We start from the raw sequence: 72,089 nt of genomic DNA, 5'->3' as shown, positions 1-72,089 counted from the left end.
TAACTAACAAGAGAGAGAAGCTACAGCTGCTATCTTTTCAAAGCGCACTTCTTGTGATTTCAGAGTCATCTGAGAAGGTCAGTTGCCTTTCATCCTCACTGACTGCAAAGTAATAGAAGACTGCCTCTAATTGGGAGATTAAATGAACATATGGCCGGGGACTTTAGAGGAAGAAGAGTTAGATAGACTTTTTGGAATAATAAAATGTGACGAAGGAATGGAGAGCAAAATTGAGGAATACTTTTGTTTTTTATTTAGGAAAATTGGTATATAAACTATGATCATAATTTAATTATATATAATATATAATCACTATATAAGATATTACATTATGATACATATGATCTCAATTATTTAGATTTTACTTGGACTTCAGATATACTTTTGAAACTGATTAGAGAACTTTAAAAATATTTAACAAGCCTACTTTTGTTGTTGCTGTTAGTAGAATATATGTATCAAGGGCATTTTTACCCCTTTAATATTCATTGACATATTGAAGCCTGTGACTCAGGTGTCGCATTCAGCCCTGAGCCTGAATTAAACTAACCTTCATGTTTTTGAAGGCTATTACAGGCCAAAAGATAATCTCTATGAGTCTGGCTTTTGTTTTCTGAATAAGACTAGAATCTTTCTAAAGTTTAATAATTAGACATGAGACAGCATTCTAAGGAAGGAAAATCAGTTAAATAAACATTTAAAAGTACAGTAGATAACAAATGCTTATGTTTGGAAATCCACAGTCCAAAGGAAGAGCTAAGTCTAAACTCCATCTGGGAATCCAAACCCACAGTCTCTAGTTCATAGATGGTGAACATAGAAAGTGAGTTTACCTTTTTCCTTTCCCAATTTCATTGAAACAAAATTGTTTTACAGGGAAAAATAATCCATAGCTACATTGCAAATTGGAAGTGACGCTACTAGCACCATTGAAATTGTGAATGATTTCTGGAGAAGAGGATCTTACTGACAAATATTCCAGACTAGGAGAAAACATAGGGAGTCCAACAATCAAAAGAGACATCTTGGATATGTTGGGAAAAGCTCCGGGTTCAATTAGTAGTGGCGGAGGTAGGGGAGAGCTGTGAAGCAGTAATCAGCATAATTATTTAAAAACCTGTCTGTAGGCTGATAGGACCAATGTGACCCTTCACCATCTCCCTGCAGAGCAACTGACAACAGTAGCATTTCTTCCCTAGCTTAAGCCAGAAAATTTCTTCTGAAAGAAATTAAACAGACAGCATAGAGTGGGCTAGAAATCCAGTGTGACATTTGTGACCTAGACAGAAGCGGAGCTGACTTCCAGCTACATCAAAGCTCTACAGCCATACAGAGGCAATGTAAAGGGAAAGACCCCTCAGACCAGGAAAAAAATATGAAATACTCCATTCCCAGAGTAATATTCTTGTTATTTTGGCATTTGGGCAGCCTGCCTGCTTACCCTTGGCCACACATCCCAAAATGATGCCTACCAGTTGACATGTCCTCACCTATTTACACGGACAGGAAAGAAGTCTGATCATTCAAAGGAAAAGACTTTGGGGGAAATAAGTCCAGGCCTACACAGAGAGGATGTAACAGCTACCCTAATTCATGAATCGAGTCCTTTATTCATATATAAATATGAATTGCCAAATAAAGATCATCAGAGAGTTTAAGTCAACCAACAAACTAAATGCAAAGAAATGAACCAAAAAAAAACAGAACAAATGACTACGGGAAAAAGAAATAGTTCAATGAATATAAGAGAACTTGAAAAATATTCTGATCACTTTCTCAGAAAGATTTATTTGGATATTAAATACATTAAGAAAGAAAGAAAAGAAAATCAGACTACTATTAAAAACAAGCAAAAATTTTTGGAACTAAAAACATATTTTCTGAAAATTTGTAAAGGAAATCAAACATACCAAATTAGTGACCTATTCTTTAAAATTGATAAACTCATAAAACATAGAGCAAAAAGATGAAAAATATGAGTAGAATAGTGATGAATCATTGAAAATCAATTCAGGAGCTCTGACATCTTTCTAGGAGTTCTAGAAAAAAAGTATGGGGAAAATTGAGATGTAGAAATTACTTACTATTAGATAAAGAAAAGTTGTCCTAATCCAAGAAAGGTACAGGTCTTCAGACTGAAAGAGTCAACCCATACATGATATTTCAGAACTCAAATGATAATGAGAAAGTTGCAAAAGTTTTCAGAAAGGCGGAAAAAGGAGGTTAGTAAAGAGCGTTATATACCGAGGAACCAAAGAGAGGCAATGGTTCTTGACTTTGAGGAGTCATGAGTTGACCATATGAGCAAAGGAGGATTTATAAGCAAAGTATTGCAGCATAATTAGATAGGTACTCGCATTTGCATAAGTATAAAAGTCTACTAGACTTCTGCAGGAGGAAAGAACTGCTGGCCCTCAGGGACATTTGGATTATAGGGCTTTCTATTGATTCCAAAACAAGAGACAGAAATAGAGACAAAGGGGACATCTTCTGTGAGAAAGATTAAGGAGACGGCAATCTAGCTGTGACGATTCTGATAGCCTACCTTGTCATTTGAATGTTTATAAAAAAGGGAAAACAAGATGATGAAAACTAAAAACAATAGTACGTGATTTTTCATTTTCAAGGACCATGGATTTCTATAAATTATTTTCAGATAAAACTGTTTTAAACTGATGACACAAAACAGTGGCAGACCTATTAGTGAGTCAGCAGATTGATGAGCAAGCTTTGTTGAGAACGCCGCGTATGCAGGACTCCAGGCTGGCTGCTTTAGGGAAGGCATTGTCGACATCAGTGCTGACGCCCGCCCTTGGGAATAAATTGGTGACACTCTGAGTTTCAAAAATAAAGCCAAGCCTGTTTCAACATTTTCATGTTACACATTCTTTTCAAATTTTTATTATTACAATATTTGGAAATTAGGATTTATATTTTAATAAAGTGGTTTACCTTCGGGTCAGAAAAAATAAGTATTAATTTTATATTATTACTTGTTTAGCAACATGTAACATTTATAATAAAGTGGAATATCTGGGGATCCCCTGCACCCAGTTATGTTGAGTCGGGCTTATTAAAACTGACTTTCAGGGCCAGCCCCATGGCCAAGTGGTTAAGTTTGTGCACTCCGCTTTGGTGGCCCAGGGTTCGCTGGTTCAGATCCTGGGCACGGACCTAGCACTGCTCATCAAGCCATGCTGTAGCAGCTTCCCACATGGAGGAACTAGAAGGACTTACTGCCAGGATATACAACTATGTTCTGGGCTTTGGGGAGGAAAAAAAAAAGAGGAAGATTGGCAACAGATGTTAGCCCAGGCCCAATGTCTCCTCCCACCCCCAAAAAAGGAAGTTACTTCACCAATAAAAAAGAAGTTACTTAGAGTTTAAAATAAAAAATAAATGACTTTCATCGTCTTTCACTTTGATGGCTTCTGACCATTCAAAAAAGGACGGAAAGCTAGTGTATGGGGCAAGGATGCTGTATAGCTTCGTCCCTTAGCCAGGAAATCAGGGATATCTTTTTTGAAACCTAAGAGTGTTTGTCTGACCATAAGGAAAACTTGAAATCCATCCTGGAGACTGTTCTCTGTGTCTTTGGCAAAAACCAGGGAGGATTGTTTGAGATGGCAATAAAAGATTTACATAAGGCATCTGACTCTGAGAAAAGGAATTGCTTAAAGGTACAAGAGAAGGGTTTGGAATTTAGAAGACTTTCCAGTTTTATCACTTTGCAAGGGAAAATTGTTACCATTTGAAAAACCCTTGTTGTTTTCAGGTTGATAATTTATCTAATCATTTGGACAGAGAGTTCAATCCTTCTGCTCAGAGCATTCAGAAATCTGACCCACAAAGAGCCTTACTCCACCAATGGGAGGTGATGTTGTGATCTTCTTCCCTTCCATCCACCTCTGAAACTGTGCTCAGGGCTTTTCCTTCTGTACCATGTGGTTGCCAGCATAGATGGTCTCAAAGGCATCTTTCAGCAATAATGGTTGAGGTTTTTCAGTTCACTTTTTATTTTCCTCCAAATAATCCATGTTTACTAACATTTTTTAAAATGACATACATTATTTATTAGTCAGTGTTTGCACAGCTGTCTAAATGCCTGTATGTTTATTTGTGTTCTTACTGTCTAATTTATACTAGGACTTCTGGGGAAGAAACGACCGTGTCTTATTTGTTTTATCCAAGCGCCCAATCCATTGAAACATGTGTTGTGGAACAAAAGATTAAAAACTATGTGTGTGTGTGTGCGTGTTTATAGATAGATCAATGGTACAATTTTCAAGTTAAGAGGAACATAAAATGTATATGAGTATGGTTATGGGAGAGTGGCTGGAAGAAAGCAAAAATGGAGAATGGCGAAAGAGGAAAGACATTGACTTTAAATCAATATTTCCATTTTCGTAGACTTTACAGTGCCCTGATATTTTATCCAAATATGCCAAAGTAAAGGAGGCAGAGCATAAATCTTCTACCTACTAACATATCCTGTATTTATGTCATTTGCTATTTTTCCAAATAGTCTGAAAATTTCCAAGGGTAGAGGTATGAATTAGTGACTGAAGAGACAGATGGACTAAAGAAACAGAAGCCCTCCTACACAATTTTTCTGAGTTCTGTCCATCATCTCCTAGAGAAACAATTGTAAAGGGGTACAGAGAATACCTTAAATTGAGAACATGTCCTTTCATAAGTCCATGAAAGCAAAAGAATGTAGAATTCCAGTCTTACAAATATTTTTACAAAATACAAATTATTTTGAGGAGTTATCAGTGCAGTACTCGAAGTAGATTAAAAAGTCCATGAGTTAGCACTGTGCTTAGAGGTAGGTACTGTCTGTTGGGCTAAATATTATGTAAGAGAATGTCAGAGAGTAATCTCTAGTTAATTTCTCAGTTGTATGATTCCTTCTTCCCTCCAACTTTGCTGTTCTATCTATCACCATCATGTTTGGTAAATCCAGTTATAATTGTATTGATGCATTTGGCAGGTAAGATAATTATCATCTCATTTGAAGGCAAACTCAGATGACTCTCTTTCATTGGTGTCATTGTTGTGTCAAGTCTTACCTTGGGGGACTTGCTGTCTACGGAGAGTCTTCTGCCGTCTTCCTTTCTACCGACCCCTCTCTAGTCTAGAACAACTGCCAGTCAATTGGCAATTGTGTGATGTTGTAGCACTTTCAAATTCCATCTGTTTCAATGGAATTATCTCTTTATTTGTCCATCTATAAACTTCTTGAAAGCACAGCATGGTGTGTTCATTCAAGACGTATCTTCTGCCCCTGGTTCCAGGACATTCACATGGAAGGTGCTCAATACATGGTACATAAGTAGCAGTCTAGATGAACTGACAAATTCCAAGTGCTATCTGTATAATGATTCAATTTGTTGTACCCCTTGTACTGGGATACCCTTGAAAATTATACCCTGGGATGTCTTATGTTTTGTTTTTCTTCTTACGTTGTGTTGTTGACTCAAATCCTTATTAAGATAACTGGTAAATTTACTCACAGAAACAAGCTGACTATTCCCATTTACAAGGACTCTATCATTTCAGGTGGTTACACCTGAAAAATAGAAACAAATTTCCAAACCCATAGAATGTTCAACACCTAGAGTAAACCCCAAGGTAAACTACAAACTTTGGGTGATTGTGATGTGTTGATGTAGGTTCATTAATTCTAAGAAATGTGCCAATCTGGTGGAGGATATTGCTAATAGGGGAGGCTATGAATATGTGGGGGCAGGAAATCTTTGCACTTTCCTCTCAATTTTTCTGTGAACCTAAAACTGCTCTTAAAAAATAAAGTCTTAAGAAAATAGCAACAAATACTCTATTTAAGATGCAGAATATTCCTCCATGATACCATCTCACAAAGTCCTATTTGAAGTCTCATAATTGTGCTTCCCAACTTCATTCACAATTCCTTGATGTGTGTGTGTGTAAGATAATCCAAGCTTGATCTTATCTTATCACAACGTTACCTTTCCCTCTGTCTTCCCAGGTTCTGCTGTGTGTCCCCACACTATGCTGCCCTCTATACTGGATGGCTGGTTTCTCCCCTGAAATGAGTTCTTTTTCAGATACCTGGGATATTGGGGATACACACATATCTATAGTAAAATCTTTGGAATTCTTTTGTAATATGTCGTGTAATTTCTGTACTCCTTATGAACACCTTCTCTCATGAAAATGCCCCAGCTTCCATTGCTCTGAAGTCCAGTATCTTATATTCTCTACTCTGTCACCATAACACAGGACTTTTGGCATCTATCAGGCGTAGCTTATTGACATTTTGGCTACTAGGAAACACTTGTAAAAGAAACCTGTTATTATCCTTTTGAGTACTCTATTCAAATAGCAAACAGTAATAAGGCTTCAGACAAACAAAGAATTATCGGCAATCACTGGGTGCGCATTGACCACATGTCCTAGATTCTCTGATTCAGTTTATGTTTTAACTATTTTATTCTACTGTCCTACAAAGTATCTCATACTTAGAATAAATTCATTGTTTTTTTCCATGAATATGGTTACCATATAATCATAGGTTATACCAATTTTGAACCTAATTGAGAAGGGAGGTAAAAATGAAGTAGCCAGATGTTTTAAGAAGGAAAAAAATATCTGAATAGAAATATTCTCCAGATGCGGTTTCAAAGGCAGAAGGAAAGAGAGTGGGACAGCCATCATCATTACCAAATAACACATGATTGCCAGATTTCTCAAAGCTAGCCAAATATTGATTGGAAAAAAGTTTTTGAAGGGTGAAATTAAATAAACTACTCTCAAATGTTTTAAGATATTTGTGAGCTAAATTTTAATGCTAAGAACAGATAGTTGGATTTAATGTTTAGAACAGATATCTTCTGGAACGTGGGATGGTGTTTTTGAAAAATAATATGAGCTTTAGAAGAAGAGATGTTAGTATTTTCAAATTTTGTCTCCTAGTCAAATCAATTAGTTTTGGCCACCACAACTGTTTTATGAGCACCTATCAGTAGCAAAGGGTCAGCTAGGTCTTTACGCAACTGTAATTCTTAAGTTATGGGTAGGAAATAAGGCAAAACATTTCACAGCTGATTATCCAACCTTGGTGCCAGGTGTTGAAGATGGTTGTTTCAATGGGCTCCATTTTTAATAGGTAGCAAATGATACAGCCTTGGTGTCATCCTTTGATACTCAATTAAGATAAGGTTGGGCTTGGGGATTGGCTTAGAGGGAATTCCTAAAATAGTTTATTTTGCAGTCTGTCCACAGCTTTTGCCATCTTTCACCACTATTACTCTAATCTGTTGGACTCAAAAACAGAGAAGAGTAGATGACCTATGAAAGCAATAGTGATAAATTTAAAAGTTTCCCCTCACCCCTTGTCCTTTAGAAATATGTCTTATTTGGTTGGGCTTCTCTACAAAGTCTTCTGCTTCTTGGGGGCCTTGCTGACCTAGTTCTGGGTGTAGGTAAGGAGAGCTGTGAAGATGCATTTAAACCAGGGAGCTCTCAGTGGATCTTTTACTTGATAACTGTCCTCTTGGTTTGCTCTTACTTTCTTCCCTATTAGAGTAGTTTGGACAGTTCCCAACATCACTGAAAACTTCCCTAATGGGTCAACTAAAGGGAGAGAGAATATGGCTTTAAGAATTGTAAGATCCAAGTTCAAATCCTTTGTGTCCCAGTGTACCAGCTATGTGGTATGCATGTTATTTACCTTTCTGAGTACCAAATTTGTAGAAATAATGATAGTATTATCAGCTCTGCAGGGCAGATATAAGGTTTGTCTACCATATAAGAATGTTTGTGAAACACTAGCAAACATTTGATAAAATTTAATCTCTTTTTACCTTTCCCTAGGATCATATGAAATAATATTTGTTGAGCACCTCTAAGTGCCCCCTGCTTTATATATAGTATCTCATTTATAATAATAGTTCCAATATGTTGCTGAGGAAGGTTGAATCTTTCTAATTTTAAAGATAAGAAAAATCAATTGATTCATAAGGAGGTTATAAAGTTATATAAGCAGGAGGATTTCAGGTTTATGTTCAGACCTGGGGGAGCTCACTGAAAAAGAAGTCTCTTCCTAGTATATGATGCTGCTTCTTGGGAAAGCTACATTGCCAGCAGTTACAGGCGCATGTGAACATTAGTATCTGAATTTTGCAGTGTGTGAGGAAATTTTCCATCTTCTTCCTAAGCGAAAAAGGAAAGAACTGGACTCAGGTTTAATGTAAAATGTTTGGCAAATATTAATATTCATCATTCAAAGTTAACCTCCAGCAAATACTTTTGGTCTTTAATTTTGAATTTATTTTACAGCACTTTCTGTTTATTAATGTTTCTTCAAATATGATAGAGTCAGTATTTGATTCCTCATGCTAAACATAGAGGCTGCTGGTACAAATAGTTAAAAAATCATTTAATTGTGGTTTAGTTGATTAGCATTTACATAAATGTTTACACTGATGTTTGATTATTGGAGTAAGAATATACAAAAATTATGAAAATTAAATCTAAACTTTTTCATTGTTTTCTAAGGGAGAGGAAAAGATCTCTTGCTTGTTTCTTCTCTTCTGTTTTGCTATGCTTCAGGCTTCCTACTTCATGTAAAAAGTGGTAACATTACAAGTTAGACTGAAGCAAGACATCAGTCCATGTTGAGCTGCATTTGGCTCTTTACTGGGTTGTAATAAATGATTCGTGATTTTGGCTGAAGGGACTTCCAGCTAGACTCCAGAATGTGAAAGCAAAAAGTATGAATTCTGTCATCAGAGATCTTTATCATTTGGCCTACTTAATCATGCTATCACAATCTTTAAAGAAACAATGAACGCCGAGATTTCGAAACCATAATCCCACGAAAACCTAAATCTTCCCAGACACTCATAAACTAAAAAAATGGAAATATGCAAATGATATCCTGAAGATACTGAAAAGAAAATCCTTGTAAAATTTTGTATTTACTTCTGAATTTTAATTGAGAGATAAGAAAGCTACATAAATTAAAACAAGCTATCTGATAGGTCGATGCATCAGGTATGACACATATTTAATGGTCAACTTCTCTCTTTTTATTTTCTTTGACCTAAATGCTACACCTACGGAATCCTTGCTTCTATTATTTAGTATTAAATAATAATGACTCTCATCAGAGTTTGGTAGACAACTGGCCCATAAATTAGAAAATCAATTTAAATTCTTTATAGTAGTATGTAATTCACTTATTCAATTAAAAATATATTTATTGGAAAATATTTATTTTGCTAACTACCTACTAGGCATTGTGCTACATGATTCACACTTTAGCAAGTGAAAGAGAAGAGTGCCTTCCCACATGGAGGTTGTAAATTAGTAAGAGAATCAGGAAAACTAAATAAATAATAAAAACATTAAATTTGGGAGGAAAAAGAAAAAACTTCTGACAGTATCAATGAATGCCTCTCTGAGGTAACACTTAAACTGACATGTAAAGAAAGAGAGATTCAGCCATGTAAAGAAGTAGGTAAAGACATAAAGAGCATTCTGGGCCAAAAGAATAGCATAAACAAAATAATTCAGCCATGGAAGATCTTGGAGTATTTCAGGAACTAAAAGGAGGCCAGAGTAATTGGAATAGAGAGATTAGATAGGTCACGAGGTAAGATGATGTAGGGCATTGCAGGACAAGACAAGAAGTTTGGAAGCCAGTCAATAATTTTAAATCTGAGAGAGACAGATGTCAGATGTGTTTTCACTTTATCTAGCTGCTGTGTGAGAACTGAAGAAAGTGAGGAAAGAGAAAAACAGCAGGGAGCACGTTTAGGAAGCTGAGAATAGTGTCCACTCAAAATATGATAATAGCTTGGACTAGGACAACATAGTAGAGGAGCAAATAAGAAGAGATGTGGGATACAATGTCTTGGAAACAGAACTGGTAGGATTTGCTGATTGATTGAACTTGTGGCATGAGAAAGGAAGGACAGCATAAAGCATGTCTACCAGGAATATAGGTTGAACCATTGGGTTGATGGTGGTGTAATTTACTAACGACCTGGGAGGAACAGGTTTTTGGGTAAGGATCTAAGTCCACTTTTGGATGAGTTAACTTTAAATATTTTTTTCTTTCTTTTCTCTTTTTTTTTTTTTGAGGAAGATTAGCCCTGCACTAACTACTGCCAGTCTTCCTCTTTTTGCTGAGGAAGACTGGCCCTGAGCTAACACCCATGCCCATCTTCCTCTACTTTATACGTGGGACGCCTACCACAGCATGGTGTGCCAAGCGATGCCATGTCTGCACCTGGGATCCGAACTGGTGAACCCTGGGCCGCCGAGAAGCGGAACGTGTGCACTTACCCGCTGCGCCACTGGGCCAGCCCTGGATGAGTTAACTTTAAAATGTACTTCAGATGTCCAAGAGACATCAGTGAGCATTTTTATATTTGAAGTATTGAGCTCAGTGGAGAAGTCTAAGTTGGAAACATATGTTTGAGTAGTTAGTATTGCATGTTCAAGCCACAGAATTGAATGATATTACCTAGAGAAAGAGGAAGAGTGTAGAGTGAGGAAAAGACAAGACCAAGGGTTAAGCCTTGAAGAACTCTTACATTTTAAGGCTGAGTCAAGAAGTAGAAACTGGAAAAAATAAAAAAACTTAGGAGTGGATAGAGAGATAGTAGTGTTTAAAGAAGGAGGTAATGACTCATGATGTGGAATGCTGTTCATTACTCTGGAAAAAAAAAAAACCAAAGCTGTTGGACTTGGAAACAAGAGGGCTTTAGTGATCCTGATAAGAGCAGTTTCAGTGACCTGATTGGGACAGAAACAAGGTTGTAGTGGGAGAGTGGGAAGTAAGAAGTGGGACTGAAAATAGTATAAAGAATTGTTTGCATGAATGAAAACAACAGTTGGAGAGGGTTACAGAGACAAGCAAGAGTATTTTGTTTTGTTTTATTTTAAATGTAGGAGGTATAAGAGGTTGCTTTGTACTGATGGAAGGATGCGGTAGAAAAGGAAGGACTGATGGTGCCACAGAGAGAAGAGATACTGAAAGAATAAAGTTCTTGATGAACTGGGAGAAACAGATGATGGCTTTCTGGCATCTTTGACTAAGGAAATAACATTTTACTCAATTCTTTTCTATCTTCCTGTTTTTCTTGAGTGATTAATTTTTTTTTTTTTTTTCTGAGGAAAGTCTCTCCTCCCTGTGTCTCTAAAGAACCTGGTAGAATGTACCTTCCACCGAGTGGACCCTGAATAAATGTTTATGAATGAGCACATAAATATAAACCTGAACTATGTAAATATGTACATTCTTGTATGTCAGGTTACTTTTGAGTCTTCCCATTCTAGTTTTTGAATTTTTAAAAAATTTTTACTAGAACATTATTTGTTTATGATGCTATTAGTATTAATACTAATACTCAGGAATAATATAGTTGATTTGCTAAAAATAAAAAATAATCCTAAAGAATTTTGACTTGTTTCTCAAAAAATGTAGCAAGAATAATTCAGTTAACAATTAGTAAACATTCATTGTCTTTCTAGATATAAGGCATTATGATAAATCATGCAAGAGATGCGAAACTATTTTATTTATGGCAAACAACTAGGAAATGGTATTTAATATCATATATTTTGTTCACTTCTCCCACTCCTGACTTCTTCTAATATTCTTAGTCTTTTTTTCATTTTACTATATTTTACTATTATTTTAATCTTTATACTTTAAGTGACTCTGTGACATTAAAGCCTTTATGAGTTAATATTGTATACAAAAATGGATGAAAGAGTAAATGAGTGTACAAATTAAACAGTGCATACATAAATTGACACATATCCTATCTCAATGGATAGGTTTAATTTTGGCACAGAGATTTTAATTCAGGTGTAATATTTAAAATTATGTGTGTAAATTTAAGTGTGTAATTTTTAAAAATGTCTAAGGATGGAGAATGCAATATTTTTAATGGAAGAGGAAGTGGCATTTTGAGAGCTGAGATTAGCCTAACTGACTTATAGAATTAAAAAAATAATTTAAACCTAAGTGAAACAGTAGCAGAATCCTGTGGTGAAGAAATTGTAAGACAAAAACCATACAGAAGAAAACCATATAGAAGAAAATAGCAATTCATATCACTTTCTAAAATTATTAAAATTTTACCAAGTGGAGGAAAAGCTAAGGAGGAAAAGACATTTTCAGACTGAGAAAACATCATGGCAAACCCAAGAAGGAGGGAGAGAGCAACATGTACTGGAAATAGCAGACAATTTGACAGGTAACAGTGTGGTGGCTCAGGACTGGAAATGTAGATTTGATTTTTAGCATGGAAGGTCTTGAATGCCCGACTGAAGAATTTTTAATATATTTCTGTAGGATCAGGGAAAGGACATCCTGTATTTGGTTTTGTGTTTTAGGATGCCTAATACGGTGATGACTGGTAGCAAAAACCAGGGGGATGGATGGTGGAATTAGAAACCAATTAGGCTTCCTATTGTAAAAACCCATATCTGGCTTAATAGTAGTGGGAATGAAAAGGTAAAGAAGATTGAGTGATGCACTACAGAATGAAAAATTTTCAGGACCTGGCAAGTGAGAGGAAAAAATAAAAGTTTCCCCTAAAGTTTTGAACTTAAGTGATGAGAAGTTTGGTGAAATGGAGATAGGAAAGTCAAAAGAAGAATTCATTGCAGTGACAGCAGAATGATAAGGTTCATTCTGAACCTGTGGAGTTTCTGATGTCAGAGTCTGGCAGGGAGTCAGACAATATGGTGCGAGGGGTGAGGCTAGAGATCATGAATTTAAGAAGCTTGGTGTAAAGGTGATAGATGAAGCCATGGAAGGATTACCATCATGAGGAAATTACACAGCTGGGGAGAGTAAGAATAAAAAGAGCAATAAACAAAAGACTAATGTTTTCTTATATTTCTTTCCTTTCCTTTACGGTCCTAGAAATTGACTTCATAAGAGAGACTGATTGTTTAACAGGGGGAATTGATAAGATGAATGGGTGGAGCCTATGACAAAGACCAGAGATTTTGGCAAGTATACACTAGTATTAAGAGTATTGATTGCAAATGTAAATCCTAGAAACAAGCTTAAAGTAGAAGACAGTAGTTCTTTTAAAAGAAATTTATTAGAAATAATTATGTGTAACTTTTTGAATATAGTAAGTTGTAGTCGAGGCTATGGGATGTATTTAGGTATTAAATTACTTATATATTAAATACTAGGGGAATTTAGATTTCTTTAAAATAACTAATGGGTTCCAAAAATGGGAATTCAGAGGGGCTGAACAGCAGGAAAGCAGATGGGGGTTAGGGCGGGTTGAATAGACAAGTCATTATTGTAGAGAAATGTTTAATCTTACATGTCTTCCGTTTGATTTGGTGGCTTTATGGAGGAATTTGAGGCATCGTTTTCTCAGCCAAATGGACTTGGGTCTTGTAGTAAAATTTATAGGTAGTATAGTGTGGTTTTGTAGAGAATGATAGAGTGTCTGTTATCATAAATTCTCTTTATAAGAACTTCTGTTAACATTTTTGCACACATAACAAATTTAGTAAAAGATGCGAAAGCACTTAAATTGCGATATTCCCTCAGGGGCTTTTAAAGGTAACATTACAGAGAGACCTTCCCTGTGCATCCTGTAGAAAGTAGTCCCTACTGCACCTGTTCCATTAGTTTCTATCCTCTTTGTTTTCTCCCTAGCACTTACCTACTTACAGAGTATTAGATCACACATTGATTTGTCCATTTGTTCACTGGCTACTGCCCCAGATCCTAAGGTCACTGAGGTAGGCACCTGGAACTTCTTGTTCACTGCTGTGAGTGTCTCCAGTTGTGCCTGACACAACTGGAGCTCAGGAAATACTTGTGGACTGATTGACTACTGACTGAAGGAGTAAGAGATGGTCGTTTTCCCTATTAGACTGTGTGAGCCTTGAGAAGAGAGATTGTTCCTGTTCATTATCACTTAACCCTCCCTCTCCCCATCTCTCCCTGCTTCCTCATTCATTTACTTGTTCTTTTACATGTGTGTGTCAGTATTCCCAGCACCCAAAACAGTGCCTGAGACACAGAATTGACACTCAACAAGTACTTATTGAATTTGTGAATATGTTTGTTGATTCACTCCTTCACCTATCAAACACTGTGTATCTCCTTTATACTAGACATTCTCCTAGGTCTTACATATGTAAAGCATATCTGTACTCAAAAAAAAAATTACAAGCTAAAAGGTGTAGTAATTGCTCTGTTAGAGGGATGTACCAGGGGCTTTGTGAGCAGAGAAGAAGGACACCTCATCAGACAGTGGGGAGGAAAGGTGTATGGAGAGCGGTGAGAGTCAGTGAAGGCTTCTTTGAGATGCGAACTTAAGGAGAATCACAGACCTCATAAATGCCCATAAATATATATTAGATTGAATTAAACACATATTATCTTTTAGCAATTTAGGAAATTTCAGTACTATGGTTTTCAAATATGGGTGACATAGGCTGAAATAGATATATCAGAATAAATTGGAAAGCTTTCTAAAAATAAATGTCTTCTTTATCTTCTCATATCTGAGATTCTCTCATACAGAAGGCATGTATTTTGACAAAACATCAAAGATAATTTGACATGGATCCCTGTTCCCCCTTCCCCCCGCCCACCACAAGACAATCTTACCCTAGCAGAATGGATGCTGTCATCTAAGATGGTGGTTTTGTATACTGAAAGGATCCTATGACTAATTTAAGCCCTGGGTTCATACGATGACTTTTTGTATTTTTCTTTAAGGAGATGATTTTATTTTGGCATTATTCTTTATTTAAGAGGTTTCATATATTTGTAGAATTTAAAATGTTACTTTAAATACCTTTCAATTTACACGTCCTTCAAGAATAGCTATTCCTTTACTCAGAATAAAATTGACATAAGACATTTTTCAAGGACAAAACTATAAACATTTGTTGAGAGAAATGGTAGTACATATAAGTAAGACATAAAACAAAGTTTTCCTTTTGCAATGATGTATGAGGGAAATAAAAGTGGGCTATGTGTATATTTGCTTACATACATATGTACATATATGTTCAAGGTCCATCAGCAACTAGTAAACAAATGCCTGTGTTGAAAACTTTTCAGCTTTATGTTATGTTTACTAGACTTATGGGTTCTGTTTTTATTCAAGGCTCTTAGCACACGTCTGTTGAATATTACAAAATGATACAACCTTACAAAATGTACTTGCATTTATTCTTTTCTTCTAAGACTCATTTTTGTTGTTATTGTTCAAAGACCTTTTGATGTTCGAAAAACCCCCAATTGATGGCAGTGGAATACATTGTTGATCATTAATTATGACTAATTGTCCAAATTTTAATCTATAAGATAAAAGTATCAGAAGTACATGTGTAATTTTCATATTGAAAAAGACTTCTAACAACTGGAAATAAAGGAAGTCCCCTTAAAACTTTAGCATGAAACTTCTATGTATAAAATTTTGAAGGTGAAACTTTTAAAGGAATATTTCATTCCTGTTGTGTTTAAGATCTTTTCTCTGCCTTAAATTAAAATCTTTTCAGAGAAAGTGAAAATTTTGAATTTCCCAATCTAAACTCAACTTGAAATGTGTAAATCCAACTATACGTATAGCTATTGTGCTATACACAGGAGTAAGTTTTATTTATTTATTAATATCTGGCCCCCAACGGTATCTGTATGCTAAACCCTCGTTCTCAGTTAGTGGTAGAGAATGATATTTTGATTAGATTTTATAATAGTTTTTTATTAAAACAGGCTTATTTCAATCTTGTTCATTTTACAATTTCAAAGTCAACTTTGATTTAAAGGGCTTCTTATCATCTCCCTCCTCCACAAGCCCTATCCATTCTCTCCAATTGCCTCCTCCCTGCCCCTGCTGGTTCTATGTTCCTAGTGGATTAGTGTGTGCGTGTGTGTGTGTGTGTGTGTGTGTGTTTAGGAGTGGGTGTGGTTAAGGTTGGAGTCAGGGTGATGTGGAAGTGAAAGCATATTTTTGCCTTACCACAGAACCCTCTCCTCCATTTCTAGATTGTCTGGTGTGCCGGGGCCAAGACATTGCCAAAATTACTTTTATTCTTAATCTGCTAACAGCTTGTAAGTAAAACTCTAGATATGGAAATGGTTTCCTTGAACTTTTAAAGATATAGAGATCAAACGTCAAAATATGCCTCTTTTAATTTTTCTCTTGACTTTTCTTCCTTTCCTTTTCAAATTCTTCACTTCATTTTCTTCCTTTCAATGACTGAGTGCTGTCTTTATGCCATAGAAGAGTCATCTCATTTTACAAATTATTTAATTTTGTGCTCTCCTCAATTCTATCTTTAGTTGAAATAAGACTTTTGGGAAAGAATCTGGGTTCTCTTGGTAGATTCTATCTACTGTGCAGTGTACTATGCAAAAAGCTATAGAAATTATTAGTAATAGCATGTGAGGTTTTAGGTGTCCCTATAAGGATAACATTTTTCTTAGAAAAAGCCTTCAAATAGTGTGTTTGATCCAGAATATCAAAGCATTTGTGTCTGGGGAGACATTTAGAAAGTGGCAGGTCTATTTCTGAGTGCGTATTATTAGAAGAAGCATGCACTGAGAGTGTGATGCAAACTTACCCTAGCCAGGAAATTTTGTGTTCAGGCTGACACGCCGCCTCTGACTTATGTCACCATTGGATTGAAATCACATTGGTTTGGCACAGGCTAAGTGACCTTCTCCTTTAAAATATTCATGCCATTCTCATCTTCTGGGTCATTGTGTTCCTATTCACATGCAAATAAATTCCTTATTAATTGTATAATTTGCTTTAATAGCATTTTTGGTGTACAGATGAATTCATAAATCTTATCCAGTCTTTCCCGGAACAGCCAGATAATAGAGTTAGACAAATTCCCTTGACTAATTAACGCCTAGATGTGGCTCTTATCTCACTAGAGCAGAACTTCTGGGACTTCGGATAAGTCTCGTCAGCCCACGGTAGGCTTAATGGTGTGGAAGAACACACCAGAAATGATTCTCTGAACTGATGGAGCTTCTACTCTGAAAGAAGTAGTACATGTTGATATTCATAGAGATTAGAATTAGTAAATTAAGTGAAAAATTATATTGGTGGGGGCTAGGGAATGTTGAGTAAAGAATTAATTTTAACAGTATAGTAGGAGGTAATTACAGCATTTGATGAAGAGATTATATTGGATTAAGAGTTGTTCATTGAAGGAAATTTACCGGTGAGGAGGAGGTAAAGAGGGCTTTGTAGACCAGGGACCTGTGATGAAATAGAGCTGGGGAAGGCAAAGTTGGAAAACTGTTGGCCTGGATGCAAAATGGAATCTGTCATGAACAGTGGTGATGAACAAGGAGTGGAAACCAGTGACGATAATGGCAGAGGGATGAATCCAGGAAGATACAGAGTAGTTGGAAGAGACCCATGAAACACAATCTGCAGAGTTTTTTATTCCGTAAAATAAACTGAAGCCTTCTGTTGATTCTTGAGTAACAGACAGTGATATGATCAAATCAGTGTTTGAGCATGTTCAATCTCACACGAAGGAAAAGAGGGATGCTAGAGGTAGGGAAACACTTTACATGAATATGTTTATTATTCTTTTTTTAAAACCTTGCATTTCTAAATACATAATAGGAGAGTTTCACAAGCACACTTGGAAAATTTACACATGGTCACAAGTGAGAGTGGAGAAAACCTAATCAGAGAGTTTACTATCTTTTAGCTGCTGTATAAACTGAAATTCACCGGAAGTGACAGCTGTTGTTTTAGTATGTTTTACAATTTTAGGTATTTAATTTTTTCTTTTTGAAGTAAAATTTTAAACTGTGCAAGGTATTTACATAGTTCCAAGTCAAATAGGAAAAAATACACAAAAGTCTTGTTTCTCTCCCTGTTCCATTGACCCGTTTCCCCTTCTCCCTGTCTAGGAAAACTTTATTATTTTTTGCTTTATATTTACATGGCATCTATATTGGAAAATTTAATGAAATACATATTATATGTATATGCACATATACAACCTCTCTTTTCCTTTACACATAAGGTCAGTCTATAACTAATACTCTATATGCTTTTTCACTTAAACTGTATCCTGCAGCTGTCTGTATCTGTCGATCTATATCTCCATCTATCTATCTATCTATCTATCTATCTATTTGTATCAATATAATTGATATTATGTATCAATCAATATATAGAAATCTTCCTCATTCCTCTCTACAGCTGTGTATTACTGCTTTGAACAGATGTAATAGATTTATTCAACCAATTCCCTATTAGTGGATCTTTAATTAATGCCACAATTAACAGCCTTGTTTGTGGGAAACTGTATTTTTGCCAGAATCTATAAGTAGGATTACAAAGTCAAAGGATAATACATAAATAAATTAGCTAAATGTTTTCAAATTCTTCTCTATAGGAATGCATCATTTTTTTTATTACTGTAACAATGAATGTGAGAGTGTCTTTCCTAAGAACTGCCTCTATAGAGCATTTTATCAATCTTTTAGATTTTTACCAATCAGATAGTTGAAAATGGTATTTCAGTATAGTCTAATTTGTTTTCTATAACTTTGAATGAAGGTGGGCATTTTTCATATGTTTAAGGATCATTTGTGTATATTGCATATAACCATGTTTTTATATAATTTCTCTCTTTTTCCTTTGGGTTATTTGACTTTTAAATCCAAGTTTTGAAGTTCTTTAAAAGGAAGATATTAGTCCTTTAGGATCCAGTATACATATTTTTTTTTCCATTTTTATTTGAATTTTTTTCATTACTTTTGTTATTTGCCATATTATTTATCAATCATTTCTTGTTTTGGCTGTAGATTTTGAATTACAGTTAGAAAATGTTCCTTGCAGGTTATAAAGTAATTTACCCATATTTTCTTCTAATACTCGTTTGATTCCAGATTCGAAGTTAGCACTCTGATCCATTTGGAATTATCCTGGTTTTGGTGTAAGATAAATCTAATTTTTTTATGTGACCATACAATTGTTACAACACTGATTATTAAGTAAGTCTATATATTCATCCACTGATTGAGATGCTGCCTTTATTATCTACTAAATGTTTGGATGTAAAAAGTCTGTTGAGTCTCAGTTTTGTTTCACTTATCTGTGTATTCTTGTACAAATACCACTATTTTCACTTTAGTGGCTTTATAATATGCTCAAATCTGTGGTACAGGTAGCCTCTCTTCTCACCTCCCATATGTACTGCTTTTTATTTGGGAGGCTTTCTAACTATTTCTACTGGTTTATTCTATCATTTAGTCTTTGTAATCAAATCATCTAGCTTGAGAAAAAATTGATGGTATCTTTACTGTCACGATCACGTTACATTTATAAGTTTATCTAGGGAAAATAAGTGACATTTTTGTGATATTGAGTCTTCCTATTCAAGAGCATCATATGTCTTTTCATTTGTTCAAGTATACTATTGTTTCTTTGAGAATATCTTATATTTTTCCTATGTTTATATATTAAGTTAATGCTCAGTTGTTTTGTTTTCATTTTCGATATATCAATGGGATCTTCCATTATATTTATACAAAATAATTATTTTTGGATCTATGAAGACTATTGATTTTTATATACTAATTTTCTAGTCTTTGGCAGTTTTTCCATTAGTGCTTTTGATTGTTTGAGATGTCTAATCATGTCATAGACTAATGGAGATAGTTTTCCTCTTCTTTTTAAATCTTAGGCTTTTAATTGCTTTTTCTTTTCTAATTGCTTTGTCAAATACATCCAATATAGTTAAATAGTAGTAGAAATAGAAAACATTTTTTCTTTTTCTTAATTTTTATGTGAATGCTTCTAGTTTCCTCATTAAGATGCTAGCATTAAAGCTAAAATATACATCAGTTTTTAAGGAAACTATTTCATTTATCAGTTTTTTAGAAATCATAAATTAGTATTAGAGGTGTGAAATGCATGAGAAGATCATCTCTACTGAGATGATTATATGATTTTTCTCTTTATATCTGTTGATGTGATGAATTACCTTAAAGGATTTCCTAATATCAAAAACCCTTTACCTTTTTCTGAATAAACTTTACTTACATCTGAAATAATTTTTTTTTATTTTCTTCTTTCAGTTCTCTTTTAAAATCTTTCTTCTTTTAAAAACATTAGGACTTTATTTTTTAGAGTAGTTTAAAATTTGCAGTAGAATTAAGGGCGAGGTGCAAAGATTTTCCATCTACCTGCTGCCCCTACACATACATAGCCTCCTCCAGTGTTAACATCCCCCACCAGAACGGAACATTTGCTAAAATTGGTGAATCTACATTGACACATCATAATCAGCCAAAGTCCATAGTTTACATTATGGTTCACTCTTGGTGTTGTACATTCTATGAGTCTAGACAAATATATAATGACATATATCCATCCTTACAGTGTCGCACAGAGTATTTTCACTGCCCTAAAAATGCTTTGTGCTCTGCCTATTTATCCTTCCCCCATCCCAAAACCTGACAGCCACTGATCTTTTTACTGTCTCCATAGTTTTACCTTTTCCAGAATGTTATATTGTTGGAAGGAAACAGTATGTAGCCTTTTCATATTGGCTTCTTTTACTTAGAAATATGCATTTAATATTTCTCCTTGTCTTTTCACGGCTTGATAGCTCATTTCTTTTTAGCACTGAATAATATTCCATTATCTGATTGTACCACAGTTTGTTTATCCATTCACCTACTGAAGGACATCTTGGTTGTTTCCATGTTTTGGCAATTATGGATAAAACTGATATAAACATCTGTGTGCAGGTTTTTGTGCAGATGTAAGTTTTCAACTCCTTTGGGTAAATACCAAGGAGTGTGAGTGCTGGATCATATGATAAGAGTATATTTAGTTTTATAAGAAACTGCCAAACTGTCTTCCAAAGTGGCTGTACCATTTTGCGTTCCCACCAGCAATAAGTAAGAACTCCTGTTTTCCCATATCTTTGTCAGCATTTGGTGTTGTCCCTGTTCCAGATTTTGGCCATTCTAATTGTTGTGTAGTGGTCTCACAGTTGTTTTAATTAGTATTTCCCTGATGATGTATAATGTGGAGTGCATTTTCATATGCTTATTTGGCGTCTGTATATTTTCTTTGGTGAGCTGTCTGTAAACATTTTTGGCCCATTTTTAAATCTGGTTTATGTTCTTATTGTTGAGTTTTAAGAGTCCTTCATATATTTTGGATAATGGTCCTTTATCAGACATGTCTTTAGCAAATATTTCTTCCCAGTCTGTGGATTGTCTTCTTATTTTCTTGACTTTTTTTTTCCCATAGGGCAGAAGTTTTTAATTTTAATGATTACAGCTCGTCAATTCTTTCATGGATTGCACCTCTGGTGTTTTCATCTAAAAAGTCATTGCCATACCCAATGTCATCTAGATTTTCTCCTATATTATCTTCTCTGAGTTTTATAGTTTTGCATTTCACATTTAGGTTTGTGATCCATTTTGAGTTAATTTTTGTGAAGGGTGTAAGGTTTGTATCTAAATTCTTCTTCTTATTATTATTATTTTGCATATGGATGTTCCAGTACCATTTGTTGAAAAGACTTCCTTTTCTCTATTGTATTGCCTTTACTCCTTTGTCAAAGATCAGTTGACTAAATTTCTGTGTGTATTTTTCTGGGCTCTCTATTCTGTTCCACTGATTCACTTGTCTAATCTTTCTCCAATACGATACTATCTTTATTACTGGAGCTTTATAGCATGTCTTGAAGTTGAGCAGTGTCAATCCTCAAACTTCGTTCTTCTCCTTCAATACTGTGTCTGTAATTCTGGGTCTTTTACCTCTCCATAGAAAGTTTATGATCAGATTGCCAATATCCACAAAATAACTTGCTGGGATTTTGATTGGGAGTGTATTGAATCTATAGAACAAGTTGGGAAGAACTGACATCTTGACCGTATTGATTCTTCCTATCCGTGAACATGGACTATCTCTTCACTTAGTTCTTTGATTTTGTTCATCACAATTTTGTAGTTTTCCTCATACAGATCTTGTACATATTTTGTTGAATTTATAACTAAGTTTTTCTTTTTTGGGGAGATGCTAATGTAAATGTCACTGTGTTTTTAATTTCAAATTTCACTTGTTCATTGCTGGTATATATAAAGCAATTGACTTTTGTATATTAACCTTGTGTCCTACAACCTTGCTATACTTGCTTATTAGTTCCAGGAAGTTTTTTTGTTGATGTTTTTGGATTTTCTACATAAATGATCATGCCATCTGAGAACAGAGACAGCTTTATTTCTTCCTTCCAAATCTGTATATTTTTTATGTCCTTTTCTTCTCTTACTGCATTAGCTAGAACCTCCAGGCCAGTGTTGAAAAGGAGTAGTGAGAGTGGACATCCTTGCCCTGTACCTGATCTTAGTGGAAAAGCTTTGAGTTTCTCATCATTTAGTATGATGTTAGCTGTAGAGATTCTTTACCAAATTGAGGAAATTTCCTTTTTGTTCTTTTTTTTTTAGTCATATTATTCTTGGTTTTCTATTTCCGATTTATGTTGATACTTCTTAGTGTGTACATTTTAATTTTTTACTTGTTTGGTACTCTGAAGTTATAGTTTCATCTGACTGTGGACATATTTATTTGGTGCATCTCCATTATCTGTTGGGGTACTATTTTGTACATTTAAATCTTTTTTCCCCATAACATATAGAAATTATTTATTCTTGGCAGTTGCTCGTGTCTTAAAGATTTTGGTTTTTCTGTACTTTAAAGAAGAGTTTTCTGTGTGAAGGGTGAGGTATGCCTGTCGAGCTTTTCCAGATTTATGGTTAGGTCTCTTAGTTTCCTTGTTACTCTGATGTCTTCAAATAGATAGAGTTACCTGAAAAACAGGCATACATGGCATGGCCATAATAACCTGCCACTAGGAAAGCATATAAGCAATTGTGTTCAAATGCCAAAATATAGAGTAACTGGAGAAATAGAAATGATTTGTTTGCACTGTGTACCCAATATTTTATAGTATTTGCATAAAAATTAAGCAAGAGAATATATTAAACCAATATTTTCTTTTAGAAATCACCATAAAAACTGCTCAGTAACATGGCATGACATAAAGCAACTTTCAAAGACACTAAATTAAATCCAAACTCTACTGCTTGCGTATGTGCGTGTGAGCATAAGGTGTTAGTCTACTTATCTGCTACACACGTGGATTAATAATGTCCTGATGTTTTCATATAATTTTAGGTTGGATCAAAATCATTTTTCCTTTGATACAGGAGGAATCAGTGTTTTGGGGTGAAAAGTTTGAGAAAGAAATGAAAAAAGGTAAACATTTAAAAAAGTTTCAGTCAAATGAAGAATGAAATCAATCTACCACATCAACACTTTTTATTACTTTGACTAATTTTTATGCTGTTGAAATGTTATTTTGAATGCACATCATTTGGATTAATAACTGCATTTCTGTAATTTACATTTTGTGAGTAATTGTGTATGCTTTCACTTCAGCTATTTGTTTACAAATGTGCAAGAGTCATTATAGGAAATATTTATAAAAAAGAAGACTGCCACTAAAGCAGAAGAAAAAAATTCCCTCAATTATTCAGTTCTTTGGTATTCAAACAAAAATTATAAAATGTATCTCCCTTTGATTGAAAAAGTGGGAACATATTTATTAATCTCATTCTCTCTATATCACCTTGATAATATCAACAGACTACGGCACTAAACTGAGGACACATTTCATGTAGCAAGGTTAGGAGTTCTATGAATTCTATTTCTCAGAGGTACTTTTTGAGGAAAGGCTCTGGGATATTTGGTCTTGTTTGTGTGAATTTTGAGTTTTCTACTAAGTCTCTAGTCACTAATGAGCTGTCAAGACCTTTAACAATGAGTTTCAAGTGTCATTTGCCACATGAGTGGCAATGATTTCAACATTAGTATTAATTAAAACAAATGTTTTTTCTTAATTTGTCAGAAATATGACTTTTACAGGCCACTCTAATGTTAGTATACTACATTCTAGTCTGTCTATTTTTTCCTTTTAAATGAAAAATATGCTTTATTTAATTTTCTGATTTATTTATTTATTTTTATCTGATTTATAATTTATTTTCTGATAATGAAAACATACTCATTGTAATCAGTTTTCTTTTGTGGATATTTAAGATACCCTTAAGATGAATGAGAAAAAATTGAATTGAAAGGAGACAAGTATTCTCCTAGAAATCTAACTTCTTGGAAACTCTCATGATTTTAGTGCTGACAGTGAATTTAAATATGAGCATTCCCTTTTCGTGCAGTTACCTCCTAAGTCTAGTGTAATAATACCATGAGATCCAAACCAATTAAACACTCCATTCCCAAGGAGGCAATATGTCATGCCAGACGAGTACTAAGAGATCCCTCCTGGTTTATTGTAATCCAATTATATGCTAAGTTTGAAAGACTTTTTCTTTAGCAGTGGTTCTGAAAAACCAACGAGTTTCTGCATGTTTTGCTGCCTTATTTTATATCCATTTTAAGAAATGAGTTGTGGTGTCTAATTTAGAAAAATATTGTTTGAAGTTTAAATCTTTCTATAAGGAATTACATAAGGGATACAAAACCATTCATTATAGTCGAATCTTGATATTAAGTAATTACTAAAACTTTATTCAGTAAGAGGAATTCAATATGAAGTAGATTGTTCCAGTTATCTATCACCACATAATGAACCACCACAAAATTTTCTAGCTTAAAATAACAAGTTTTCTCTCATCACTGAGTGGATTGACTGGGCTGAGATGGTGGTGCTTGCTTAGAGTCACTCAGGCAGTTGCAGTCAGATGCCAGCTGAGGCTGCAGTCATCTGAAGTCTTGACTGGGTTGGACATACAAGATGGGTCACTTACATGGCTGGCAATTGATGTGAGCTGTCTTCTGGTGCATGTATACTTGGGCTTTCCATGTGGCTTGGGATTATCATGGCATGGCATCTGGGTTATGAGAGGGAGTGTTCCAGATGTGAGCATTCTAAGAGATTCATCTTCAATAACTTTTATTTATATTATAATTACACATCTTAGTTTCTTATGAGATTAAGGTTATTGAAAGAAATGGATGTTATTGAAGATAGAGAAGCCCAAAACTCTGAAGATAGGGTTATGGGTGATTGTCCATATAAATAATAAACTTATCTAGGAAAATGGAAGAAACTGGAATTGAAATAAAGATGAAAGTTAGTTGAAGATTCACAGACCTTTTGAACTCTAAAAGAGTTTTACTATTTTACTTCTAAAAACGTCTAAAACACTACTAAATGCATTGTTTTAATCTAGCATCTAATCTTTTTCCTTCCTTAATACTTGCCGTGTGGCCTCAGAAGACAGCAAGTACCTTGATCCCTTCCTTTATATTGACTCAATTATGGCTTTACATGTCTTTTGCAAACCAGCTTAGACTCTAGGAATCAGTATGATATTTCAGTGATTTACTGACAAAACCCCTAGTTTCCTGGCTAACTTCTTTTATTGCCATTTGCTGCATCAAATCAACCATGAGCTTTTCCTTTCACAAAGAAAGTCACACAAGCATGAATAAGGTAGCATTTAAAAATGTATTTTCTTCAACATGAACTGGGCTTTTATTTCCATGGAGTGGGTTATTTTACTCACTGATAAAATTCATGTACTCACTATTCCAAACCTTTACTGTGTCAACAGCATAACTGTTCAATTCATATTTCATAACTTTCATAAAAAAATTTTTCCTCTTACAATAAATGAAACAAAACAGGTGATTCTACTTCCCTCAAACTCACATGTGTATATATATAAACATCTGTGTCCATCTTTCTCTTATGTCTCAGGATAGGATGGAAATCTTGTTCTCATTGAGGAAAATCCTTCTGCCTAGAACCAAACCCCTACGTTTTCTTCTAAGACCTAGATCTTTCTTTCTATTTTTTTCTACTGAATAATTCTTTTCTTACAGACTAAACTACTTATTTTTTTAATCAATGGTTCCAACATTGGTCCTCTTTTCTTCAAAATCTTACTGGACTCCATAAACAACCTTAGGTTTAACAATCATTCACTTGTATATAACTCTCTAATCTCTGTCTCTAGCCTGAATCTCTCTTCTTATTTCCAGCTCATATCTAAATGCTTATTGGCATCTATACTTTGATCCCATTAGCACCTCAAGCTCAAAATATCCTAAGCCTAACCTGCATAACTTCTAATCTTCTTTCTAGACTCATTCATTATTTTTATTTCCCCTTCTCAGTGATTAACATCCTCCTCTAAGTGGCCCAGGTCAGAAACTTTGGAGTTATTCTAGATTTCTTAATCTTGCCCCATCTTCAAGCCAATGAATAACCAAGGCCCAATATTTCTACCTCCTTAATATATCTTATACTTGTTCTTTACTTTCCAAACACACTACCACTGCCTTCTTTTAAGATTCCATCACTAGTTGCCTTCTGAAATTTCCTCCTTTTTTGCCTTCATCCTTGTTCTTCCATATAGCTTCTACATAGTTGCTAGGGGGTCTCAAAGGCCAATCTAAAGGCATCTCCATTGCCTATGGATTAGACTCCAAGCTCCTTGGCGTCTCCTAACGGCCTTTCCTGTTTCCAGGATCATATTCCACAGTCCCCTTTTAGCAGTTCTACTCTGTTCCAATAAATTTGCTGGAATCCTGAAAATCTTTCCTGAAAATTTTTCTATGCTCTGTTCTCTCTGACGTAAATGACTTCCTTTCTTCTCTCTTATTCCTGAGTGAATGCCTACCATTATTTTCTTTGCCTTGTTCTATTCCCTGATTAGTACTTACTTTCTTGTTATACCAATAAGTTTGCTCATGTACCACCAAAACAGTTCCTTGAGTGCAGAAATTTTGTTTTATTCATCTAGTACCGAGGCTGGCATAACATATAACTACTGATTAAATTATCTTCGGGTGGCCTGGAGGGATGTAAGTTTCAGAATTTTGTTTGAATAAAGTAATAGAGACATGTCACATCAATACCCTTTTACTCACCCTTTTCTCCTTGAAAAGTCCCTGAGTCTTTGGGTTGGTAGATAAAGATTATGCAGTTTAATGAGTGAGTGGCAATATAAGTCAGATTTCTGTCAGAGTTGATTGGGATGATTTAAATGAAAATCATTTTTGAAAATAAATTTCAAATCCATGTCTAATGCATGAAATAGTATATATTTACTCTTTGCTTCTTCCTTAAACTGGCATCAGTACAAAGGTCAATAACTCAATACCTTAGGAATCAAATTCCTGAATGTGAACAATAAATACTACTGATTGTATTGATTTATTCTTTATAGAGAATTTTCTGTAAGCAGATGACCAGAGCACTAATTTCCACAGGGAGGTGGAAATAGCCTTGTTATGGAGCCATCTTCATTGAACTAGAAATAAACTTTCCTGGTCCAGATTTTAGCATCAGTCTCTAAGAGGAAATACTCTTGGCTTTAGCGAAAAACGCTGTCTGTTTCCAAAACCACTGAGAGCTTCCATGAGAGAGCTGGGCCACATGTGGTTATATGAACACTCAGAAAGCACCTTAAATCATGGTGATGACCCCAATTTCTGGCTAAAAGATACATATTATAGTGATTTTTTTAAACATTTTTTTCAGCCATGTGTAAGTCAGATTGCTTTTTCCTCCCTGTGGGAACCAAGACTCTATCAAGTAAATATACAAGCAAACAATCAAGCTTATTTCATTGAGAAAAATGGAAACTATTCAATGCTTTTTTTGTTAACTTGTTTTCTTTCTCTTCCTCTTCCTTTTCCTCTTCTTTTTCCCATCCTCCTCCTCCTCCTCCTTCTTGTCTTTTCTTCCTCTTCTTTTTAATCAGCTACTAATAGATACAACCTTAGGATGTTTCAGCACCATAGCCTTTCTTATTTCATTCAAGACTACAGTCTTACATCAAAATTATGTAGATGTGATCCATGAGTTGTCATGTCACTGGATTCTAACATTATGCATTTCTGTCTTTTTTATTTGTCAAGTTCTTAACCTTCTCATTTGGCATAATTTCTGTTTCTCATTTGGGTACTAAAACCAAGAAATAAATTGTTTATTGAAAATATTTTCTTTAGATGATCTATCTTTGCTGCTTTACAAAGCTCAACAACACATTTCTGTTTCAAAACAACATGCTAAGATTGGGATCCTCTTAGATCATGTTGGTCCTATAAATTCAATTAACAAAAATCAGACCTCATTTTAATACCTGTGTAAACCATTTTAGTGGCACTGAAAGAATAGCATACGTCAAAAATGTCTCAGCTTTAAGGAATGGTACAGAGGATTACAATAATCTGTGTAGACTTATTGGTTTAGTGAAGTCAGAAATATTCCTTCAAGAGGAAGGGAGTAGGGTAAGGAGACCACCTACAGGGAAGGAAGAAAAGAAATCATGACTACCGCCAAAGTATGTGGTGGAAGGAGTAACGTTGGTCTCTCAGATTGCTCACTTGGGTTTTCTTCCAGCTCCTTTCCTAGTTTATATTTTCTATTCTTTTCCATAGACCTGTACGTCTATATTTATTTTTCTATATTTACTTACTTCTTTATTTCTCTATTTTCTCAATAAAAAGACAATGGAAGTATCTTGAATCTGAGGGGAGTGGGCAAGTTTATGTCAGATGCTTTCAGAATGAAAACAATCTGCAAGAATCTTAAGTTGTGACCTCTACACAGAAAGATAATGAAAAATCGCCAAATCTCCACATGACAGAGATGTTGGACTATTTTCCAGTATCAACCCCATCTGATTTATATGAAGTAAGCGGATTTTCTATCCAACAGTTCAGAAAAATTGATTCCAATATTGAATATGTTTTCCTGATAGTCTCAAAATTGGAATAATAAAAAAGCATAAAGACATTCTACCTTTTTACTGCATCAAACTCATATGTGGAGCATAAACTTGCTAATAACATATCTGTAATAATTTTGTGCTTTCCAGGGGCTTTTACACACACAAATGAAAAGGCAAAGTCACGGGTTAGTAAACTTGGAACCATAAAATAGAAATGATAAAATATCTACTTCATACAATTGTTTTGATTATTGAGATTTAATTTATGAAACTTCTTTGGATTCTCTAAGGTTTTACACAGCTGTCAAATATTATTGTTTGAGAATATCCCATTTGGAATTAATAATGTCCTCAATCTTGACTTATGCATTTTAGTCATTCTAATTTTTCTTTGCATCCTCAAATTGTTTGTGCATTTTCTAAAGACGGAATTTTACAGGGAAAGAATCTTTCCACTCACTACTTTCACTGAGGCATGTGTTTAGTATCTGGACCTTGAGGTCAGCTAGACCTTAGCTTTGATTTTAGTTGAGTCCTAGTTCCACTAGGTCCTGCTTATATGACCGTGCATGTGGAACTCCTCCTCCCTGAGATTTTCAACTTTTTAGTTCGTAAAATGGAAATAATATTCTGGTCCACAAAATGAGTTTGTTGTGGCTCATGAGTGAAGTAATGTATGTTGAAGCCTGGTACAGTGGCAAGTATGTAAGCTCCCAAAGTCCACTTTGTACCATTTCTCATTTGTCTCTCAAAAAAAAAAAAACATCCTGGTACCTTACTTGGAGGCTAAAGCTCTATCCTCATTGTCATCATCTTCAGCATTCTTGCCCCACTTCCCTTCCGTCACAGCTACCTGGAAAAATCACAACTCTACATAAACCTATCCAGGTATCCTCCCCTTGTCCATGTTCAGGCTGATAAATACTACTGGAATAAAACCTACGCAATATCTCAAATTTACTCTATAAAATTCATAACATCAACCTCAACGGGGTTGCAGTGCCAAGAGGCACTTTCTAAGATTCCCACTCACCTTCCTCTCTCACTCCCACAACAGCAATTTCAAACTTTTCTTACTTTATTCAAACTTTCTCCTCCCTTGCCTCAACCCCCAACCTGAGCATAAGACTTCACAAGGAATAGAGAAGCCAACTCCTCCCTTTCCTGCATCCACTCTGCCTTTCTTCCTTCTCTCCTCTTATTGCAGAGAGATGGCCCCCTCTCTGTCTAAAGCTAAGCTTTCTCCTGGGTTTTGGATCCTGATCCATCTCGGTGAATCAGAGATCTTTATCCATTTCCTCTTTGCTCTCCTAAATATGTAACCACTGACTCTCTACTGGTTTCTTGTCACCCTTATTTAAACATATTGAAGTGTTTATTATCTTTAAGACAAAATCTGAAACCCTCCCTGGATTTCACACACTCTTCTAGCTCCAGCTGCTCAATCTCTTTTCCGTTTCATAGGCAGACTTTTTAAAGGAGTTGTTCACACTCATTTACTCAATTTCTCACCTCCCACTACTTTTCAGCTTACTGCTATCTGGCAGCCACATGAAGAACTCTACTGAAACTACTCTCACCAAGATTACGGATGACCTACTTGCTGCAAAATCAACAGGTAGGTAGTTTTCTTGATATCTTTTGCTGACTCTTATTGTAATACTTTCTACTATTACTTTCATAGCACATAGCTTTCCTTTTTTTTTCAAGTCAGCTCTTCTGGCTTTTTTTTCTTTTTTACTTTATAGACTCTTCTTCTTCATTCCATCTCTTCTATCCTGGTGTTCATATCAAGGCAATCTCTTATTCTCTTTTCATTCTCTCTCTCTCTTCCTCTCTTTCTCTGGAGTCCCCTTCACTCCCTTGATTCCACCTTTAAGGGTAAATCTTAAATTTATATTTGTATCTGATAGTGCTGTCCTGAATGCTAGACCATATATCCACCTGCCTTCTGGACAAGTCTTTTTGACATATCACATTCAACATGTCTTTGCCTAACATAGTAATGCACACTTTTGAAAAACAAACAAATTGAAAAATGAGTAAACCTTTTTCTCCTCTCATGTTCCAGTTGACCCTTCAGCTAGTCGCCAGAGTTGCAAATTGTCATCCTTGCTTCCTCCCTCTCTTCTACCAGTAGTCTTCCATTACTTTATTAATCTCTAAATCCTAGGGATCCATCTCCTCTTCATCTCTTAAATCAACATGGCTTTATTGGATATGGCAAGAAATAAAAAGAAGAGGAGTTTAGGTTAACTCCAAGATTTCCTGTTTGGGTAGAAGGAGGCTACATCTGTGGAGATGAGAATTTTGATGGATTGATGATGAGTTTTAGGTACCATGAGACTTCTAACAGGAGGAATTTGATAAGTGAGTTTTGAAATGAGGAAAATAGGTTTGAGTTGAAAATAAGACATTAATTGAAGTTACAGAGGTTAAAAATCTCAGACAAAATGTCTAAAACAAAAAAGAGAATGTTTAAGTTTCCATAAAGAATCGTGAATTTATAATTAAAGATTTGTACTCTTTAGCTCCTACTCATTTTAGAATACAGGAACTATAAGCAGTTAAAATCAGCTTTTATTAATTTCTAAGAGTTAATCTTAGCATCATCTTCAAATACACTCTATTCCCTTTCTCATATAAGAAATAGATCTTTTATATTCATCTTTATTGTTTAATTTTCCTTATCTACTTAAAATTAAATTAAATTAAAAATAGATTAAAAATTAAGTAAATTTTTAAATTAAGACAAAAATAGATTACTGCTTTCTGAGTCCAGGACTTTTCAGATTGCATTTTTATGACATTTTTTTTTTTCAAAAACTGTTCATAATTATGTGCTTTTCAAATGCCTTTTTCATTATGTAAATACTTTTAAATCATGAGCATACAGAGAGAAGTGAGGATTGAAAAATGAGCCATTTTAAAGATTGCATATTTCTTAGAATATCTCAAAATAGGTACTTTAGATGTGTGTGGCATAGTGGTTTGTGAATGGTTACTATTTACTACTATTTACTATTACTAACTTAGGAAAAAGTTACTATTTAGTACAGCAGTGGGAAGTGTAAAAGGAAAAGCAGTTCTGCATTGTGTGAGTTTCTTGGAATAACAGCTACAAACTGCCATTCAGAATGAGCCAGTCAGAGGCTGCCCTTGGCATGGCGCTGACAAGGCTCTCCTCATAGGCTGCCCTGCCCTTTGTGTTACAGAGGACTGGCTGGCTTATGAACTCAGCAATGCAAATTAAATGCTCACCAGCTAAAACATCCAGTGGAGGCCTGTGTTAGTAACGTAAGAACATCGTCTTCTTAAACAATAGAAACACGGTTCCTTTCTGCAGTATTCTCTAATTGTATTGTGAAACCATTATTACTGCATGCATTTGACTGGCCTCTTTAAATTTTCAAAAGCTTCTCATACCTATTAACTTATTTTATCTCCACAGCAACCTAACGAGGTAGTTGTGTAGGGGAGCTGTTATATGAACTGAGATAATGCATGAGAGAGTTATTTGTTAATGACAAAACCATACAAATTATACCATTAAGATGCTTGTTTTATGGAAGAGAAAATTGAGGCCAGAGACAGTGAATGACCTGATTCAGATCACATAACAGTGGGATGGTGGGACCACAGGTCAACTGACTTGCACTTAAAATTGTTTATCAGATTTTTGCACTCACCACTCGCTGGTACAGCTATAGGCAGTTGATACAAGAAAGGGATTACTTTTATAGATGAACCAATATAGAGCGAAAGCACTTCAAAAAGCTTATTTGGAGTTACTCAGTTAGCCATTAAGAGAATATACAATTTTTAACAAGTATTTTTATACTAATATCTGCCTGAAAAAACAGAATGCAGAGTGCCCCCAGCACTGTAGTTAAAGCTATTATAGCATGAAATATTGTGACAACCTGACCAGGTTTGGATCAATGATCCAGGGAGAAAGGTTCTGTATTTCATTAGTAAATTCTGGCTCACTTCTATTTGTTAATCTGGTTCCCTGTAACCTCTGCATTAAAAGTCCATTAACCATTCTCATTTCCTAGTTTCAAAGCAATTAGTTACTATAATAGATCAATTGAACTCAGAAAAGAACTGGAGTGTGACCATCTATTCCTCTTTTCGGAGCTTTAAACCTTCCATCGCCATGTATTTTCTTCTCCTGAGAGGTAGTTGAGAACAGATGCTGAAGAAAAGAGAGAACTATTGTTTCAGGTCTTTGGTTTTTTTTTTTTTTTTTTTTTTAAAGATTTTATTTTTTCCTTTTTCTCCCCAAAGCCCCCCGGTACATAGTTGTGTATTCTTCGTTGTGGGTTCCTCTAGTTGTGGCATGTGGGACACTGCCTCAGCGTGGTCTGACGAGCAGTGCCATGTCCGCGCCCAGGATTCGAACCAACGAAACACTGGGCCGCCTGCAGCGGAGCGCGCGAACCCAACCACTCGGCCACGGGGCCAGCCCCTCAGGTCTTTGGTTTTTATCACACTTACTTACCTTTTACTTGCCTGACTCTTTGTGACCTCAGTTCAGAACATAGGATTGAGAAGGTGCATTGGAAGAACATAATACTGGTTGATAATAATTATGAAATAGGAGCACAACAATACTTAGTGTTTACGGAACACTTTCTCTTGATCATTTCTCAGGTCTTGTTAAAAGCTTTACGTGCACAGTCTCATATAGGGATGTTAAGTAATCAGACCCAAGTTACACACCCATTAGTGCTGGTGCCAGAACCTGAATCCACATTTGTCCAGCCCCAAAGCCTGTGTGTTAATCATTTTGCTGTTTTCCTTTCTAGCTCAACTGAAAGTCAAGAAGTTCAGGAAGAATCTGTATAATATGGGTCCCAGTGAATGTTTGGTTCCAGGAAACTCTGATTCATTTTAATAGCCAAGATTTATTTAGAAAAAGTAAAAAAATAAATAACCACATGGGCAGTTCTCTTCACAAAGAAGTGAAGGAAAGCAAGCCAACTACTAATGATGTGCCATAAATGCAATTCTGCTATGTTCAGTGGTGATGAGGAGTCAGAAATTCCACCATGAGCTAATTGTATGCTTTTTCTAGCAAGTTATTTATGACTTCTGAGCCTCAGTTTTCTAATTTGTAAATGGGGCTAATAATCTCTATATCATCGTTTTTAATCAGTATTAAACACACACTCATTTGTAGGGTCCAGTTTAGCTCCTAAACTTAGTAGTTACCCTATAAATATCAGTTCAAGACCCTATCCTGATAGCTACCTAGTCTACCTTCCCAAAGAGGCAAGTGTTAGGTGATAATACCAGGATTGTGGGTGGCAGGAGCCAAGAACCCAGGACCAAGTAAATCTGACCAAAAGGTTAAGCAAGGAAACAGTTGGCAGATGAAGAGCTGAAATCCAGACAGTAAACTTTGGATGTTTGAAACCAGTCTTAAATTGGAGTACACCAAGTACTTCCCTTAAATCATCAAAGGATTGAACCTAGGCAGCCAAGAAAGAACCAAAAGTTACATATTTACCAGTGCAGGTGGTGAGGTCCTCAGGCAAGGATTTAGAGCTCGGAACTGCACAGGCTAACGAGGTTTGCAAGCCAGTTTCAGGAATCTAGGCAATTCTAGACTACAGATTTGTAGCATCTGCCAAAAGGAGACCTTGGGACAAAGGTCAAATTGCCACCTGTCATGAATCATTGCACACATTTTTTGCCCAGGTACTATTCAAACCCAGAACATATTGGGCATTTAAGTGGATGTCCCTCAGTGGAAAGGAAATAAAGAGTTTGATATGATAAAATTTCCTGATGGAGGAAGGACACACGCATTATGGTCTGGGACTGCTTTGGGTCCCCAAACTGGGCTGTAGAGGGTCTATACTTCCTGGGCAACTGAGAAAGAAGCTTCAATCTTCTTGCCCTCAGACTCTCTAGCTGGATCACAAAGTTATCTAGGGTTATTGTTCTATCCTTGTTCAATCAGAAGGATATAATAATTGTCCACTATATAGTTTTTTAGTTACTATGACTACATAAGAGAGTTTTAGTCTATTTTTATAGAGCATAAGACAACTAGTTAAAAACTAAAAGTTATTGCTGGTAGCTAAATTTAAGGATGAGAAACTGAGGCACAAAAAGATTAGGTTCTGAAGTCATCCATCTAAATTTAGCAACACCACAATTTGCACATAAGCAGTCTAGCTTCAGAGGGACTCACTTAACTGCCGTATTATATTCCTGTTGCGAGCAACTTTCCCATCTAACACCTGAGTCTCTGGGAGAGCAAACAAAGGAAAACATTGTTCTTCTTCTTTCCCTCTCTCTCTTTTTTCTACTTCGTCATTCTCATAAGTGCCCTCATTTGTTCATCCCCTGTATATTGGAGATTCTGCCTATTTTCATGGAAATGGAACATATTTTATTTTAACTTTAACTTTCTCTGATAAAAGATGTAAATTTTCAAGATATAATAATGTATATTAGACAAACTATATATTTTAAGACATAAAAAATGGAAGTGAAAAATTTTGACAAGGTTGTTAGAATCTGTATGTATACTTTTGGCCCTGGCTCCAGAGGCTGTTAATTTTATAAGCCAAATTATTATGATTCTGTAATTTTATTTCAAAGCACAAGGGAATTACTGAGTATTAAAGAGTCTGATGACAATTCAGCATATGATAGGACATCTTCAGTATGCTGAGTTCAACAGATTTGGCTATGAGAATAAAGTATATCCTGCTATATGTCTAATAAAATTTCTATACTTTGAAGTGTCTTGAAGTGCTTGGAGAGACCATAGAAATTAAAGCTCAATCAAAGGAACTATCCAAATGATTGCAGAATTTCTTTCTGTACCATGGGAGGCATAAAATGTACTGGATAAAAGCTTGAATTCCAGAAACAGAAGAACGATGACTTAAAGCCTGATTTGACACTTAATCTCTTTAAGACTCCATTTCTGCCTCTGTGAACGGAGAAATAGTCTCTGACCCATTTAGATATTTGTTACTGTGAGGATTAAATGAGGTGATGAATTTTTTAACACATAGAAGGCATACAATAAATGGTAGGTATAGAACATAGGATATAAAATATTGAGTAAGAAGATAAAGAGTTAATAATAAAAAAGTGGAAAAGCTGGGAATAATTAAGGTTATTTTTAGAGTGCAAAACTTGTTGATAGTCTTAAAGTTCAAAGTTCAAGTAAAGTATTTGTCATTAGTCCCTTTTTGATGTTTAAAATTGTACTCTCTTTAAACTGCTTTAGGGTAAAAATACATGAACCGAAAACAATTGCTAAAACATGTAAAACCTGAAACAGAAACAGATTTTCAGCCCTGGTAGTACCCAAGGACTGAATGACCAAGACGCTATCCCTCAGATGCATAGTAAATCAGTAAATTACGATTTGGTAAGTTACACACTAACTACTGTTTAGAAAACATTATCAATCAGGTATTTAGGAGGGAGAAGAGGAGATATGGATGCCAGTACCCCTGAGATAGAAAACTGAGGCAGTTTATTTAATCTTTGATCTTCCATTTAAAATAACGTCATAGAAATCCACCTGATGAGGCTGCTTTGCATCCAGAGAGCTACCGGACATGCAGGCCAGCTGCGGGCAATGAGGAGTCATAAAAGGCTTGTTACAAGAGTCAGACCCCTTTCTCAAGGGAAGTAACCTGTTGTAAGGAGAAAGTTCTTGCATGTTTTACACTTGAATCACCTTGAACTATTTTATGGCTGGGTAATCAGAGAAAGAAAACATCTTGAAACAGTAGAGTGGTGGTGATTGCCTGTTTTTATGGACCAGCCCGAGGTGCTGGTCTTCCCTTGCCTGCCCAGAGGCCTCCAGCTTTTCTGAAATTTGGTTTCCTCCTCATCTGAAACCTGGGAAGTTGGTCAAGAAGTAGTGATTTACAAAGTGGCTTCACTTAATCCTTTATTTTAAATAAAATCTTAGGGAGAAGACAAATAAATTTTTTAAAAAATGTAGATACTCTTTTTCAAGCAAAGTGTGCGTATGTGTGTGTGTGTGTGTGTGTGCGCGCGCGCGTGCACGAGTGCGCCAATAATGCTATCTGCTCACCTTTCCCTCCTCCACAGCATGGTTTCTCTTCTCATAATGGCTCCCTCCCTTGAACCCCTGAAGTTTCTCATTATCAGAGCACAGGAATATTCAGAGAGCAGTTCGCAAACACTTCACCAGATGACCTTCATTGTTCCTCTGAGTATTGTTGTCCACCTTTCTGAAGAATTTACATAGGCAACTCACAAAAGAAAAACATAAATAGCCATTAACTATTTAAAACTCAAAATATTTAAAACAAAAAAAGAAATGCCTTTTTATCTTGCCACATTACCAGAAATTACCATGAATGAGGGGCCGGCCTGGTGGCGTAGTGGTTAAGTTTGCAGGCTCTGCTTCTGCAGCCCAGGGTTCGCAGGTTTGGATCTCTAGTGTAGACCAAGCACCATCGTCAAACCATGCTGTGGGAGCGTCCCACATCAAATAGAGGAAGATTGGCACAGATGTTAGCTGAGCAACAATCTTCCTCAAGCAAAAACAGGAAGATTGGCAACGGATGTTAGCTCAGGGCAAATATTCCTCATACACACAAAAACATTGCCATGAATGATATTATAAAATTACAGAACCATATCATTGGTTCTAGGGACACAGGTGCTCTCATTCATTGCTAGCGGGAAAGTAAACTGGTCTAACATTTCTGGAAGATATTTGACAATACATACCAAAAGGTTTTAAGACAGATGTACCATTTGACCACAAAACTTCTCTTCTAGTAATTTAACTCAATGAAATAGATGAGAAACAAGAAAGATGTACACTTTGCTTATCAAATTATTTATAATGAGGAAAAAATGGAAATATCCTGAGTTATAACATTTTTACAGAATTTAAGTACCTATATAAATATGTATTATAAAGGAATATTTTTTAAATTAATTTGAAGAAAGTAATAAGTATAGGGACTATAAAATCTCGTGGTTCTTGCTGGGTACTATTAGAAAAAGAAAGTGAAAGCCAGATGGTCTTTCAAGCAGCATGCAAAGAGACTCTCATCTCCAACAGCTAGAAGGCAAAAAACTAGCTGAGAATCAGGCCTAGGACCTAATTATAAGGACAGAAAAGCTCCAGAGAATATTGAATCCTTAATCCTGGCAAGACTGCTATGCTCAGGAGCTTGATTGCCAAGGTGTTTGACCCTGAGATGTGGGATGGAGACATCTGCTTCAATATACTTGGAAATCTTTAATCTCCAGATTTCCTTGGATGCTGGACCTGTAGAAGTAGCCCATTCCTTCCTGTTAAAGTCTAGCGCTCCTCCTCTGCTTTAAGACAGTGCAAAGGCCTCTGACTGATAAGACCATGCACACTCTTTCAGGATCTAGTCCCACCTCTCCTACTAGCCATCAGAAAAATGACTAGGATCAAGTCACAACACTGCCTGCCAGAGATATGCTGACACTAGATAAACAATGCTGCAAGACTTGCTAATGTGTACGAATAGGATTATACCGATTGGACAGTCATCCCAATAAAAAATCATGATCCCTTGTTCTATTTTTGAACCTTATCCTAGTTTTAGATCCTGCATCACTGACTGAAGGAAAGGCTGGATCCTCATGAGGAAGCCTCTTGTAACAGCATAGCAGGTATACGTAACAATCCCCCTAAAGCAACCTACGACCATTTATGCAAGTAAGGTAGGGAATACTCAGGTTTTTTGAAAACTGTTGAACATGGGGCTTAGGTTGAGGTTGATAACCTAGGATCCAAAATATCACCAAGACTCCTTGTCCGAGAGAGAGAGGCATATGTGGATCAGCTTTAAAAAATGGAATCCTGGCCCAGGTCCAGCTCACTGGGTCCACACATCCATCTGGTAGTTATTTTTCCAGTCCCTGATATACAGTCAGAATGGTACACTTGGTAGTTTGCAGAATGCCTGCCGTGGTTCCTTGTCCTGAGGGTAACAGCTAACATAGTAGGGAACACTAAATTGAACTTCTGAAATGGGCTTCCCTCACACCCCTGCCCCCACCACCAGCCAAGATAATAAATTAAAAAAAATCACATCCCAGGAGAAACATCAGAGAACATCACCCTTCAAAACCTGAAGGATTCGAGGATGGTGGTTACCATTATATCTTTATTTAATTCACCAGTCTGATCTTTAAAAGATAGATAGACCTCGACTGATGATAACAGTTCACCACAAACTTAGGCAAATTGTAACCCCATTTGCAACTGCTGTATTAGATATAGTGTTTCTTCTAGAGCAGATCAACACAGTACATTAAATTGATGAATCTGTTTGTTTTATTTTTTTTTTCCATAGCAAGAAGGAACAACAGAAGCAATTTGAATTAATGTGGGACAGCCAAGAGTATCCATTTATGCTTTTACTGCAGGGCTGTATTAACTCTCCTACTCTCTGTCATAATTTAGTCTGAAAGGGCCTAGACCATCTGGACATTCCATAGATGGTCCATTATATTGATGACATCAGGTTAACCAGATGAGCAAGTAGCAGCGAGTATGAAGATTTTAAGACATGTCTGATCTAGAGTGTAGAAGATAAACCCTATCGAAATTCAGGCTCCCTGTTTTGACCAGTGTACCTAGTCATCCACTTTCTGTAGAGGGAAGTGGCTTGAGGTAAAAGTATATATCAACTCATTGGTAGTGGTGAATAGCTTGGCTGGATTTTTTAAGGTCCTGGAAAAATAAAGCCTGAAAAAATCAGGGACCAAGTGGTATGGGGAAGAAGCATATGGATTTGCACTAACCATGTCTCATTATTCTGTATTTTTGATGTTTTGACATCTTGGTCTGACCGTAGGATGACTACCCCTCCTAGGGCTAGCTATTTCCTAGAGATAGCAAACAACTCACCTGCAATTGCACCTTTAATGTATAAACCAACCACCTCCTATATCAGGCTCTGACATTCTGGGCCACTGTGCCTCTGCCCTAATCACCCCAGGGCCAGGTACAAGACTACTAGGGATAGTCCCTAAACTCCAGAGTCTGCTGTAATTATTCAAACTAGCCAGTCCCAAACATCCTTATCCTGTCTTAGCTACTCTTCCCCACAGAAACCACAATAAAATATCTTGCCATTTTCCCCCTCTCCCTCTGCCTGCTGATTGATCATGGTGCTTCCCTCTGTGACTCCCCGTGGTATGGACTGCAACCTCCTCCTGGGATCTATGAGTATAACAAACTGTCTTTTCAATGGCGCTTGTTGTTGGCCTCACCATATCTGTGCAATTATAAAACATATTCTTGAAGACAGGATGGACCTATGGGAATTGGCATGAAGTGTGCAGATTTTGGTGCTCAGTGCTGGTTCAATGATCTCATGGGCACATTAACCAACGTGGCAGGCATGGAGTCTATACATGTGCCCAACAGCATGGACTTTCCTCACCAAGACTGATCTAGCTACTATGCTGCTGAACATCCAAACTGCTAGTAACAGAGACCAATGCTAAGGCCCTGGTATGCTACTATTCCTTGATGAAACAATCCTGGAAGGAGGAGAAATTCAGTTTATCTGGAATCAACATATATTCTAGATATAGTTTTCCTTTCCTACCGTGTTGCCTTAGTCAGCGCTGCTATCCAAGGGCTTGCATTTTGTTTGAACTATCAACAAGGTACCTTATATAGTATCACTTCAGACCAAGACACCTGGTTTACAGCAAAGGAGGTCTGAGAGTGGGTTCATGACTCTAGGATCTTCTGGTCTTATCACATACCAAACTTCCTGGAAGATGCTGACATGGGACAAATAAGGAGCAGCTTTTCAAAGGTGTAGTTGAAGTGACAACTTGGAGATAATACCCTGGGGAGATGAGGCGCTATTCTTCAGGAAGCAGTCTACACCCTAAATCATGGCCATGTTATGGTGCTATGTCCCTGGCTGGTAAAATACATGGGTCTAAGAACCAAGAACCAGGCCCATTTCCCATCTTTTCTAGTGATCCCTTTGGGGAATTTGCACTTCTGTGAGTCTAGATGTTCTGATTCCCACAGAGGAATGCTTCCACCAGAGGATATGGTAAGAGTTCCATTAAATTTGAAGTTGTGGTTACTGCCTCAGCACTTCAGGCTCTGAGTAAAGCAGGGAGGAAGAGAGGTCGCCACTTTGGTGTGGGTGATTGGCCCTGATCATCAGTAGTAGGCTTGGTACCCAAGTGATTTATTAGTGCATATCTTCCCTGCCCAATTTTGATGGTAAATGAAACAGTATAGAAGACAGAGAAGAGCATGATGAGTAGGGGCTTAGATCCTTCAGAGATGAGGACCTGGATTATCCTACCAGGTTAGCTGCCTAGATTGCAGAGGTGCTAGCCAAGGGTGAGGGGAATCTGGAACAGGCAGTAGAGGAAGAGGAAAATGAGTGTCCGCTGTGGCCTTGAGGCCAGCTGCAGTGGCAGGGTTTATAGTTCATTCTAATAACCGTCCTCTTATAAATTTCCCCAGAAGAGGAAACCAGCCAGAAGCTTGCAGAAACTTTCGTCAGGTGTAGTCAATGGAGAAAATGAAATTGAATGGCATGAAGGGTGGGCTGTATGGATGCATTGGTATACCACAGTTTAGCACCAAGGCACTCATTCCCTCTGCTGTGGGCGTGTTAGTTGCTGATTGCTCCCAGATGAGTCCCTTTCTAGGAATTCCCTTTGGCCAAAGGAGCTGCCTTTCACAAGGTTATGCTCCGTCTCTGGAGCACATCTAATGACTTGCCATCATAGGGGACAATGGCCTGTCCTCCTGTCTCCTTTTGGTAAAAGGCGAAAGATTTATATGCTCTGAAGAGAAACCAGAGTGTTCTGTCTCCATCTGGGAAAACTCTGAAGGGCTATTCCAGCTCCAGAGCTCAGGCCTCTGTTGCAACTGCATTGCAGTTCAACTTCTCCCTGTGTCCACTTCTGCTTCCCTCACTTCCTCACGAGTATTATTCCCAATAGCACTCGCTGCCTCAGAATTTGTGTCTTGGGGAAACTGTCCTAAGTCAGCCCAGTAGGTTGTGTGTTGTTCATCGACATTTGATGAGTACTCTAATTTGGAGCCTTGACTAGCTATTTCCATTTCTAGCAACATTCAACATTCCCCTCATTCTTAGCCTTGACTTTTATTGTTTTCCTAGTAAGCTTTATACTGTGCCCCTTGCCCCACCCCGACTTTTATTAGGTAGTTACCTTCTTTGATGTAGTAGACATATATTATGCATTTTTTTATTGTTCCTTTCCCCCCACCCACAATAACACCAAGTGATTTAATAATGGCTTCCTTTGATTTGTTTAGTATATACTTTAGGAAGCTTAGAATTTATAAACCAAGTGAGTGAAGAATTAGTACCCAATAAGTATGACCTTGAGAAACTGCAGACTGACAGTCTGAGAATTCTCTACATTAGTTACAAGGGTCCTTATACTATTTAAGTAAAAATTTCAGCACTTTCAGACCATAATTTCTCCATCCTCCTGTAAAATGTCACAATGTTTTGAGGCTTCCAGAAGCTGATGATGCCATTCATTGTCTCTGTGCACTACTTAATTTCTAGCAAAACACCTGCTTTCACTTAAGTCCTCGGCAGGCTCATAATCTTCCTCTCAACTCCTAGTCATACCATAATCTTGAATGATATTAATCTCCATGCAAGTGATTTTGGCTTCCGTTCCTTGCTCTCTATAATGACAATGAACTTACCTACCATTTGACTTCAACCACCCACTCTCCAGGCCACCCCACAAACCTTGTCTAATTATTCCACCACTGAAAACATGATTGTCTTGTTCTCTGAATGTGATGCCTGATGCTGTATCTTCCAGAGCTCTGCGCTCATTAACTTACTCCACTACACCTGGTCTTTGACTTCATCTATATCCCGTAATTTTCTCATTCAATGAGACTCATTTCTTCCTTTCTTAATAATATTTTTTTCTTGACCACTATGTATATGTTATGATTGATTATTTGACCTACAGATACCCTCCCTTACAGATACCCTCGTCATCAAATAACTGCAGACCACTACTAAAATTCTTCCCATCTATTTCTAAACTGCTGGGTAAAAATCTCACAATTTTGCAGATTGGTGCCATTATAATTCATTATAATAACTCAAATTGGCCCATCAAAACCACCTCTCAATCCTACTTTTACTTGGCAGATCTCATTTCTTTCATCAGTTCTACTAAACTTCACAATTCTCGACCTTTATTTCCAATGGTCCAGCCTGGTTGTTACTCTCACTCTGAGCTTTCTGCTTCACTTTCTATAAACCTATCCCTACCAGCCCCTCCTTTTTCAAGTTTGTTGAAGACTAACTCATCCACTGTCTAAGACTTTACTCTATCAGTCATCCCTTCTTCAACCCAAACCTTCTCAGACTAGGAATATGGTGAAGTTTCTCTCGAAGATTAAGAAAAAAATAAATTCCTCCCTTAACCCCTCTGACTCTTCTTGCTACCATCCAATCATTCTTCTCTCCTTATTTTTCGAAGTGTTTTATAAAATATTAATTGACTGCTGATTTTTTAAATATGTTTTTTGCATCTTCCATGCTGTGGTTGACAGCAACATAAATAGAGCTGTAAAATGTATGATTTGGACATATTTACTGGAATAAGCCCCCCAAAAATCAACTTCTTGAGGTTGTGTATGTATATTCAAAAAGAAAAAAAAATAAAATGTGCCTAGAAGGGGAAGTTTGCTTGTGGTTATTAGTTTATATCATGAATATTAGTGTGATAATGAAAGTGCAAGATATATGGATGGTATAAAGCATCCACCCACCCACATTAACAGATGGTATAAAGCACCATGGCCACCCCCATTAACAGAGACCATGACCACTACTTTGAAGCCCACTGTATTTCTTTTCCCAGCCCCATCTTGTTACTGCTCCTAAGAGGTAACTATTATCTGGATTTTGTGGTTTTCATTCCCTTGTCTTCTTATAGTTTTACTAAATTATAAGCAAACTTAAATGATATATTATGCTATGGGTCTTGCTTATCTTTGGTCAACATTACGACCATGTTATTGTGTGTATATAAGATTCAACCATTTTATAGTACTTCAGTACATGATATGTTGCAATTATTTATGCATTCTAGTGTTAATGACTATTAGCATTTTTACTTTAGTTTAGCTCTGTGTTTTCTCCTATTACAAACAGCACAGCTACAAATATCCTTGTACAAATCTCTTGCTACACAGGCACAAGTCTTCTGGGGGTTTTGTTTTTTAAATGCCAAGTGTGTCCTTTGCATGGCTAACTGCATGCTCAGGGCTGACCGTAATCTTAGTATGATGTCTCTCCCTTCTTATATAATTATAAGTAAAAAAATACTGAAGCTTCTCTTTAGTATTTGTGAAGGGCACACATCTGCAATGCAATCCACTCATGGTACTTAGTGGGTGGGCGGGGGGCTTGCAGCATCACAGGGGGAGATCATGTTACTCAGTGCCATCATGTAATTTACAGTCTTATGGGGAATCTCTGTAAAACTGAAAAGAGCTTAAGACCTAACCATCTAATTGTTAGAAAAAAAATTAATAAAATAATTAAAACCTATGAGCCTGAAACAATTAAATATCAAAATCCTGGCACTGTGTCTATGTACAAAACAAGTGAGATAGAATGACACATTATTTCTGTAGTCTTACTTTCCTTTTTGTTTTACTTTAAAAGTAAATCTCACTGATTAACAGATGACTTTTGCATTTAATCTAGAAAATTTTTACTGAATGGAAAATCAATTTACAAGAACCTTTACAAAGAAATGTCATATTGATAATAATGTTTTCAAAATTGGATTTTTTTCTTTAATTGGTCTTTTCAATGCTAACTCAGACTGATTTCTACACAGATTGCTTGGTTATCCATTTTGCCCCCAAGTCTTTATTTTATTTTATTTTATTTTTAAAGGTATGCTTTTTGGTGAGGAAGATTGACCCTGAGCTAACATCTGTTGCCAATCTTCCTCTTTACGTTTTTTCTCCCAAAGCCCCAGTCCAGAGCTGTATATCCTAGTTGTACATCCTTCTAGTTCTTCTATGTGGGACACTGCCTCAGCATGGCTTGATGAGTGGTACTAGGTCTGTGTCCAGGATCCGAACCAGCAAACCCCAGGCCACTGAAGCGGAGCATGTGAACTTAACTACTATGTGACTAGGACAGCCTGCCTCAAGTCTTTAAGTAAAAGGTTAGAAATTGGGATTCTTCTTTTCTTGGGTTGATCGTAAGTTTAAGTTGAGAGCCGACACTACTTGGTTTTATTCTGCCGTAATTCAAACGCCAAGCAAATTTCCCAAATGGTTTGTCAAATTTCAGAATATATTTGGTTTATGGTTGCCAGATTTAGCAAAAACTAAAATAAAAACAAAAAATAAGATGCCCAGTTAAATTTGAATATCATGTAAATGATAAATATTTTCTCGGTATAAGTGTGTCCCAAATTACTTGTTCTTAATCTGAAATTTAAATTTAACTGGGAGCCCTATATTTTATCTGGTAACTCTAATTTAGTGAAATATAAAGTTAGATTGAGAAGAAAAATTAAGTTTGTGGGAAGGGGAAGCATCTACATGAGGGCAAGTTAGAAAGATCACATTGCTTTGGGGTGGGGAGAAGAGGCTGGTTGTGTTCTCATTCAGATTTGACAGGTAGAAAATAGATAAATACCTGACAGGGATAAGATGCTCATACTGACAACCTGACCATTACTGTTGGAAATTGGGGCCAATGTATGTTACAAATGACATAAAAATATCCCTGCTAGCTCCAGTCTTAGACCATCTAATCAGCATAGCTCAGAACGCCAGCTTGACTGTAAAAATGTTAGAACAGAGAAGCATATATTTATTTGAGATTAGATAAAATGAATAAAAAAATCTCACAACACTAAAATAAGAGAGAGTTACCATTATAATTGGATAAAAAGAGGACCACTTATTTTGCCTGAGTTGAGAGGCCCCCAAGAGGCTCTACTATTGTCAAAATTGTGATTTTCTTTTCCTGCTATTCACTTTCTTTCTCTTACGGTCATAATTGATGCCTGAAATCCCATTACGTTGGCTTAAATTTTTGATCAATATTAAAATGCCAATACCCTAAAGTGCTCTATTTTGTTCAAGGCAATGGTGACCCAAGTTGGTAGGCTATCATCACTGGCATTCTCAACCTTTATTGCATGTCAGCATTCCCTGAGGAGATTAAAAAATATTCGAGGGTCCTCACTTCATCTTCAAAGACTGATTCAGTTTCTTGAGGTAGGGCCCAGCATCAGATAAATTCACCAGGTGAATTTTATACCCAGCCAGGGTTAAGCCTCAGTTTGTTGCAGCATGGGTTGGAGTACATGTGGGCGACAGGTAGAAGGCAGTTGTTCAGTGGTGTCAAGATACTGAGCAGGATTGAGCTGAGGGATGCTCCAGGTGAACACACCCACAAAACAAGTTTGGTTGCTGTATCACCACCCACAGGGAGATCCCCAGGTGTTTTCTGCTCAGGAAGGGTTTTATCTTAGTTAAAGTTGTCCTTATAGCTCAGTCAGGTCTGGACTGCAACTGGTAGCCCTCTTCTGAAAGGATGAGAACCTATGCCACTTCCAAGCGTGCTTAGAAATAACCATTTTCTAATGAAAGAGCCTGCTGAGTTCTCATCCACCCACATATTTCTGTGTATGGCTTTTGGTGGATTTAAGACTCAAAAGCAGTGTTGATGGTTTCTCTGTAAGTTTGATTCCTCAGGGAATATGTGTTCTATTTTGTTAGATGAATTCCTAGTGGACGAGGCCCAAGATTTTGAGGAGACTTTGACCCTGGTGAATAGAGGGGTGGGAGCTTTTACTGAAATATCACAAATAATTTGTCATGGTATGAGGGACTTCACCTTGTGAGATCCTATTTTATAGTGAATCACATCATTTTATTATTAATTTTAAAAAATATTAAATCAGCCGGCATCTCTGGATTAAATACAGCTTGATCATGATAGATGATGCTTGATTTATCATGTATGATCACACTCATTAAAAAGAGACGCAAAAACCATAAGCAACATAGCAACAAATATGTATGTATATATAGCATCTATTTTTCATCAGTGTGATTGCCTTGTAATTTCCTGAAAAGAGAAAAGATTGAGGTTATCAAATGTAACTTTATTAGCTTCACAGTTGTCAATACTCAATCCTCTTGAAGCTTGAAATAAATTTTTTCTTTTACTTTTTCAACAAATCTGAGAAGGTATTGCTCTGCATATGCACAGTGACGATAAACACATGAAATTCATAACGAGTTACGAAAAAGTACACATCAATAGATATAAAGAAAATTTTGATAAAGTTAGGGAAACCAATGGAGGTTAAATCTTGTAGATGTCCCTTGACACAAATGTCAGAAAGAAATGTATGATCTGATACAATACGGTATTTTGCCTAATACGTTTTTACCTTATTATAAAGATAAAACATATTAATTAGATAAAATGGAAAATGCAGAAAACTATAAAGAAACTAAAGGTGTTCATAATCACAAAACCTGTCATAATCAATTAACATACTTGATCACTTTCTTTCAGTCTATTTCCATCCATTTGAATGTAATTGGGTTATTCCTGTATAGTTTGTATATAATTTTATATTTTACTCTTTTCATTTTACATTTTATTGATTTTTTATGCAATTTAAAAACTCGTTAACGTACACATTGAATATTATCTCTTCATATTGGCTTTGCTATGAGACATTTAGGTTATTTCTAAATTTTCACTATTATAAATAGCTTTGTGTTACACCCTTTTGCATCAGTATTACTTAAACAGGTTTTGAAAGGAACTTGACCAAATTATTATTATGGGACCAGATTTATCCTAAATACTTGGTACTCAGGGTGATCTGTGGAACAACAGCTACAGCTTCCCCTGGAAGAATCTCAGGACCCGTGCAGCCCTACTAAATCAGAATCTGCATTTTAACAAGATGGCCAAGTGATTCCTGTGCACGTTCAAGTTGAAGGAGCATTGTCTTAGAGTCTATCTCATGCAGACCAGGTCAGTTGGTTCACTGACGGCCTCAGATTACCCTGATTGGTTCACTAGAGAAGTCTCAGAGCATCCTGACTGGTTCACTGAAAGGGGGCTCAGGGCATCCTGATTGGTTATCAGGAGGCCACTCTCAGCCTGGTTTCCTGCCCTGCTTCAGCTTTCCATCCTTACTCCCGGTAAACAGGAACTTCTCAATTCTGTTTACATATTAGAATTACCTAGAAAGTTTCTTAAAAATATTTATATTTGGGGGCTGACCCTTTGGCCGAGGCGTTAAGTTGTCCTGCTCCACTGTGGGCAGCCGGGCGTTTCCTTGATTGGGATCCTGGGTGCCGACAGGGCATTGCTCCTCAGGACATGCTGAGGTGGAGTCCCACATAGCACAACCAGGGGCACTCACAACTAGAATCTACAACTGTGTGCTGGGGAGCTTTGGGGAGAAGAAGAAGAAAAAAAAGAAATTCATATTTGGACCCCACCCCAGACTTATTAAATAAAAATCTCCTGGGAGAGAGGAGAGATTTTAAAACTCCCTTTAGGTGTCTAATGAGCAGCCAAAGTTGACAGTGGTTGTAGATAAACAAAGTGAAGAGAGGGAAATAGATGCCAAGTGATAGAAGATTGTTTTTCATCAACCTGCCCAGCTGTCAAAAGCTATACTCTTCTGGGCCATCAGTGCTGAATCTGCAGAGTGGTGTAGAAAGCATGAAGACAGGAAATGACGTTTGTCTGGCTAGCTTTGGAGGTTGAAGGAGTTACTTTAACTGAATTTCCAGTAAAGGGATTATGCTCCAAAGGACTCAGAGCCAAGTTTAAAAGCCCAAACAATCAAATGACTGCCTGTGTACTTTGTTTTGTACGTGAGAGGCAGGCAGGTTGAAAGGACTGTTGCCGTTTAAGGCAGGCCTTTCAAGAAGGGTTGAGTGTAGGTAAAACAATCAAATGAGGTTTTGTTTCTCGAAATAATCTCCACATAACTAATTTTATTTGCAATGATTAACATTTCAAGGTCTTTTAATATTTATCGGATTATTTGGAAAGCCAAAATGTATCTTGATAATTCCAATTTAATTACAAAGTATGAAATGAAACAACTGGATGCATCATTGTATCTCAAGCCATGGAATTTTCAACACCATTGCCTTCCTTTGAAGAGGGTTTGAAACTTTGGTACTGGCTGTTCCTCAGTTTATGTTTGCGTTGGCCTCTGCTCACACTAAGGCTTTGTGAAATGCCTAAAATGTTGTTGTGTTGTGTCTAGTGGCAAAATCTGTTTGATTTTAGCTGTAGCAAGATTAAGAAGAATTTAAATTGTTAATCTTCATAAATAATATCAGTATGATATCCCTTACTTCTATTCAACTCAATTATTTGTTTTTATTTTTAATATATGTCTCATACTTCTAAAAAAGATAAGGGATCGTTTTCAGTAAAACCAAACACACACACATAAATGCACACTCACTTATCAATGCTTCACTTCCCAACTACAGTCGGCAACTCACAAACTTATTTCATCTTTCCCTCTCCTTTTTTTGGGCATTTTTTTGAAGACCAGAAACAAGAACAAAAGATACATTCAACTTGTAACCTTTCTCTTTTCCATAATTTCATAAATTTAGGATATCCTTACTAGCAAGTTGTGTCTAAATTATGCATGTTCTTTTCTTGGATTATCATGGAAATTAGTTCTTTACTTCCCCCCACACTCCCCTCTTCTTGGTTCCTTCAGGCTGCTATAACAAAATACCACAGACTGGTGCTTTACAAACATAAATTTATTTCTGACAATTCTGGAGGCTAGTAAGTCTGAGATCAAGGTTCTGGAAGATTTAGTTTCCTGAGAGACAGTTTCCTGGTTCATAGACAGTTGTCTTTTCTCTGTATCCTCACCTGGTGGAAGGGGCAAGGAATCTCCCTGAGGCTTCTTTTATAAAGGCACCAATGACCTAACTACTGTTCTCATGACCTGATTGCCTCACAAAGGCCCAACCTTCTCATACTATCACACTGGGGGTTAGGTTCCAACATACAAATTTTGGGGGGACACAAACATTCAGTTTATGGCATCCTCTTATTTTAAGTTCTAGATCCATGAAATATTGCATTTAGTCTGTACACAACCAACAAATCTAACCTTTTAAAAACCTGCAAGGAAATTCAGAAATTGTTATTAATGCAAGGGCCGCTGATGCACACTGGATGTGTGCATTCCCTTCACTGGGGATTAGCCTAGAAATCACTCGTAAGATTTTAACGTGGAATAGACTCCTTTTCAACCAAAAAAAACTCTTCAAGTCTATGGTCAATGATTTAAAAAAATAATAGTAATATTTTCTGTTCATTTAAAAAAAACTGCCCATGTTTCCAAATAATGTACTTGTTTTGGCCAACAGTTGTACAGGATGCGTTTGAAATTAACAGGGTTAAATCAAATAAGAGTTTTACTTTCACTTTCTGTGGAGGCCTCATGAACCATACTGATTATCTTTTAAAATCAGCAGAGTGAAATTAGCTACCTTGACACTGTATTTTTCTTACCCTGGTCTGAGACTTGGTCTACCCTAGTCTCACAGGGTGGTTTTTGTGGGATTTCCTTCCCTCTAAAACTGTTAAGAAGGTATTCTCCTGCTTTATTATCGAGAATCTTTTTTTTCTTACAAGTATGCAGGGAAATGTCATTCCTAGCTTCTTCCAGGAGTCCTCTCGTCAAAGTTGTATTGTATTCTCTAAATAACCTCATGGAATCCAATTGAATATTGTGTTGTTCACATTTTATTATTTTGAATGTGTTCTTTGCCCTTCTGTACATCAAAATAAGTACCAACCTATATTCCTTGATTATCACAATATTCTAGGAAGATAGGAAAAGGCCAAAAAGCTCTTCTTGAATTACCAGAAATTTTCTATAGATTCACCAGTATTAGAACCCATAGATCTTTCCAAGACAAAAAATCTTAGGATTAAGCAATTGTAAAAATGATCTTGACCTTTATTTTTATAAACAATATTATGGGCATTAAAAGTCTTCTAGATTGTGGGAAAATGGCAAAATAAATTCTGTGAGTGAGATAGCAAAAATCATTATGTAATCCAACTGAACAAAAATTATCCAAGACAAACTAAAGTGATCAGAATAATTTGAGCCTCAACCAGGAAAATGGGGCCATTTTAGAATTTCATGGATCTCTAAGATGATTTTGGTTTCTAACTCTTTTCAACGAATAGTTCTACGCTTTAAATCAAACAGCTGTACAAACTAAAGTTGAAGATCTGTATATTTCCATGTCTAAATACTTGATTCATTTCTGTATTTCTTTATATTAATGCTAGTTTTTAATCTACCACATCCCTTTGTTTGTTACAAAGTTAACCTCATGAGACCAGAGAAATAAACATCAAAATGTGGTTTTCATTTCCCCCAGCTACAATCTTCATTGTTTTCCTCCTTACATTTTAATTTTACATTTAGTCCTCAAAAAAAGAACAATAATACCAGATGGCACAAGTCTGATGTCTTTCTCTGCCTTTTTATGTAAAGTCAAGTGTTTGGCAACATAGGTCATTCATGCCAAAGATGAATTGGAGTCCCATAGATGGAGCAGCCCCAGGCAAGTTCATAAAGTAGGTGAAGTGGTCTTTGATCCTCTTCTACTTTTTATAATAGTACTTCTTTCTTCCTTAGCCTCTTCTAGGCCCAGTCCTGTAAACAATATTTTGCAGGAGTTCTAAAATGCTTGCTGAAGATGTAACTGATAATGAATATGCTAGCTACTGTTAAGGGTTGGTTATTAATGGAGTCCATTTAGTCTACACTGTCTGTAGACTCCTGGGTTGAAGCTGAAATCACTGAGGAGTGGTCCAGGCCACACCCACACTGTGGATCCTCAGAGAGGTAACCTATATGGGGGGAGTCAACCTGCATCTCCTAATTATGAAACATAGTGTCATTTCCCTCGTGGAGCCCATGCCACAGTAAAGCAAACTCTGAATGAAAACTTCCCACCACAAGTGAAAGGTGCTAGGAATTTTGAGCTTTCTAAGCTCTATTGGTTTTTCCACAGTGATTTAAATAACTATTAAACCTTTTAATTTGTTGCCTGGATAGTGGAATGGGGAAGTTTTGATGACGAAATTTAGGTGGACTTACAGATCAGGAAAACTATAAAATTATAATAGTTCTAATTTAGGTCACTAATATGACATAAAAATGATAAATTATCTTGTTGCTTACTTACCTATAGTAATCTCTCATTACAACAATAGATAAAGTAATCTCTCATTATAACAAGTCTAAAGTGTGGTAATATCCATGAACCTACTTTTGTCATTTCTGAATTTTTAGTATTAAAATGTTAATTTGAACTCTTTAATACTTAGACATTATTAAGGATAAAGAAGCATTATTGTAAGACAATAAAAACTCTTGGTCAGTTCCACTATGATATCAAAAGCTAATCACATAGGGGCTGGCCCCGTGGCCGAGTGGTTAAGTTCGCGCGCTCCGCTGCAGGCGGCCCAGTGTTTCGTTAGTTCGAATCCTGGGCGCGGACATAGCACTGCTCATCAAACCACGCTGAAGCAGCGTCCCACATGCCACAACTAGAAGGACCCACAACGAAGAATACACAACTATGTACCGGGGGGCTTTGGGGAGAAAAAGGAAAAAATAAAATCTTTAAAAAAAAAAAAAGCTAATCACATAAATTTAGATTATTTTCTCTTATGCTCTTATAGATGTGTAGAAATGTAACCAAATTTATAGATAAATGAGCTATAGACCTGATATGTAGGTATTACTCAGAGCTGTCACTGTTGGATCGACTGCTGTAAGGGAATTTTCAGGCCTAACATAAAACACAAGGACAAAGCAGAATCCCAGACGTCAGTCCTTGGGATAAGGCCACCAGCAGGTCTGACCCAAGCTGGGAAAAAGCACCTTAAAACCCAGCCATGGACAGGGCTAGTCCACAGTGCACACTGGCCTCTGTAAGAAGGCATCAAATCCAAGGGAGGAGATACAGGTGTATCCTGCATTTCTTGGACTGGAAGAAGATTCAGTTGCTAAAGAACCAACAGGGCCTCATGAGGCAGACTCATCAATTCTTTGACTGCAGAGTGTGATCTCCACAGAATGGGTGAGAGGGAGGGCCTGTAGCTGGGTGGAGACTTCAGATGATTCTGAGTGACTGCATGACTAATTCTGCCATGGCATCAGTCTCCTTTATTGTCTGTGGCCACGTTGTTTGCTGGGAAGTAGCTGGCCCTATAAGAAGCAAAGGGACTTGTGTGTAGTGAATGGTGGGAGACGGTATAATGTCCTGCTTGAAAAACTTGGAGACATACTTCCCAGGTTCAAATACCGGCACCATGCCTTGGCTAGATTTATGATTTCAGGCAAATTACTTTATCTATTGAAAGCTTCAATTTTCTCATCTGTGTAATGGTGGTACTAACATCACTGACCTTACAAAGTTGGTTGTTTTGAGAATTAAATAGGCATATCCATGTGTGAGCATTTAACTTGCTGCCATGTAGCTCTATGTATGTTAAACATTCGGTATTATTAGAGAAAGGCTTCTGGAATTCTCTCAGGTGAAATAAATCACTGCCAGTAAATAGATTAGAAATCTTATAATCTACCACTTCTTTTGTCCCCATGTAGTGATATATTTTCTATAGAGAAAGAAAATGGCAAAGAGGTAAACAAGGAGATTTAGATTACTAACGGGCCCAATTATTCTCAAGAATAAAGTTAGTAATTCTGAATAAATGGCTCTGAAGAGAAGAGACTATTTAAAATGCTATTCTAAGGTAGGACTAACAGTTGACAATTTGATGTTGACACATAAGCAGCTCATAATTTTATGACTAATCTGAAAGAGATGAGATGGAAAATGTGGGCAGAGTAAGAATATGTAACTGGGTAGGAGGGGCACGTTCTCAAGGAATGAGACTATTTGGGTTTGTTTCAACTCTAAAGCTGAAAAGTCCCTACAATTTAGGTAAGTCTACTTTCTTGCTCTCTTAAATTCCTCATTTCTATGTTATAGATAAGTTGTTAAGGCCAAAGCAATGACTATAGGAAGCAATCATGTTGAGCCTGGATGCTCCTATCAATTACTGGGGGAAACATGGAGCACTTCTTACAAAGCTTCTGAGGCTGCATTCAGCCATGTGGGTGATATTGTCATGATTTGTTAGCAATGTTTCCTGGGCAGAGAAGAACGAGTGCCTAGGAACATACCAGGAAAAATGGCGTCCTTTGTATCATATACCTGAATTCAAATGGTAGCTTCTCCAATTATTTAGGAAGTGCTTGTTACTTTGAGTGAAATATTTAAAATATCTATTCTTGTGATAACTCATCTAGAAAACTGGAATAATTACCATACATTTCTTCTTTGATTATGAGCATGAGTGAAATGACAAGGGCACCAAGCACTGAGCTTGGTGCATATTAGTTGCTCAGCCGGTGTTAGGTTCATGAAACACCCCCAAAGGAGCCTCCAGGTTCACAAAGAGCCTTCAGACATGAGCAGCTGTAGGCTGGCTCTGACAATGGTCTACCCGGGAGTCAGTTCTGTATGCAAGAGTGGCTCAGGGCATATGTGGTAACAGCACTGGGGATGTGCTGTGGCAGTATTCTCTCCCTTTCCAAACATCCCACTTAGATAACAATAGAAACTATCAGTGGCATCTGACCAAGGTAGCCCATCACTTAAATAGGCATGTATTTTTCTTTTCAGAATGACCAGAAGAGTCCTCTAGTGACAATGTTGAAATATGATGAATCCTGTAACATGATAATAGAAGAATTTATTTACCAGAATGCCTCTGAGGGTGAGTGTTACTAGGAGGGTTTAATGAATAGTGAGACCACTGCCCCATCCTCTTGACCCACTTTAGTGGGAGAAGATGGTCATGAACAGTCTTGTGAAGGTAGGTGGTGATTGGGTGCACTGGACACTGCAGTGTGGGGAATCATGGAAGAATGAGGAGAGAGGAATGGTCAGCCCACTGGACAAACATGATGTGGGGGGAAGAGAGAGAAGGAGGGCAGCAGGTGCATTGCAAAAGAGAGAGAACATGGCAGAACCAACATGCCTGAGGATATTTGAGAAAGGAGCTAGAACCACATTTTAATCTCTCTCTACCTCAAGTTCCTAAAAACAACAAGGAGGAGTATTTGGCTTAGGGCAATCACTCCAAACTTTCTTCCATTCCCCAAGATGCCTTGTTCTCTCTCTAGAATGCTTTTCCTCCCTTTCCGTCCCTGGCACATTTCTACTCATCCTTTTTCAGTCACTGGCCTTTTGAAACATCCATGAACCACGCTGCTATCCGGTATGTTTGGCTGCCCCCTCTTCTGTACTGCATGGGCCTTGGTCAGGCATCAATGCAACATATGTCTGAATGTCTCCCCAAACGAACTGTGAGGGCCTTGGGGCAGACACCAAACCTTATTCACTTTTATACCACCTCCCTTCACCAGCACAGTACCTGGCATCAGTGATTAACACAATGCTTCACGTGGAATTATTGAAATGGTGAGAAATTATAAAAAAATAGTTCATGCTATTTAATGGCTGCCAAACTCATCTAATTCACTCAATCTTCTTCAATTTGGGTTATAACAGCTAATCTGGCTTTTGCACTCTCTCTCCCTTTCTTCTCATCCTTTTGGAAGAACTTTTGGAGGGAGGAAAAGCTATCCCTTCCTTCCTCTGTTCTTTCCTTTCTTCCTTTTTTCTTCAAACAGTATGTCAGTTTCTACAATGTGCCAGGCACTGTGCATAGAAAATGGACGTATGAGAGATGCCATCCTTGCCTAAAGAAGATAATATTTTATTTAAAATTTTAAAAAAATAGACACACAAATTAGAGTTTTCCACTCAAGGCAACCAGCTGCTTTCTGATTGTTTCCGCTACAATCAGCTGTTTGAGCACAAGGGAGAGTCACAGAGGGAATCAGGGAAGACATCCTAGAGGGGTTGATGACTGAAGCTTTGGGAAAAAATAAAAGTTATCAGGCAAAAAAGGATGATAAAGAGCACTTAGCTATGGGTAACACCACTTACAAAGGTAGAGAGGGAAGCAACAGCATGTCTCCTTCGAGATGACTGGTGTGACTGTAGTGAGAAGTACAAGCTGCCCACAGAGAGGGATAAAGAAGACGAGCAGGGCAAGGGACACAACCTAAAGACCTTTTATAATAGCAAATCTATCTGCCCTTCAGCCTGAAGGTATTAGAGAGTCATTTGATGGTAAGCAGGGGAGCAGGCATGATTGTATCTGAATTATAGAAGAGCGATTTTACTGCTGGATGCGTATGAATGGTAAGGCAGGAGATTAGAGGCAGGGCAACCAGCAGGGAGGCTGTTTTCAATAATCCAGGTGAGAAAATCAGGATGGTCTGGATGAAGCAACTCTATACTGAGGCAGGGAGTGTCTTAGGGAGTCATTCCAATGTATTTTCAGCAAGCAGGAGATATTCAATAGAGCTATTAAAAGAAAAATAGTAAAGCTAGAGGCATTCTACTGGGTAGAGAGAAAATAGTAATAGTAAATATAATAGTAAGAAGGAAGGGGAGGATTTCAGTGATTACCAAAAATATGATGATAAAAGGAAGGGAGTTGTCAAAAGCATCAAATACAATTGAACATTCTAGAAAGACAGAGACTCTAGAAAACGTCCTTTGGGATTCATTTCTATCTCCTCCAGCAGCCTGATAACCATGGGTGTCTCTTCAAGTTTCAGAGATCATGATCATGTGGCAACTGAGGCCTTCTTATTCTCAGGCCCTTTTCACGTCTTATAATTCTCACTGAATGAAGGATAAGCTTCCTTAATTGTCACACTATGACTCAGTACTTAGAAGGGAGCTCATAATTTCCTCCTGCTCTCAGACTTCCCTGCCTTTGTATCTCTCCATCCCATTTTGCAGCATACAACCTTTTGGGTCTACAAATTAGTATCTTCACTGATTCTCTTCCTTCTTCTATGAAGTTAATCCATGTCTTATGGCTTCTTTCTTAGGACTCCTGCCCTTCCTCTAGTCTACAGCTGTTATCATATTTCTAGCTAGCGTCAAACAAACACTTTGTGGCACTGGGTAGGACAAACCCAAATAAAATAGGGCACCCATTTTGATTCCTAATTACACTGCAATTTGATTGCCATAGCCTCCTTGCTGGTTTCAAGTATCTTTAGTCCTGTGCCTTCATTCAGTCCTACACAAAGAAGGTGAGTCATCCCCTGCAAGCTCTGTTTTGATCATCTCTCTCCTTCTCTGAACCCTGCAGGATCTCTGAGTTTCTGCTTACGTCAAATCAAAACTGATCATGAGTCACTCTTTATCTAACTGTCCTCCACTTTCATCATAGCCTGATTGTTCTCTCTGCTTAATTCAAGCTGCCTGGCTCCTTTTTCAGAGCGCATACATGCTGTCTCTCTTCTCCAGGGCATTCAGAGAGCCTTCCGCCCACCTGGCATGTTTCTGCTCCTCTGTGCTATGCCAGTCCGCTGCTGCTTGCTTCAGAGCCCAGCACAATCCTCTCCTCCCTCTGAACGGCTTTCTGGCTTTGCACATGTTCATCTCAGTCACTCCAGCAAACCTCTCCCCACTATCTTACTCCATCTTTACATGCCACCACTGAGCATTGTAAGTCATTCACGTATTCATTTATTTATGATGCATTGCTGTGGTAAAATAGTGGAGATAAAACTGTGAACTTGTATGGCATGCCCTACTCACAGGGGCTGACCATCTGGTGTAGGAGACAGACACTAAAGCGTTATCACAAGAGATAGTCACCCAGAAACAGTAATGATTCTTATGAAGTAAAGGAAAGGGTGCAAAGAGATTTTAACAGGGCACCTGATTAGTCAAGCAGAGCAGGGAAGGCTTTACTAAGAACATGGCAAAAGATGAATAGGATTCCACCTGCCGAAGAGCTGGAGGAAGAAGTTTCCAGTCTGGTAAACAGCAGATGCAAAGTCCCTGATATGGAAATGGGCTTAGAATAGTCAAGGAATTGTGAGAAGTCTGGGTGATTGCTGTACAGGCAGTGGGAGAGTTTCACGCTTGTGTGTGCCTCTCCTAATGTGCTCATCAGGTGGTCACAGGCTCCGTATCACAGTTTCAAAGTCCACCTAATGTCTTCTCTGTCCAGATCAGTGTTTTCCAAACTTCCTTGATGTTAAGAATCACCTGGGATACTTGCTAAAACCCAGGTTTCCAGGCTTTTGGAAATTCTGACTCAGTGGTACTGCGGTAGGGCTCTGAAATTTGTATATTTAAAGAGAACTCCAGGTGTTTTTTATCATCAGGGTTGTTTTGGATTCACTGATTTTTACAGCGTTTAGATAATTCTGAAATGATATGAACAACAGGAAGTGGACAAATGGCAAGCTGTAAGATAATATAATTTCTTAAATCCCCGCATGGTTTATCTTTGTTCAAGGCACACATTACTGCTGCTGTGCACATTAACCTGTCTTTGGATATTGATTACATAAATCTTCGCCTACTCCCCAATTTGATCATAGAATAGGGAGTTCCAACCCTGGCTTCTCATCAGAATCCTCCCTACTCTCCAAGACTCTGGGGTATAGCCTGGGCATCTGCTGCTTTTAAAAGCTTCTCCGCTGATCCTAATCCTAGCCAGGGCTGTCAGTCACTGACTTTGGATGTTGGTGGAGACAGGCAGTGTATTTCCTTCCTTTGCCCTCCCTTCAGTGCCTCCTATTAGTTTTTCAGAGAGTGTAGGTTCAGGAATTTGGTTGAGCAACTGATCCACCCTCACTGCTGTGTGATCACACACTTGTAAAATGCATATGATTAGTCATTGTCCACCTCTACCCTCTAAAGACTGGCCCCAGCAGCACAAATGCAGTCACTGTTCTGTCACTGACAGAAGCAATATGCCACTCAATGACTATGATCTGAAACCAACACTTCTGATTCTTTACTGAGGAATCCTATACACCTGCTTGCACGTCTCAACCACTTTTTTTTAAAGGTAAGAGTTATTTTAGTGCCTAAACCACAAATGGCAAGAGGTTAGTAGTTCATGATGAAGCCTTGAAAAACGGTATGCCGTGTTGGCTATATTTTATAAATACAGACAGTTAGAAAGAGGGAGGAAGAAATGTATCATCTGTCAGTTCATGGCTGGGAATGACTCTATTAATTGTAGCAGGTTAGGGCAGTAGGACCTACTGCTAGAGTCAGTTAACTGTGATCACCAGGAAAAAGGCCAAATCAACAGGAAGAACATGGTACTTTCAGGTGCAGGCAAGAGTCACAATGACCAGGCAAGTGATGACCATTGGAGTTCAACAAGTGGACAGAGGAAAGCTATGGGAAACTGGGGGGCTGGTGACATGCAGAGACCTTGGGTACAAAAAGGCAGTTGGTGCTGAGAATAACTTGGATCACAGGGAAGGATCTTAACCATTGGGCTGGACAGGGGAAATGATGACTCCGTTCCAAAATGGTTTGGGGCACTAATCAGGTTATAACAGGCAGGTAATCCTAAAACTGGCTGGCCAGGAGACAGGACAGGTCCAGGTTACCATAATCGAGATGCACTCAGCAGAGACCAGACCAGAATTGCAAAATTAAGATTCACATTTTACCTATTTTACAAATGGCAAGTCGTTATGCATTAACAGCAACTATAACTTGATGTTCGCCCCAGTGTTTTGGACTTGAGTCCCCTAAATTCCTCTCGCTCAGATTAGGAAGTGTATCTCAAAACTGGGAGTGGAGTTCAGAGCATAAATGTGATGGTCAAGTGTCTTTAGTTGTGGAAAAGAAACACTTGTAGGCAAAATTGAAAAACAATGGTTGCAAAGAGGTATGTTGAGTGTTTGAAATCTTATTTGCCATTTTGCAACTATTTCTAACTTCCTAACTATGATTTTCTGCTGCTTTCCAGAAGACATCACCTTTTCTAATGAGGAACAGTGATTGCCCATTCCTCATATATGCCCTGCATTTTCTCACCTCAAGGATTTTGATCAATGTGAACTCTATATGTGGAATGTCCTTTTCATCTTTGTAAGTTCAAATTCTAGTTCTCTTTTGAGACTCAGCTCTTATCCTCCCATCTAGAAAGTTCTTTCTCTTGCCAATTCCCACAGCACTTTCTATCAGTTTTCTCCAACTTTCACACATAATGCGTTCCTGAAAACTTGTTGAAAAATAAAAGGTACTAGAACTCAAATAACATGCTCAAATGTTTTATTCCCATTGTGCTAAAAATACTATTAATGGTAAAATCTAAATATTTACCTTTAGTACGATGTGGTCTTTTATAATATTCTCTAAGCCTTCTACTATTTTACTTAACAGTTGAACATATGGTCTACTGTCTTAATTTCACATGACATTTAATTTCATAAGTGTCTAAGCTATAATTTGAAATTTTTAGCTTACCTGATACTATCTTTTCTTCGGTTTTATTAAATGTGAGATCCATAATTCTTATTTTTAGTTTCTTGATTTTTTTATCTTTACCATTTATTATGAAACAATAAGTCAAAAATGCAATTAAATATCATGATAATTGTACAAATAGGCATTGCTATACAAAGATGTGACACTGCTGAATTCGACCATTGACTAACATGTGATAGCTGCAAATAATAATTCTTTGCCCTTCATCAGAAAGTCTGAATTCAGCCATTAGACTATAGGAGTGACAGTGTATAACATGTAATAGAGCAGGTCACACACAAAATCAAGACCTTCCTCTGTTTATAATATATTATTTTGATTTTACATTTAGAACTGATATTTTGGTGGTATACCCTGGAACTCTCTGACTGGTTGGTACTCAAGTAGTGCTAATTGTTATGTGTCACACCTGAATACATGCACTATCTCCCTTACCAGCTTGTGAATTCCTTGTATCCATCATAGCATCTAGCACAGTGATTTGTGTGAAGCAATCCCACATACATTGGTATAGCACCTAATCAGTTTCCAAATACTTGCAGGAACATGATCTCCTCTTAAGCTAACAACAGCCCAGAGGTCCATGTAGGGACCCAGGTATGCTGGATGTCTGTGGGACCTTAGGCAGAACATGCCTTTGCAATTGCAAAATAAAGAAAATGGAAGTATCGACGAGGTGACTTGCTTATATTTATGAACTAATAAGTGGTAAAACTGGGGCCTAAATCCAAATTTCCAAGTTCTTTTGTACCAGAGGACTTCAATAATTGATCGAATATGTGTGTGACTACATAAGGGGTTCTTGTGGGTTGTCTGTGTTGCTGGTAGTTAACAACCTTTTCTAAGATGTTTGGTACGGTGTCAGAACTAGGCCTTCCAGAATGCTCAGGGCTCTCAGAGTAGATCCAGGAACATGGGGCACTGGCCTAGGGGCTGTTGCCAGATCCTTTTCACTCACACTGGAAGGAAGAGGAAGCAATTATGACAGAAGTAGAGAAGTAGTTTGTAGAGGAGTGAAGGAAAATCGTAGTTTAGTTGTCAATACATACATATGTATACATCCTAATGGGAACCAACTCAAGTTCAGAACTAGGAAAAAGAGTTACAACTACAGTGTTTTGTATTGAATGGTGGGAATTTAACATTAAACAAAGCAAACTGAGCAGGTAAGAAACCTAACACTTTTTTTGGAGCAGCGGGGGTGGTGGGGGGGAGACTGGGAGTGTCATTAAAGCTTACTGCTGTAGAAAAGCTCTAAGAGTTTATAACATTGGTCATACATAGAGATTTTCTGTCTTTCCAGTTCTTTATCTATTAAAGAGTTTAATCTCCTCTGGTTTTCATGGAGTCTTTCAGTAGAGAACAATAAGCTCTCACCTCATTGGGTAACTACTAGTGATATAAGGATCCCAGAACTATTTGCCTTTCTGTGTATATTGAGGAGGGCCCATGAGAACTGATACCAAAATATGTAAGTCTTGATAGGGGACAAAAGCTCTTGGAATTTCTCAGATTTCTCCTTATGAAAATCTGTACCTAAGTAAATACAGATATTCTCTGATAAATTAATTTCCAAACCCTGGACCTATTCCAAGATAGATGTTTTTTAGCCAATATTCTACTCAGAGTATTTATTCTGGTTTTCCCAGTAAAGTAAATATTTATCAACCTTCTGATCAACTCTGTCTTGACATATTTCGCTTGTAATGATAAGTAAGTGAAAGATAAGTGCACTTATCTAAAGCTACAAAGGTTGGTCTTTGATAATTTGATGACATAAGACGCAAATACACAATTATTGACATTTCTTCTTCAGTCAGAGACTTTAGAGAAATAATAAGTTTTATCTTGAACTAGTGTCAGTAAACAAAGAGTAATAGAAAATCCTAAAATGAGAACACTTGAGCATTATAAAAAGAAATTCTTCAGTTAGGCAAGTTGAAGAATATTTATAAGCCCCATTTTAGAAGTTTAAAAAGCAAGGCTTGGCTACTGTAAACCAAGTGGGAATAAATTTGACTGAATCTATAAAGTTATTAAGAACACATCTTTTTTAGGAAGGATTGAAATCTAGTGTAGAATTAGGTAATAAGGGCCCGGCCTGGTGGCACAGTGGTTAAGTTCACACGTTCCGCTTCTTGGCAGCCCACGGTTCACCAGTTTGGACCCGGGTGCAGGCATGGCACCACTTGACAAAAGCCATGCTGTGGTAGGCATCCCATGTATAAAGTAGAGGAAGATGGGCATGGATGTTAGCTTAGGGCCAGTCTTCCTAAGGAGGATTGGCAGTAGTTAGCTCAGGGCTAATCTTCCTCAAAAAAAAAAAAAAAAAAAAGAATTAGGTAATAATAGGGATTCCTGAGTTTGTTTTTCTCTTGGTAGAGAATACATGCCTCATAATCTGGCATAAGGGGAAGCTCCATTTTGAGGCCTAGAAGAATGCTTGTTTTTGTTTTGTTTTGTTTTCTTGATAGCTTTTAGTAGGAGTTTCTCTCAACCGATGCTGAGTAGAACTCACTGGGTAAGAATAGTTGGTTTACAGAGCTTTGAGGGGTTTCTAGGTCTTATCTTTTCTTTCCTCTCTTGTTGGAGACAACTTATAAATAAAGGTTCTCAGTGTCGCTTTCATCATGAAAGACTGAATAATCTCCAATGACTCATTTTGTGGGAAAGCAAGACCTCCATGGAACAGTAGGCCTACGAGTCCTTTGGAAATATGCAGCATCTTCTAAGAGCTGGATTAGAATGTAAAGAAACTTGGTAATCGAAGCCACAATGACCTAATGAGAACATATTTGGTCTTTACCTTGAAGTATATCAAATACATAGACATTTCACAAATGGGTTTGGTTTTTTTGGTTTCCAGTACCTGTAATTTCTTGATGCAAGTCTTGTGGGAAAACACTTGTCCTAAAATGTTTAAACATTTCTAGCTTGACCTCAGATGTGATTTGGTTTGAAATAAGATATATGGTATGTAATCAATAACTGAAAGAGATCTGAACAGCAATATTGATGATGCAGACATATCAGGATTACAACATACTCATTGATCTCATTGACTTGGAAATAATTTACTCAACGCAGTGTCTATTTTATTAACATGAAATTTATGCCTTTTGCTGACTGAGTGAAATTCAGCCCCGGATAAATCATCAGTGTTTGCCCTGACAGTAATAGTAAGTTAAAGAAGGACCACCAACTGGTAATATTTCTTGCCTAAATCTCTGGGTTCTGTATCACTGTAGATTTTAAAAATCAAACATTTGTTCTCGACCTGGCTCAACTAAAGCAAGTATGGCACTGTACTGTATCACCCAACAATCTGTGATTAATTTTTGCAATGACTCTGTCTACTTTTCTTGGTATATGGTTTGCCAAATCAATATGAAAACCACATTTACTTGATCTTTTACATGTATGAGCTTTCAAATAATCAGAACTTCACTGAGAGAGTAGGGCAAATGATTTGAAGAAAAATGACAAGTGGTCCTGGGGCCGGGTGTATGGGAGGTGGGGGGAGGAAAGTGGGTCGCTGGGGATTTAGTTGCAGTTTGTTTTAGATTCTTCTAAGTCCTTATCCTTATCCCATATTGGCAGGATATGATAGCACATCAGAGCTGGAAGTACTCACTGTGTTGATTTTCTTGACATAAGATCAAGAAGAATATTAGATTTTGTGTTTTCGTAATAAACTTTCAAATTTTCAATGATTTCCAAGGACTGTAGCACCGTGACTTTGCTAGCATCTCCTTTCAGTATTGACTTATCCAACATCAGGAAATTCTTCCTAAAAGTACGCGAAAAGTAGATTTCAGGAATGGTAAATAAAAGGAAAAAGTTGTTTTCCTTATATCTGACCAACTTCTCTGCAACTCATACTCACGGGTTCTTATCTAAGTTTTGATAAGGTAAAAGATCAGTCGATCAATGTTTTCCTCAGAATAATCTTCCTTCTTCCAAACAATGTCCGTGAAATATCAATTATAACCAATAGATCTGTGTTCCTCAAAGAATCCAAACTTTTGTTTTTGTTTTTTAGTCTACGTACCTATTTTTATTCCTTTAATAAGATTTGTTTATTCATCCTTCTGAACCCTTTTCTAATCACTATCTATATTCTTAAATGTTGAAAACAAAATTGAACCCATTTAATCCAGTTTTTAGCGTCAATTAATTTTTACTTCTTGTGATATGAATTAATTACCTATAATTTTTCCTATGTATAAAATGTTAATGTAACGAATGTCTGACTTTTAATCACTTCATTTCTAATGCATCCCCAAACTGTCCTCCTACCAAGGATAGAAAGTTGAAAATGTGACACCAGGTTCATCTTTCCTTTGTCCCTGCTAAAATATCTGTCATTTTATCTTAAGACAATTGTCTTTTGCTATAACTATGGAACATTGTGGAACAATTCTCTTGTTTCTAGGAGCCACAAAGGGCAATACAGAAAATGTGCAGAAAGCATTCACTCCAGAATGACATTTAGTCAAGCTTAATAATGGGCTTAATCATTTAGTCAGCAAATATATACTTTATGCTTACTGCTGTATAAAAATTGCTTTCAAAATACCATAATTAGTTTAAATTCTGCTTCTCTTTTGGGAGATAACTTTTATGTTATGGAAATATTTTTGTTTTTTTCTATTACTTTCTGAAGTGTTTGAAAATGTTATGATAAATATAACATATCTTCATATAGAAAATCTGAAGAAATGCAGAAATTGATAAAGATATAAATAAATTAAAATTTCACAACTCGAGATTGTCTATCCTTTTAGTTTTTATGAAGAACATCTACATATTCATTATTTGTTTAATCACTTATCAAATGTTCATTGTATGCCTATTATGAGCCAGATACTACCAGGCTGGACATCTACTCTGTTGAATGAAAGTGTTTCTCCCCTAATAGAGTTTGCTGTCTAGCTGGGAGCACAGATGAGCAAAAAATAAACAAGGATGCACTTAGTAATACTAATCGTGATATTTATATGAAAAAAACTAACAAACAAAAAAAGGTACCAAGGTTGAGAATAACAAAGTTGGGGTAAGACCTACTTAGCTAGAGTGGTTAAGGGAGGGGTTACAGAAGAGGCAACAGTTTAAGATGAGGGGTAGAGGATGAGAAGAAAACAGCCATGAGATCAGCAAGAAAAAAAGCATTCCAGGCAATGGAAAAAACCTACTAGACCTGGTTATATAAAGAAATTTGACCCTTTGCTTTTGATTCTGTTAATTCTGTTATGCCTAGTAATAGCGATTTGATTCCCTAGACTTGATCTTCCAAACGTGTCATTGATAACTTGCTAGCGGCTGGTGGATGACTGACAGTGTTGATGATGGTTTGATCACTTGATCCAGCTTCAGTCTACTCATGTGAAATGTGCCTGTTGTCACAAGATGAACATCACCAGAATTCATAAAATGTCATGGAGATGGTGGAAGACAAAGTCATAGAGCTTAAAGTTCGGAGAAGAAATGTTCTGAAGCCACTACAGCTCTTCAGTTCAGCTGTGTACTACGAATGCTAACTGTATAAAAGCTACATCTTTCAATAAATTAAAGCTAGTGTGTAGATTCAACTGATTCTAATATGTAAATGGAAATATCTTCCTGTTCTTTAATTTGTAGAGGAGGAGTATATGAAGACTAGAGTAAAATAGTCTTTCTCAAAAGACAAAAAGCATAATTTTGTGAAACAATTTGAGGTAGAGAGAATAGTCTTTTTACCTTGGCTTTTGTATCTGAAGAGACACGGCATATTCAGTAGGTACCAGCATTCCACATCCCCTTTTACGATTAGATTGGGAAAGAGCAAACACTGTTTCATCCTAAGGAAAAACAAGTGATACTCTTTGTCTTATAAAGAACTACACCTTAAAGTGTAAGGCCTGCATTCCTTAAGATCCTAGGAAGTTTTCCAAAGTGACATGACAATTAAATCAATTGAGAACCAGAATTCTAGATGCTTCACAAGGGGAATGCTGTGTGAAGACATCCACACTAAATGTTTAGGCTTCAGCTTATGAGGTTGTTTATTCAGCATAAAAATTTTCTGTGGGTCAGAGCAATTGCTGTTTTAGTGCTTCAAATCAAACACACTCTGAGGTTTAGAGATGAAAAAATAAATATTTGCAAACAGTGGTTGAATCAGGCAGACTGTTCACTCTAGTTTTCTTTGAGGATTTTCAAATCTTTTATTTTATTACTATTTCTGAATTTACCAATAAAAACAGTCACCTTGGCCACCAAGAAGGGACTTTAGAAGGAGCCATTATGCAGTTCCATGAATGTAACAGAAGAGACTTAAAGCCTAAGAGGGTCCTTCAGAGGTCCCCCATCTTAACACACACAGTCCCTTTGCAATTGACTGTCAGTCCTTAGAAAGACGATAGCCACTAATCCCCTGGAGAAAGGACGTATTGAAAGAAATTGCTTACAATTCTTAGTAAAATTCATACTTTTTGAAATATTGTAAAATTTAAATATTATAAAAGGATGCACTATCTAGGGTATTTGGAAAATGTAAAATATATATTTAATTTAAAGTTATGTAACTTTTTGTGTATGATAATGCACTTTTAGAAAAGATTAGACTAATAAAGGCTTCTTCATTTATTTTACATATTTCGAGCTAAATATACATATGCCTCACAACTTTATTCTTTGGGTGGACTACTTCATGATGTATTTTGTTATGACTCTCACTTCTTTTCTGGAACCTATTACAGGATCAGGTCACCCATAAAGGGAAAAACGGAACAATATACACAATTATTTGAGACTGGGAATTCTACCTCACAGAGTCTTTGTGGAGTAGGTGGATAGGTCAGGGGTTACAGGAAACAGAGAACATAAGGCAGTTTATCACAGAGTATTGTGGAGCCTAAAATTGTGAATCTGAAATTCTTTTTTATGGCACTGCGAGTAGGGTAAATCTGCCCTGTCCGAAATGCTTGCATTCCTGAATTAAAAATTATCCCAATTATATGGCCTATTCCAGGGAATAGAATTGGTCCAACACGCAAATGAATGAAGGCCACTCTTTCTTTTGGTTTTAGGGCTCCAAATTCCTTTCTGTTCATATTGTTCAAGGTTCTATTTTCTCAGTGTTTGTACCAAAGAATATGGAATGCAAAATATGAAAACTTCTTGTGGATGGAGGCTTCCGAGCTTTTTAGTCTAGCCACCAGTTTTCAGTGTGTGTAATATGTAATATCCTAATAGGCTTTCCAGGCCTCTCAGGGGGCTGGTCATACACCTTTGCTGCATATATTAGTCGGCATTTTCCAGAGAAACAGAAACGATTTCGTATATATAAATATATACACACATATACATATATCAAAAAGATGCACATATGTATAAAGATATAAAGATAACATACATGCATGTTACGTACATATATATGTTCATAATGAGATTTATTTTCAGGAATTGGCTCCTGAGTTATGGAGACTAAGTCCAAGATCTGCAGTCGGCAAGCTGGAGACCTGGGAGAGCGGAGGCTATAGGTCCGAATCCAAAGGCAGGAGAAGACCAGTGTCCCCACTCAAAGACTGAGGCAGAGAGAGAATTCTCCCTTGCTCAGCCTTCTGTTCTATTCAGGACATTAATAATAGATTGGATGATGCCCACCCACATTAAGGAGGGCAATCTGCTTTATTCAGTCTATGGATTCAAATGCTAATCTCACTCCCTCAGGAAACACACTCACAGACATACCCAGAAAAATGTTTAACCAAATCTCTGGCACCTCATAGTCCAGTCAAGTTGATGTACAAAATTAACCAGCACACTCACGACTTTTAAACAGTTTAGATGGACTTGGGCTTCACTTAGGCACCAACGTTTTATATTTATTTTTTCAACTAGTAAAGCTGGGCTGGGGAAATTAGCTTAGGTCTGAGGTCAAAATCAGGATTCCTATACTTAACCCTAAGTCTAAATCTCCCACACCTGAGGGGAGAGGCTAATGAGCACACTCACTTGGCCAATAGCAGACAGGTCACCTGACTTCCCTCAACCAAGCCTCAAGCAGGGTGACAAGCAGAGGAGGGTTTATGGACCTGGCTCTGAAGGTTATGGTCTAGACCCAGAATCCCAGCTCATGGGATTGTGTAAAGTATTCATTGGGAGGTTCTAGGAGGTTCTGTTGATCCATTTTTAAGAAGACATGTTCAGAATCATTCTAAGTTTTATGTTCCCCACTTCCTCTCTTCCGTTGAGAGAGAAATTCCATTGAGGTATAAGTTACGTACAATAAACTGCATCCACTGTAAGTGTATAGTCTAATGAGTTTTGACAAAGGTAGCCATGTAACCACCATTACAATCAAGATGCAGATTTCTATCACCCCAAAAACTCTCTTGTGAATGTTGGTAGTCAACATCCCTCCACCCCACCCCCAAATAACAGTGATCTACTTTGTCTCTATAAATTAGTTTGCCTTTTCTAGAACTTCATATAAATGGAATCACACAATAGATACTCTTTTGTGTGTGGCTTCTTTTATTCAGCATGATTTTGAAATTCCTTCATATTGCATTTATCAGCAATTTGTTCCTTTCTATTACTGAAGAGTATCCAATTATTTAGATTACTGAAATGCGTTTATCCGTTGACCTGTGGATGGACATTTTTTTTCTAGTTTTGGATAATGTGAAGACAGCCACTACGAATATTCAATATACATTATACATATACGTTTCTCTTGGATGAATACCTACGAGTGGAATTGCTGGGTCATATGGTAAATTTATATTTAAGTTTATCAGAAACTGTCAAATTGTTTTCCAAAGTAGCTATACAATTTTGCATTCCCAACAAGAGCATATGAGAGTTACACCAAATCCTTGGCAACAATGGTATCACAAATCTTTTTTCATTTAAGTCGTTGTAGTGTATGTGTGGTGGTATCTCAATTATGTTTTAACTTGTATTTTCCTGATGAATAATAACGTGCATCTTTTCATGTGCTAATGAAGTTCAGTTTTTCAAATATTTCTGTTAGAGTTCATGCTTCCTTTGCCCTATCTATGAAGTTTTTGCCTGAACTTTGTCTCTTTCCACCTTGTGGTGGTAAGGCTGCAGTTTTCCATGGGGAGCACCTTTGGGAAAAAAGGTCACAAACTCACAGTTCTTACGTGTTGCAGTAGCAATTTCTTAACAGTAAACTCTTCTCCTGCTTCTGTCTGCTTTGGGCTGCTTTTCATTGCCTTTAAATAGTTGTTTTAAATTTTGTCCACCTTTTGTAAACATAAACAGTGTGGCACTATGACTGGATTAGTACAAAGATAAATAAGCTAGTCATTGAAGAATTATTTTTTATTGGTATGTGAGCAAAAGAAGAAACAGGAATCATTGTTTACAGTGAGTAGCAATTTGGACCAGATACTTTAGAGAAGAAACAGGAAGTTTTCTTCCCTAAATTAATATCTTGTTTATAGGGCCAATATCTAAACGAGAGAAATAGAGTTGTCACCAAATTCATAGTTTCAGGGTACTGGGAATTATTTTGCTCCCTTCCCCCTTCATCAGAATGCCCCCCTGCACACACACACACACACGCATACACACCACACTCTGTCCTAGTCCATTTGTAACATCACATCATGATGTTTTAGGCGGTATACAGTAATTCACACAACCCAAGAAATATGATCGTACATAAAAATATCTGTATGATCAGTATAACTTTTTGGCTCAGTTTGTTAGGTGGTGACTGAGTAAAAATAGCATTTTCTCCCCAAGAGAGAAACTTCTAAAAAATAGAAAGAAAGACTGTGAGTGCCGTCTCACAGCCATGGGCTGCCATCTGCTTTAAATTGACTATCCTCCACTCCCATCACCATTTCTGCTCCACCATCCTTCCACTTCTCAGAGTTACGAAAGCCAAGGATCTACTTAGCTTATCTACTTAGAGAAGCTCTGAGTAGAACTTACGTCATATAACTGTGGTATAGGAGTGCCCTTCCAGAAATTAAACTAATGATTTTCTTTTCTTCAGTAAGAGAAATTAACAGCTACCTCAGGGACAGAAAAAGCAGATTTGTCTTGTGCTGGGAAGGTTCACAGAAGTGGTATTCCTTAATTACATAAGAACGGGGCAACCAGACAGCATTTCAACTGTTCCAAGAATAGGAATAAATTTAAAAGGACTGTACAAGTGATTCTTTGAACACCTGAAATCACCCAGAACTTAATGACCCGAGAGAGTGTGTAGAGGAGCAGAGCAGGCCAGGGTGGACCACAGGGAACACCAGCATTTATGTTCTGGGTGCAGGAGTTCCTCTTGTGGGCTAGGCTGGGGAGCATCAGTACGGACTATAGTGTCCCTCATCAAGAATGACCCTCAGGCCTTACTTTGAGTTCAGTTTTCTTTGCTGTGAAATGTGACTTCTCTCACAGTTCAACATCATTTTTGTGTCTGACTTTTCTCAATGCTGCTTACAGTACACATTTGGTGAGCTAGAAAAGGCACATGAATCGCTAGCTTTTCTTCAACCTAGTGTTCATGATATTATTACCTGCAACAATTTTGAATAAACAGTGACATCATGAGACATGGGCATTTTAATGAAGTTTAAATAGAACGAATAAACAGAACTTTTGGAAGACACAGCTCTTTCTCCTATGTTAAAAGAAATATCATAAAGGCTAACGTAATTTGGCATTTAAAGACTCACGTATTGTTTGAACAGCTCTAAATCTTGTCAGACAGAAAGCAAATGACTATTTTATTGACATGAGTCAAAAAAAAAAGAGGCTCAAAGCTTGAGTCTTTTCCATATTTGTAGAGCAGAGAATCATTTTTTAAAATGCTAATAATATTAATACAATGTTCAACATATTTGACCACTTATGACATGCCACTTACTGTTCTAAGCAACTAGTGAGAAGTGATAATATACACAAATATCAGTTAATTAAACCCTCACAATAACCTAAGAGGTAACTGTTACTTGTCCAGAAACAAGGTTCATCTCACACTTCTTTGTGAATTGGATTGTTCTTTTTCAACCTAACTGCATGATCATTTTCTTTTTCTAGCATTAAGAAAACTTTTGTTGTATGTATGTATGTCTGCGTATATGTTAAAGGTACTTCCTCATAGATCTACATAAGCATAAATCCCAACTGGATTTACTCTTATATATATAAAACAAGTATAAAAATTAAAATTTTTAGTTCTTCCTTTAAAAAACTCCAAAACACTAATACTGCCAAATACAGAGAGTTGTCAATACAGTTGCAAATAAAGTTTTCATTAAATGATAAGTTAAATGCTTTGAAAAATCTTAACAGAAGTAAACAAATATACTTTCTGTAAAGATTTGTCTAAGACCAGGAAAGATAGGTGAATATTTGATTTGATTGGGTTGAGGAGAGTCCAAACTGTCGTATGTTCTAAATATTTTCACCATGGCCTCCACATTTGACATCGTGTCAATTGTGAAGAGTTGTCTTTTGCAAGCTTCTGTTATCTGTGAACTTCTTAAAGAGCATTGCTTGGTATTATTTCACATCTTGATGTATATACTTGTCAGATTTCATAGCTGTTTTCAAACAGGGCTGATACTTGATGTCATCAGCCAAACAATTTGTTCACTTTACAAACATTTATTGGACACTGGGTATATTTTGGTTGTATTCCTCGTTGAGCTCATAACCATATAAATAAAAACTGGCAGTCAAGGGATCAAAGCTGTAAGA

The 72,089-nt window shown here is 36.9% G+C and overlaps 1 long non-coding RNA gene across 1 annotated transcript; it reads left to right on the top strand.

The window, feature by feature from the left end:
* The first annotated feature begins 16,013 nt into the window (after nt 1-16,013).
* On the top strand, nt 16,014-59,968 carry LOC139073622 (uncharacterized). The gene is made up of 4 exons (XR_011522542.1): nt 16,014-16,105; nt 30,346-30,434; nt 54,648-54,741; nt 59,845-59,968. It is a non-coding gene; the product is annotated as an uncharacterized lncRNA (long non-coding RNA).
* Nucleotides 59,969-72,089: the final 12,121 nt, after the last annotated feature.

Source organism: Equus przewalskii, chromosome 9 (genome assembly GCF_037783145.1).
Source record: "Equus przewalskii isolate Varuska chromosome 9, EquPr2, whole genome shotgun sequence".
Taxonomy (NCBI): Eukaryota; Metazoa; Chordata; class Mammalia; order Perissodactyla; family Equidae; genus Equus; species Equus przewalskii.
This window is presented reverse-complemented; position numbering and strand designations above follow the sequence as displayed.